Here is a 61039-nt window from a genome sequence, read left to right on the forward strand (position 1 = left end):
CTGTGAACGTATATTTCGTCACTATTCTCGCCCTGGACTAGCACCGTAATCAGAAAGTCACTAAACGCTTGTGCTTGATTGAGAGACACTGCATTCGGTGCAGAACGTAGTTTTCTTCCTGCTCTGGACAGTGACAATAAATTTGAGGGATGTATTTTCGCCCACAAAATTGTATTTAATTACAATTGCATTTGAAATACCCACGTTTTAGTATATAAATACACACGTCAAATACATTACCCAATTTGTAATTAAATACAAATGCAAAATACACAAACTATTTGAAATACATATTTCAAATACTTGTATTTGAAATACTGCCCATCCCTGATTAGAGTGAACAATTGCGATTATTTCTTGCTGCATGATTAGTGGCATGCATGCGGTGCTGAGTGTAAACAATGTTTGGTTAGAACAACAAGCATTTGGATTGCCGCTCGGTGCTTCTATAAAAAATAAACTGAAAGGAATTATCCTAAAAGTTTTGTTACATTCCGAAAATTTCACTGCTTTTAGCTCAGTTGTGTCGTCATCATATACATATATAATGTGAAGTGTATTTCGTAAACCTTATTTCATAATTAGCATAAGCACCGAGGTGCTCATTTGATAATTTTATGTGATGTATTAAATCCTTAGTTCAAGGACACAATCACGATTTCATTTTTAACACTGCGACACAAAGTTGTACCGATCACGGGTATTTTAGGCGACCTACCACACTTCGCGACAACATTTTATACCGTGTAAATAGATAAGCTTTAACTTTAGAATTTTACTTAAACACGAAGAAAGCACAATAAAATACAGTATAGTATTTTATTGTATAGTACAGTATAGTCGTATGAACACGACGTTATGTATGTTAATGTAGACTTTTTTCTACTCTTGCGTCGAAATTAAATAACTGAATTTAATATTTTTGGCACCTAAAAGCAAAAGTAAATTGCACGGACGATCGAAGAAACTATATAGTTAATCGTTTCACGGCGTAAATAGTGTATATTACCAGAGGGTGATTTCAGATAAGATCGAACAGGGGGTGGCTGGTCGACCTTTTTAATTTGCTTCATAATTTTATATGTTGTTTCCCGATGTCTAAAATGAACAAAATCAGAATTATTTTCACCCAGAAAAAAAATTGTCGAACGCAAAAAATCGTACATCACGTAGAGGTGGAAAGTCGCATTTGCTTGCATAGCCGGAGGGGGCAACTTTGGTGATTAATAACTAAAGTTATACTTCTTAGGTGAGTTTCATAATATTTTAGTATAATCTGTATGTACTTAGCAATGCGAAAAAAAATATTGTTATTGTTTAGTATGTTTAAAAAAATTAATAAAAAACATCAATTTCGGCTCCTTGACCGTTTTCCCCCCAAATTTGCAGGCCTGTATCTTAGGAAATAATTGAGTCACAAACGTCATATTTTCATTTAATACGCTACTCTTAAATGGAAGTACATTCACTAAAATTCAAATTTATTTAGGTGCGGGTTGGGGAGATTTTGGCAAGCAAACACGAGACAAGCACCAAAATAAAAAAAATTTTAAGGGCGACTAAAAAAAAAAAACCCGTTCTCGATTTTTTTTAAACTCTGACCGGTCAGTCTACTCTATCTGGGGGTTAATATCCATTAAAAACATGTTGCATTATATTGATGGTGTAATAGATACAGCACCTCTACCGAGCCCCTTCTGCGAAGCTCGGCACGGTGTACCCCTGTGGTGCGACGCAGTTATTGCGACTTCTTACTTTGAGAGAAAAGTAATTTTTTTATTCATTCGAATATAGCCAGTAATAGTTTGTCACATCTTTGTCACGTTATAATAAATTGAACATTAATTATAATAAATTGCACATAATATACAACAGATTCCTGCCTTCATAGGTTTCAAAATGAACAGATTTTGGCGCAAACATTTTCTGACGGTGTGCACTTAGAGTTTCTTCCAAAGGGATCCGACAGTCCGTGCCACTTGCAAGTCGCAGGTCGAAGCTTCTGATGTTTTGCATAGCCACACATGCCACGACTGAATACCAGGAAAGGCGCGCACTCCCACCCACTCTTCATTTTTGCGCTGACGGAATTCAACAACCTCGTCTTTGTCCAAAAGTGTGAAATTGACTCCTTTTAGTTTTTGGGAAAGACTGTTCACCATGCATTTTGCAGACTGTATGGCCTTTCCTGGGAGCTGTCTCAAGTTGTGAAGCGTTGCTTGGTGTTTGACGAGTCCTCCAACCCCGTCACACGCGTTTTTTTCCGTGCCCAGTGGCTGAGAATAGCCATTGTGCTTTGGGAAAAACATTTTTTTTGGAATTCATGAAGTTGGAAGCGATTCTTGAAGTGACTGGCGGCACCGTCACTTACATAAGTAAAATGGGAGTACACAGCAAGGTTGTCATCGACCCACTCTCTCACTTTTTGTACAGCCAGACAGGCATGAGCGGAGTCATGGTGCAAGTCGTCACTGATGACGGCAAAACTGTATGTCGACTTTCTAGTAGTCACCACACACGTAAATATTGAGACCTGTTTTTTTTTTTCCAGTGGTACGCTTGAATCTCGTCAGGAAGGATAACAGTCCAGTTTTCAGCGAAGTCGAAGTAGAAGACAATGCTACCACGCTGCGCGCACTGCTTTGCTTCATAGATGGCTTTGCCTTGCGTCTGTCTGATATGGTTGTGAATGATTCACCTTGAGACAGACACACGAAGCTCCTCCAGAAAAGTGACCGGATCTAAAGTCTTTTTTACGAGCTCGCCTGACTCCCATGTTGCCAAAAATATCTCTTCATCCTCGGAAATGTTGAGTTTTTCGAGTGTTAGAGACTGGCCTTTGGGACAATGGTCAAATTTGCCTAAAAGGCACTGGCGCGATGGCGGGTTGCAAATGAATGCAGAGTTCAATTCCGCTGCGTCAAGTTGTGAGCCAGAAGCGTTTTGTAGAGAGGCGACACAGAGGTTGTAGTTTGCGCAGTACACACAAACGCACGCTTCTTGCTGGGGATTGCCTTTAACCCATCGGGGTCGCAGGGAGTAAAACTTCGTCAATCCGATGCCGGAGTCGGGATGGTCACTTTTATATACACGAAACGCTTCTCTGGTTGACCGTGTCATAAAACGTTTCGGCTTGAGCGTTTTCTGGCCATCGAGCACAACGGAAATGACGTCTTTCTGACTGGGACTCTGCCTAGAACACTCTAACTCGTCTTTCATGTAGTACTCAACCGCTGCAGATATGTTTTCAGGGCTCACCTTACACCTTGTATAGGGATCGGGCACATACCACACGCCGTGGTCCTCCCTCAGCTTCCGGGACCTATTAATGATGTAGATCGATGCCTCTGGGATGATTTTCTGGACTTCATTTCTTGTCAAGGTTGATGGCAGGAGGGTCAGCAATTGACAGCGTTCCCGGGGAGAGGCTGTGGTCGGAAAGGCGCAGCGAATGTTGTCCGCCCACTCGGTGCATGTGGAGCACTTTTGCTCCGACGACCCCGATGCCACGTTTTCATCGTACGCAAGACGCATCCTGGAGCGCAAATTCTCAGTCACCACCTGCTCCAACTCCGTCTGTTTCCTCTTTACATAGGCAGGCCTGTCTCGACTTCTTACTTCACTTGGTGGTCTTAGTGGTGACACAAACGTTGAACGTACGCTGCGGTTGAGGTCTTCAATGGCCTCCTCAGGAGGCATAAAGCTGTCACCGCCCAACTCTGAGCTTCGCAAAGATATTTGCTTGGTGAAATGCGTAAAGCAATTGTAGCACAGGTAGTCCAGCTTGCTCACTTCCATGGAGCTGCCAGACGGGAGAATTTGCTTCAAACAGTCCACACCGAGCTCTCTCACACTGCGAAAATTTCGCTGCATCGGGATCTTCTTTTTGTGCTTTGCAAGGTAATCTGCGCAAAACACTCGCTCCGAGCTGTGTTGTCGCCATAACGAGCTCGTTATGAATAAAAAGTCAACACGAAGTAAAGGAACAAAATTGCGGGTTTAAACTGTGGCTGAGCTGGAGTAACGCAGGTTAGTGACAAGTTGAAACAGGGAGGCTCCTTCGTTCGAAGCACACAATTATACACAGAACTACACAAATTACTCCCGCAACGAAGCTCCAATCGTCGCAAAGAAAGAAAGAGAGAAAGTCTCCGGGCAAAGGAAATAGACAGCGGCGAAACTATTCAGGGTCGAATGCAGATATCTATGTTTTCTGCTGAAAGGCGTCCTTGAGTCACACCGTCACTCATATCGGTTCCCCAAAAGAAACGCCGCCTTTTCGCTATCTGCCCAAAACCCTGCTTCCCACTAATCCCTTTTACTTTGAGGGTTTGTCCAGAGCCTTTTATACTGGGAGAGTTCGGCGGTTCTTTGATCCAGCCGCCAGTCTGGCAGCACTGATCAAACAGTCTGGCAACTGTGCGCATCCGCCATGATGTGCCTTGCCGTCTAGCTTGATTGCACCTTTGCATTTAATTGCATTATAATTATAAAAGGCCTGGGCGCTGTCCTACGTCAGCAGCAAGACGACGGTCGCTACGCTGTCATTGCCTATGCTTCCCGAGTACTAACCGAGACTGAACGCCGTTACGCTCAGATCGAAAAGGAAGGCCTTGCTCTCGTCTGGGCCTGCGAGAAGTTTCACGACTACGTCTGCGGAACTAAGTTTTGCCTGGAAACGGACCATAAACCTCTTGTCTCGCTGTCTGGGTCGAAAGCGATTGACGACCTGACACCTCGACTGCAGAGGATGCGCATGCGCTTAATGCGGTACGCTTTTGAAATCATGTATATTCCAGGCAAAGACATCACCACCGCTGACGCTTTGTCAAGGTCTCCGCTGCAAGGGAAGATCGAAGACAACGAGCTGGAAAAAGAGATCGAAGGCTACATAAACCAGCTGTTTTCAACGCTGCCAGTTGCTCCCCCTTCGTTGCAAGAGCTAAAAAGGGAACAAGAAGATGAGTCCTGCCGCCAACTCCGCTCTTTCACACAAAAAGGCTGGCCAAGTCATCGTGATCTGCAGCCTTGCCTGAAGGAGTTCTGGCCGCATAAAGACCATGTCACCGAAGTCGAAGACGTCCTTATGCATGGCATCAGAATCATCATCCCGAAAAAGCTCCAGGAAGCAACTCCTCGCATTCTGCACGAAGGCCAATTTGGCATAGATAAATGCCGCGCGAGGGCAAGAAACGCAGTCTGGTGGCCAACAATCGACGCTGACATTGAGAATTTGGTGAAGTCATGTCGGACTTGCCTCCAACAGAAAGGAAACAGGAAAATGCCACTGAAGCCCACGGAGTTTCCGGAAAGACCATGGCAAAAGGTCGGCATGGACCTTTTCTTTCTTGGAGGGTCGTGGTGGCTGATTGTCACAGATTACTACTCGAAATTTCCCGAGTTAGTGAAGCTCACTAGCTTGACTGGCAACGCTGTCGTTACACACTGCAAGTCCATCTTTGCAAGACACGGCATACCGGAGGTAGTCATCTGTGACAACGGACCACAGCTTTCCAAAGGACCCGATTCATCGTTCGCATTGTTTGCGAAAGAATATGGGTTTAGACACACAACTTCAAGTCCCCACTATCCAAAGTAACGGTCTAGCAGAAGCTGCTGTAAAAATAATCAAAGGATCCCTGAAAAAGTAGGGAGACCCGTACCAGACCGTTCTTACCTACAGGGCGAGCCTCCTCAAGAACGGTTACTCACCTGCGGAGTTACTAATGGGTAGAAGAATCAGAACAACTCTTCCAACTTCTTCAAACAGCCTGCTTCCTCGTCTCCCAGACAAAGAGAAACTAAGGGCGTACGAAGAAAGCAGGAAGAAGCAGAAACTCTGGTTTGATTCCCGCCATGGGGTGCGAAATCTTCCCGACTTGAACGTCGACACGGACGTCTGGGTAGTGGACCTTGAGAAGTTCGGCATTGTCCACAGGTCAGCTGAGGAGCCGAGATCATACTGGGTGGACACTGGCGATACGTCCGTTCGCCGCAACAGGACACACTTAGTCCCGATGCCTGAAGCGACCGCCGAAACCACCCATCGTCGAAAAAGTACACCGAATGTACCTCTGTTCGTCCTGCATGTACCGACACGAGCCACACACACACGACAAGTGGAAGATGTGTTATTCGACCAAAACGTTACGCCACCTGACTTCCTTGTTAGAAAAGGGAAGATGTGAGACACAGACTCTTATATAGCGCTGTAGTCTCGTTGTATATATGTACAGCTTGTAAAGGAAAATGAATTAAAGAGCACGCGCCTCGCGCATCGCGCTGCGCTGGACATTCTATCAAACAATAAACAGAAGCAAACTAAACAGATCATCGTAGATAATACGGTAGCCACGGAATGTAAAGATATTGCAAACAGGTTTAATGTATTCTTTCAATCGGTTTTTACGAAGGAAGACGGACAAAGCAAGGACCCAATTTTTACCAGCGCGATGCCACCGCAGATGACTGAGCTAATAGTAACGCAGGGTGGAATTTTTGATAGATTATTGCACCTTGATCCCGAAAAGGACTCAACGAACAAATAACATCCCTGAAGAATTTTTCAGATGATAGGGTGAATGGTTGTCACTCTACCTAGGAACAATTTTTAGGAAGTCTCTAGAAACAAGTAGTCTTCCTTCTGGTTGGTTAAGGGCTAAAGTGTTGCCGATATTTAAAAGGGGCAAGCTGCAAAGGGAAGGAGCATATAGTTGAAAAACATAAAATTAAATTCCTGGACAGCAACATTTTCCTTTATTCAAAACAACATGGTTTAGGGCAGGTTTGTCAACAACAAACCAACTTGTAGAAACTTTTCACAATCTTGCGTTTGCAATGAATTCGAGGCAACAAATTGATGTCGTAAGCATAGATTTTTCAAAAGCATTTGATCGCGTCCCGCATAAAAACTTACTAGAAAAACTTAAGATGTTTGCATTAAACGAAATTATTATACGTTGGATTGAGGCTTGATTGAGGCTTATTTAAGGCATAGATCGCAGACCGTTGCAGTTCGATGAGCTCTTTCAGACTGATTATCGGTAACTTCAGGGTTACCACAAGGATCAGTATTGGGACCATTCTTGTTTCTTTTATATATTAATGATATCCTCAGTGCTAATTAAACCGCCAGTACAAATAAATTTGTTTGCGGATGATTGTTTGGTTTATTTGCCAATTAACACATCCGAAAACCAGACAACAATGAATGACATTGGACTATATTGAGCAAAGGTGCTTCCAATGGCAAACGGAAATTAACTTTAAAACGTCATTATATACCCACGTCCCTAATAAAAAGAAGGTATCGCTATTTCAGTATCACATTGGGAATGTAGAACTCTCAAGAACAGAAACTTTCAAGTACCTAGGGGTACAAATAAGTCCAAACTTAAAATGGCAGCCACATATTGTAATTATCTGCACAGCAGCGTAGAGGGAATTATGCATGCTTATGCATAAACTTAAAAAAAAAAAAAGCAATAAGGAAATAAGACTTACAGCATACAACACTCTAATACGACCTACTCTAGAATACGCTTCGGTCGTATGGTACCCCCGCAACCAAAACCGTCATAAACAGGCTCGAGAGAATACAGAAGAAGGCAGCACGTTTTATAACTTCAAATTAAAGATTAACGTCCTCTGTCACAGAAATGTTGAATGTTTGTGGACTTGAATCCCTAGCGGTTAGGAGCAAAATTGCACGGTTAAAGCTTTTGTTTCTGATTTATCATGGCCAAGTAAAGATCATAGATCAACCGCGACATTTATCTTAGGAACATCACCAACGAATTAGCTAGACTAAATCATTATAAAGCATTGCAGTCATATATGGCCAGAATTGATGGTTTCAAGTATTAATTTTTTTAAATAGGATTAACGATTGGAATAAGGTTCCTGGGCATATTGTAAATCACAGCGATATTTCAATGTTTGAGGATGCTGTTAGCATGGGCGTACCAACCGGGGGGGGGGGGCAAAAGGGGCACTTGCCCCCCCAGTTCTCAGAGTGGGGGGGCAAGGCATGCGTTTTGCCCCCCCCCCCCCCCCCCCCCCCTGAAACGGCCGCCACTGGGCAGAGCACACACAGGCCGGCGGCGCCCAAGGAATACCAAGGGCACTGCCCCCCGACCCGCGCGGGCATATTTTTAACGCGCAGGCGATACAAACCCTAGCAACGGTGCTCACGCACGCCGGATTGGCTGGTTCGTAAAGCCTTGCTCCACGAACAAGGCTACACGGTAACCCTACGGAATCCATCCGCGAGACATGGGCCGGACGGGCCGTCCAGACCAGGACGTAGGCCCTTACACAAAATAAAGTTTTGCTTCCTTGCTTGGAGATAGGCGCTGCCGCCGTCAACATAGGCAGCGGATGCAATGCGAGTTTCCGAAGAGGTAGCGTAACTTAGTGGTGAGATGTCTGCCTCATACGTGTCAGACCCGGGTTCTATTTATGGTGTGGGCCGGCTTACTTCTTTTTATTTTTTTTCTCGAACATTTTGTTTTGTCGAGGCATTTGGCGATATTTACATTTCTTTTTTACCATTAACACTAAAAAAACGAATGTTGTTGACGAAACATCGCTAAACTAAATCGTATCGACTCTATTTACGGAAGTGCATGGGGGGCAGCGGGGCTTGGGTTGCCGACCGGACGCCGCAAAGCGGCGTGTACGGGGGGTGGGGGGGCTAGGTGGGTTAATAGATTTGTAATTAGCAGCCGCACACCGTCACCGCGAAGCGGCGTGAACGCAGGCGCGGGGGTGGGTTAACGCGCTTCGAGTGATACACGAGCAGCCCATCCGGCGTGAGCGTCGTTGTTAGGGGTTCTATCGCCTGCACCGTAAAAGGAGCAGTGTGTAGTGAGCAGTCTGTAGTGGGCAAGAATTCCTACATTGGAGAGAAGCGGGGACAAGCCCTTTCTTCAAATGCGTCAAGTCTCCTTGAGCTTCGGAATACAAAGAAACGCCACTATTCGGAGCTAATCCCACAGTTACTCGACCTCTCTTGCGTCGTGTCTGTTCGCCCCCCCCCCCCCCCCCCCCCGCCTCGTAGCAGTGTTGTTGCAGTGGGGGGGCTCGTTAAAATTTTGGGGTTTTTTGGACTATCTAAATCACTTTCTTCCTTCCCATCCCCCCCTTTTCTACTCCGCATGCTTCCCCCTCTGCAAATATCAGCTGACCTTCCGACCTCTGTTCTCTGTTGATAGGCAAAACAACCACTAAAATTAGAAAGTAATTTGTAATTTGAGTGGAAGTCACTCGGAAAAGTAGTTAAAGTAAACTACTGATTACTAGAATAGAAATGTAATTAAAAGTTACTAAACTACCCAGAAAAGTAGTTAAACTACAGTAACTTGAGTAAAGTAGTTGAACTACGTACAAGTCTGGCCTGGCAAGCGCTCTGCGTAAGTGTTTTCACTGATCTGCCTAGCCCCGCACACCATCACATGGGCCAAGAAAGGTGTAGTTTTACTGCAGAGGAGAAATCAGCAGGGTCCAAGATGGTGACAATGGAGGATGGGGGACTGTTCCAGTGGCTGATGGCTTGAGATAGGAATGACCAATTGAAAGCGTTCGTAGAGCCAGAAGTGTGTTTGATGGTGCAGACGTTGTTGAGGCGAGAAGATGTTCGGTCGAGGGGTAATAACAAAGTGGTTTTGAGGTCGGGAATGTGGTAGTAGATTTTGTGAATAAGGCACAGCTGAGAGACTTTCCTGCGATGCTGCAAAGAGGACATGGTTAGTTCAGTTTTTAGCGCCGAGACACTGAAAGAAAAGTCATAAGTGGATAAAATGAAGCGAGCAGCTCTGTTCTGAACTGCCTCTACAGCGTATTGATGAGGTACAGTCGATGGGTATTCCAGATGGTTGAAGCATATTCTATTTTTGGTCTGACGTACGTGTTAAAGGTTAGCTTAGGGACAAAGGGTGGAGCGATTTTTTAAGTTACGTCTGCTTAGTCCAAGAGTTCCAGATGAATCGGCGGTAATGACTTCAATGTGGTTATTCCAGGGAAGGTCAGATGTTAGTCTTACACCAAGGTATTTATACACAGTAGCGGTCTCAATCAGATCGGAGTCCAAGAAGTAATTAAATGACAGTGTTTTTTTTCTTGGTGAAGTGGATTAGTTTGCGTTTATACTTGTTTGGTGACATAATCCACTCTTTGCACCAATTGTTAATTTTATCTAGATCTTCCTGAAGCTGGTTATTATTTTGCACACAAGTTACTTTGTTATGGATGACGCAGTCGTCGGCGAAAAAGCGTTTTTTTGAAGAAATCCCAATGGGAATGTCATTAATAAATATTAAAAAGAGTAAGGGCCCAAGTACGAACCCCAGGGGAACACCAGGAGATACATTTATTAAGGAAGATTCATGATCATCATGGACGTGACCTGTACACGGGAAAAAAGAAAGTCACGAATCCATGCAAACGGTTATTGGTCGAGGCAAAAAGATGATAGCTTAGAAAGTAGGCGTTGATGGAGGACACGGCCGAACGCTTTGGAAAAAAAAAAAAAAAAACTGCGTCAGTTTGGACGTGACATTCAAGGTTAGTGTGCAAGTCATGGATGAAGTCGCAGAGTTGCGTTTCGCAGGAAAGTACCTTTTGAAAACCGTGCTGCTGTTTAAAGAAAAGAAATGGGATGATAGGTGCCTCATGATATTGGAGTAGAGGATATGCTCAAGTAGTTTGCAAGAAATTGAAGTCAATGAATTAGGGCTATAATTAGATGCGGAAGAGCGGCTGCCCTGTTTAAAGACTGAGAATTACCCTTCCCACCTTTTGGTCAGATGGAAGGCAGCTTTGAGATGAGGACTGAATGAAGATGAGTTTCAAATACTCACTAGAAATAACACGGGTGTTTCTTTTAAATTTTAGGGTTGATGTTATCGGTTCTAGCGGACGAAGTAAGTTTTAGTTTATCAATGTTTTAATACCAGCGGAGTTAACGTTAATAGGATGCATGCGCTCGTAAAGCTCTTCAGGGAGAGTGGGGACGAAGTCCAAGCACTCGTTAGTAAACACTGATGAAAAGTATTCGTTAAACACAGAACTATCATGCTCGACGTTGCACATCCGACATTCCTAACTCTCCCCATCTTCCTAAACGTCCGTGTGTGTCCTAACACCAGAAACCGGAATTTTAAAGGTTAAAAACGGCACGTTGCGAATATGGAACGCGCACTTTCATGCAAAGCTGACGTCAAGTGACTCAAATCGAAAAACATGCATATTTACAGTATTGTTATCTCTTCTGGTGAAGGCTAAGCAACGGTTGCATCCGTTTTCGCGCACGAAACGGTGACTCCCAGAGAAAGTAAGAACGCAGTGATTGTCTTTATTTTAACAATGTAAACACACTTGCAGGCGTGCGCTGATGAAGCCTCAAAATCAAAACTCTCGTAGTGTGATTCGTGACTGCTCCGGCTACTACCAAACCTCGTTGTCACGCCACTTTCTGCAAGCAAACACTAAAATTGCCAGCAAACACACAAAAGCGACATCGATACAATTATCTTGTAGAATATCACCTTATTTAATCATAACTGTTTCAATAGGCACTACAAGTTGTATGTATTTTACGAAGAAGAAGCAAAATTTTTTTCGTGAGAAAAAACAAAATATCAATGTTAAGTCTGGTAACGTTGTAATTTTGCCGAATCATTGCCACATCTTTAGAAAACTTCGACAAAAGTTGCGCCGAATTTTCCGATTAAGGGGGGGGGGGGGGGGGAAGAGGGTCGGGTTTGCCCCCCCACTCAAAAACAAGTTGGTACGCCACTGGCTGTTAGACTTCTTTACTGCGTTTAAAATGCAAGCCTATCGCCTCGGTGTTATTTCCTCTCGTTTTACTGCCTTTAAAGTTAAATATGTATATATCGCGTGATTCTTTCAATGCTGTATTGCAGTTTCACGGTTCGCTAAAATATGACAAATTTCATGTACGGTTTCAGGGAACGGACCAGCTGCACCGCTCATGATTTCGAAACCGTGGGCTCAAAAACGACTCGCCAAAGCTCCATAAAGAATGCGCCACCGTACCACAAATCACGGTACGGCAGCTCAAGGGCAGGGCGGAAGGGAAGGGGTATATTAGTTCGAATGTACAGAGCGCGACACTGTTAGCGCGAACAAGCGATCGCCGGTTTTTGCTGTTTTTCTCTTTGAAACCAAGGGATGTCATCCAAGTTATTATTGCTACGGAAAGAGCTAATTTAGTTCTATATTGCAAGCGATAATATTTCGCGCTCGTTTAGACTATTTAAATGCCAAATGCGAAAATGCGCCGATGTCGCGTTCGCGCTAACAGTGTCGCGATGTGTACATGGCACGCGCTTTCGATTATTGTTGATTATTGTGGTCAGCGGCGTAGACTTTCCATTTTCCCGGGGAAGGGGGGGGGGGGGGGGGGGGGCTTTTCCTCGCAAGCGGAAAAGCACCCCCCTTCCCCTTTCCGGAAGCGCGCTGGGATTCTATTTCCCATGTATTTTGTCAATAAAGGCAACGTGTGCATTATTTTGTTTACATATGCCACAACTAGAACCCCGTTACATGGCGTGTAAACAGCGGGGGGGGGGGGGGGGGGCAGAGCTCTCTCTTAATCTCATCAGGGGGGGCACGAGCCCCGATGGCCCCCCCTCCCCATAGTCTACGCCTATTATTGTGGTGAGCATATTGTTATTGTTAAAGTGATTATCACTTTTTTTTTCTGTTTACGTGCATCTAATCCCCTTTTTCTTTTCATTTGTGCTATGGGCGCGTCTTGTATCAAATTTGGTAAATACGGTATTGTTCAAAGTTTTCATTGGAGGTATGAACTGTATAGTTTTTCTATATGTTGTTCCCCTCTGCCACGGCCCACGGGCCAGCAGCATGTATAAATAAATAAATAAATTCCGGCCGCAGGAGTCGTCACCGCAACACAGCCAGCACCGTTCGTGACTCGGGTAAAAAAAAAATATATATATATATATATATATATAGCAGTCAGTTAATCGACTGACTTCCCCGATCCAGCCGAGCAATAGGCTTAGTACAGCGAGAGGCGATTTGCCATCCTGTTAGTCTGCTTTATTTGAGAAGTTGAACCAAATCACTTCGAGGACAATGGTAAGCGATCGTGAATGCTCTAAACTCCGCATACTAGTAACCTTTTGCGATCTGCGGGCAGACTAGCTGCTGTGGCGACCGCGAGCAAACGAAATGATTTGGTTGACGGCACACAACATGAACGACCGTTCAAGTTCAAGAGGGCGGAGACACACCATATACCTTTACGGTCGTCCGGCAAATGTTACGTCGGCCGTCTTGTTTACATCAGTCGTACGCGGGAAACACGAGACGCCAAGGATTTACACGTTGCAGAATGGTTCACATGTTTCCTAGAAGATGGCGCCACCGGTCAAACACAATCATCATCATCGTTTGCACGCTTTCTCCAGTTTCACGATTCGCTAAAATATGGCAACTTTCACGTACGGTTTCACAGAACGGACCAGCTGCACCGTTCGTGATTTCGAGACCGTGGGCTCGAAAAACGACTCGCCAAAACTCCCTACAGAATTAGCCACCGTACCGTAAGTCACGGTACGGTATCTCAAGGGCAGGGCGGAAGGAAAGGGGTATAATCGGGAGGGCATATAAGGTCACTGTACCGTGAGGGAGGACTTTCCGGAACAAAGCAAAATTTTCACGGAGTGGCAGGGCCGGATGAACCCCTCGCCTATTCATTTTCGTTATTTTTTTTTTTTTTTTTTCAATGAACGTAGGCATTTTTTTTTTATTTTAAACAGGCAATTTGCATTGAAATAAGACGAAAACATTTTCTAATTTTCCAGGTGTTATATCTCGCTCTACATCATAGACTTGTATTTCAAAACGTATCCGGATAACATTGGGTGTTTGTTTGTGACGTGCAGACGCTAAAGTTGATGAAATGCTTACAGGACTCATGTCGTTTTCATCACCGCTGTCATTAAATATCAAACTATCGTCGAATTCTTAAAAAGTCAGAAAGGCCGAAGGACTTTTCGTAACATATGCCTGGGCATTAATCCCATTCAAAAAGAAAGTTTCGTATCTCTTTGTCGGCTAAAGCAGACCTCCGCGACAAATCCATGTTGTTTAAGCGTAAACGCTCACAACCGACTGCTTTGTTTTTATGTTAAATGGAGCTTTTTTTTCTCTCCCTCTTTGTCCAACAGCAAAACAAACGAGTAAATTGCCCAAGGTAAATGGAGCAACGGGGATGGTTTTTCATCTGCCAGAGACCGCGCTAAATAGGCGCGACGCTGGGCGCCGCGGGCTGCCGACCAAAAACTGTTTTCGCCTTCAGCGGCACGCCTGACGGCGCCGCCAAGCCAACAGGTCCTTGCGCGGTACACAGCTCGTCGCCGCAGAGGAGAGGAGTCAATGGGAGGTGTCGTAGATAGTGAAGTTGCGATGCCATGGCAACGCGCAAGCCGGTTCTCCGCGCGTCTTTCACGTTCCGAAGGAACGTAGCGTTGTTTCGTTTCGTCTGCTATTCCTATTTCCCCCAATGCCATTCCCAACGGAGCGGTTCTTCGAAACTGTGCGACTGCTTCCCTTTTTATATGACTAGACGTAGCCAGACTACCTGATAGGGGCGCTAAGAACAACCACTGGGAAATTACAGGAGAGGAATTCGGAATTACAAGCGAGTTTCTCCGTGGCACTTGTTGCATGCCGTCTGTGTTGTGACAGATGTCTTGTTGATTTGGTGACACCCTCGAAAGCAGCCTTCATCTCTGGCGCGCCGCCGGGGCAGCAAAGCACTAACCTTCCCTTCAGTGTTTCGGTAGAACCAACTCGGCCAGACACGAAAACCTGCGCCTCCTTCCCTTCAGAGCGCGGCGACGAAGCAAGATCAACGAGCAGGCTAAGATAATCACATTCACGCTGATCACCAGGTCATCATGGACTCCTACCATGCAGGCAGCGAGTGCGGTTTCGATGCTGATATATGCGAAAGATGAGAGCCGAAACGGAAGAATCTAACGATGAGCAGACGACGAAAGAGTGGGAATTCCGACGGGAGGCGCGCGCGCGATCGCGAGAGCCAGTGTTATCACGTGACGCCCGCAAAACGGACGCCAATGTGGACCCCTTGCGTTGGGACGCCGGACGGCGGCGCCGTTCACACTAGTGTGGTCAGGCCTCAAGGGGTGGCACGAGCGACGCTCGGTAATAGGAGGCAACGGTCAAGAGTTACGACGGCCTGGTAAATAAAATTAGAATGTAAACATTTTTTTGACAGAAATCTGTGAAAAATAAAAGTAGGGGAGGCCTTCTTTATTTTGTAACTCGCTCCAATTTTCACGATTTGTCGGAGTCGAGCGTTTTGTAGTGTCCTTTGTAGTGTTGGATACAGAAATTAAAGGGATACTTCAACGAAATTTGAAATATTCCCGTCGTGTTCAAAAATAGGTTGAATGTGATCCACAATATCCGTAAATGACTATCGCACATTTGTATCTTGAGCCTGGTGGCTGTATTTTTCGTTGTAAACGGCTCACTCTGGCAAGCGCTCGGAGAAGGCCCAGCGGAGACCACGTGACAACCAACGCAATCGTGACGCAGTTCGTCTCGGGACGAGCAAAGCTACGGCGAGGCTGACGTCGAGAGGACGGCCTAGTCGTTCCAGCCACCGAAGCGGCTACTTTTGTACGAATTTTGAGTGACGGGTTAATCTTCTGTAATCTTGTAGGGGGACAATAGCGACTTCTGGGTCATACAAAAGGGATTCTCGGGAAGAGGGGAGTTCCTTCTTCCCCTCTTCTCTCGTGGTGGCCGGAGGCGAAACAATCTCCGTCACTAGCTGTCAAGGTTCCTAGACGGGCATTACAAACGAGGCGTCAGCGACATCCACCAGGTGCTCTTTGCTAATCGTTTAATTCATTTTAAAATTCCTTTTCGTGACTTTTTTCACAAGATATCGGTGTGTTTGATGTGATACTGCTCCTTTGAACACATACAGACCAAAAAATGAGCGCCGAAATTTCGTTGTAGTATTCCTTTAAGGGGCACTGACTAGGGTGCCTTAATGTGCGCTTCGCATAGGGTGATGCCAACTGCCTGTTTCCCTTTCCCACACCCTCGTCCACCGCCATTTTGTTCCTCTCATTGTTTCCCCGTGCGCCGGAAAGTGGCCTTTGTGTCCATCGGTAATCCCATCCGAGGGGGAAAATGCTAACCCTCCCTCCGTGGGTTCCACAACGCTGCTCCGAACTTCTGAGATAAGGTGCTTGTTTCCGGGAGGGTTATAAGCCCCACGGATTATCGCCGAGGAACAAAATGGCTGCTGGTTTGTCGGCGAGTGGTATTACAAAGGATAGCATCACCCTAGCAAAGCGCACATGAAGGCTCCCTAGCACTGACACATCAAAATCATATATTTTTTCTTATTATCCGAAACGATTGAAAACGATGCCAGGGGCGGGAAATTACCCTCAAACTTCGAAACTTGGGAATTCAGTATTTCTGAAGTAAAAAAAAAAAAAATTCTAAATGCCGAATCCAAAGTTCTTGCGCGATTTGCACCGGTGCGTTGGCGTCAAATATTGCGGAGTCCTGAGAGTCCAGTTTCTTTCAGGACTCCGTGCTGTTGCCGCCGCGACCCGATGCGACGAGGAAAGGAGCGGGAGCTAAGGGCGCCGGCGGACCGAGAAAAACCGGTTTTGTTCCGCGTGCCGCCTGCCCAGGCGGCATTTTTTCCGAGGGAAGATACAAATCCAGGAGGCGATATCACGCCGGACTCCGATTGGCCGTAGCGCGTTCGCAATTGCGTTAAAAAAGATGTTTTACGATTGCCGTTATTAAATGTTATAAAGATGTCGCCTACAAAGCTTCTAAATTTCATGATTTTTGACGTCACGAATAAAAACGAGGAGGCGAGAGAGGGAGAGAAGAACGCCAAAAATAAAAAGGCGCGCGCGCACGTTAGAATTTTTTTTTTTTTTTTTGGCGATGCGGTATTTTTTTTCTTTGTTTCTATGATTACAATTTGCATCGTTTCAGACAATAAAAAAATACGACTCTTGGGGGCCAAATTTCGTATTCTTTCAGATAAATCAGGAAAACAAATGTGTTACACGCTAGGCTGGTACAACTTTAAGAAAAGTTCGCTAATGGTACATTTATTTTGTAAAATATCCTCAATCAAAAGTTGTAAATAAAACCCATTTCTTCTATGGACGTTTTCTGTTTCCTGTCATTCTCAGTCACGTATCTGGTATGCGGGACGAAAAAATAACAAAACATTTCAACCTGCAATAGGCGACAAAGTACAGGCGAGGCAAAACAAGAATGTGTGACAATCACGCATTTTTCGTAAACACCTTCCCAGGCACGTAGCCAGGATTTCGTTTCGGCGGGGGCCCGCCCGTGACAAAATGCTGTATGAGGGGGAGGGGGGAGGGAGGTGGTCCAGCAAAATGAGATTTCGGTGGGGGGGGGGGGGGACGGACCTATGGGCTCCCCCCCCCCCCTCCCCCCCTTCCTGGCTACGTGCCTGCACCTTCCAGCGGTGTGGAGATCAAAACGATGTTTTACCGCATACCAGAAGTGACGACATTCAAGATGGCTGCGCCCTTGTGAAAAAGGTGTATAGATCAATATGAAGTTAAGCGACCTTATGACCGAAAGCACGTTGCTGTGGGCCTTGCAACTTCAGTTTAAACGAACGCAGAAGAGCAAGGAAAGTCATTCTGAATCTGTTCGTTCCAAGTTTTGTCTAATCAAATGCCAGAATGATCCACACGACCGCAGAGACATCGGGAGCGTACCTTATGTTTTATTGTAAATCTATAAATGAGCGCCAGCGTTTGCTTGGCTTTATGCATATCTTGTCACAGACACAAAAAAAAAGAAACAAAAAAGAAAACACTGCAGGGTTGATTGATAACGATCCACACAATGAAACTTTGAGCAGTTTGTAAATGTCCTTATTGCTTGCAGAAATCGGGGAGCGGCATAGATCCTCGCTTGATGATGTTACCGTCAGAATGCTATAGGCCTCGTCCACTGTGAATATTTTCCACGCTGCTGGACCCTCGACAAATTCTGCTGGAGTCAAGCTCAGAAGCTTGATCTCCGACAATAAGGCTTTCATAGACCTCTCCAGCAGTTTGTCAGAGGGCGTGTCGGCTACCGCCGAGCACTTGACAACTGCCCACGCATAAATGCTCCGAAGGACCTCGTACTCGGAGACCCTCTTCTCTCTCCTCAAGACCTCTAAGATGGTTACTTCCGATGCAGATATGAAGGTCTTCGAGTCAAGAACTTCACCAGCCTTTGTTTTCAGGGTTTCGTTGATGGCGCCGTCATACTCGGACATGGGTTCGTCGCTAATCGCGAGGACGTCCAGAACGCAGCAGAGCGTGTCAGGTTTGATGCTCTTTCTGACAAACTCTGTGCACAGGCCGACAAGGTTGAGATCCAGGTATTTCTGCGCCGCTCTTTTGGTGAGAAGTGCCGTCTCGACGTCAGCGAATTTGGCCTCGTGGCTGTACAGATAGCTGCAATGGCAGAATGTTTAATGTCAGAATTAGTCACTGCTGGAGGTATATCTTCTCTTGCTCTTATTTCACCTCAAAAGAAAGCTTCCCAGAGTAGAATTGAAGATACGCATAGTAGCAGCATCAATGACTCTGGGAGAATACTGCTTTCTGGACAAGCTTCACGGTGTGGAGGAGCATCCTGAAAGCGCAATCGCACGTCCATCTACATTGGAGTTCACCAAGACCACTGAACGCGCCATGTAACAAGGACTATAAAGAAGACAAACAGCGCACTGTATCTTCTGTCGACTCTTTTTTCTCTGTCGCTTTTAGTGATGCGATGTACCCACAAACCATTTCTTCCGTCCCGGTGTAGTGTCCAGAGTATCTACATAAGCGGGTAGACAACCCAACCTTCGAAGATGACATGAATCAAAATAAACAGTTGTTGCATTTGGCATGTCATAATCTGAAAGTAACGGCATATACAACACCAGTACATTGGTGACGAGGATGGGATTTTTCGAGCAGTAAAATGGGGAAGTGGGGCAGTAAAAGCTTCTCTATTATATTACCGCTCCACTTCGTGGGATGACTACGAGTTTTCAGCGACTACTTCCAGGAGTTTGTTGATTTTAAGGTATCGACGTTTATCGAAGCAACATTTGTTTGCAACTTTTGTCGAGGGACAAATTAGTATTACCAATCGCAATGCCACAAACGCCAAATCCAGCTGAAGAAATAGTTATTAATACAAGCGCGATTTATTTTCATTTATTTTTTTATTTGGAATATGTTTACACCCGGATAATACTTATTTATTTATTTTTAGAGGGAAACACTGCGCAATTAAACTCCGAATTTCCGAACACACAGAACCCTAAATATAAATACCTAACAGTCTTATAATTTATTTTATTTTTTTTTATGCCGGGGGTTTGGGGGGGGGGGGGGGGGGGGTTAATATTTTGTCGAATGGTGCGTACATAGCAGCGTTTTTACCTGAGGAATGCTCGAAAACCGTCCGGATGCAGGTCGGGAATGATAACATCTCCTTCCTCGGGAATGCTGCCGTAGAACATGGCCTCGAAGACGTCGTTCCTCATGGCCAAGATTAGCTTGTGAGCCTTGAAGCGGGTGCCCGGAGGGTCGCCGACAAGGAACTCCACGTCTGTCTGTAGACCGTCTAGCAGGTACTTTAGGTCCTTTCTTGTAGGACCCTGGGGCTGGAAGTTTCGAGCAACATCGGTTAATGCCCACTTAAAAAGCAGCTCAGAAGAAACGAGCGAAGACTTACGACGTTAGCAGCCATGGCGATCCTGGGCAACCTTCTTTACGCCTGCATCGAGAAAATAAATATATAATCCACGCGTCAGGACCAGCGTACTTTTGGACCCTAACGAAATGCAAACGGTGGAGTACGTGCTTACGATACATGCTGTACGTTACGATTTCATACAAGTACGCAATAGTGATGAGGTTTGTGCATTTTTATGAGTTCCAATGTTGAGCGTTCGCATCGCTCAATCTCCACCCAAATGTAGCGCTAGGTCCGGATCAGAAACCAGAGTTTTGGCGCTTACTGTTATCTCGTTTTAAAATTAGAAGCGATTTTCGAGAATTTCCAGTGAAAAATGGCGGCCGACGAAGTCCATCGGAGCTAACGACTACTACATGGAGATGCGTGGCGTAAAGTGTAAATTTCCGAAAATAGCCTATAAGTTTTGAAGAAGACAACGGCAACCTCGGAAGATTTGGCATCTGATCTGTTTCGCCAGCGCTACCTTGAAGCGGAGATAACCGTTCGGCGACGCGTAACCGAATTTCGTGGCCAATATATATATATATAGAAAGGACAGTATTTTGTTTAATATTTGAAAAGAAATCTTGAACAGTTTTAATCAGTTTTAACATCATCTGAAGTTCGATAGTAAAGCCGGCGACCGTAATTGGCAAGGCTGCAAGTTAGAGACTGGGTGTCTCTGCTTCCGGCTCTCCGATAAGGATCTGGATCAATTCCAACAGATCGGAGACGACGCTGACCCCAGTGACTCTTTCGCGCTCGTAGTTTGTTGTTTGAGCTAAGACTGATAACGCTCACGGAGACGTATCACGTGACCGACCACCGAGGACGGCGGCGAGCTGGCGACACGATGGCAGCTGACGATACTTGGCGGGGAACAAGGGTCGTTTTCGAGCCTCGTCAGTGAACCAGATCTGCGAGCGGAAGATGAGCGCTCGACATCTGAGAGCGGAATTCACCATGAAGCTCCCCTTCTCACCTTGTCAGCGACTCCGAGTGAGCCAGCGAAAGAACTGGTAATGCAATTAATGCAAAGGTGCGAGGGAGCTGGACAAAAATAACGATAATGATTTCTAGAGAAGGGGAGCAAAGCGGACAACGGACAAAAGCGAATCTCCAAACACAGCTAGGTGACTGGTGCGTTCTACCCTTTGTTCCCCTTCTCTAGGCATTATTATCGTCACCCTTGTCCAGCTCGCTTGAACCTTCGCATTTAATTATATCGTCATCATAACCTTAAAATGCAGGCCGTTCGTGCTTGTTGGTGCTAGACTCGCTCTACTGACGCCTAAATTGGCTCCGCTGGGCGTCTGAGTCTCACCCTCATTGAACCAAGACGACGGGGAGGTCGCACAAATCGCTTCGTGGCACTTGACGTCAATGCAGACATCGATCGCGCCACTCGCAACAAACGCTAAAATTTAAGATTACCGATTTTCTTCGCAAACAGACCGCATACCCTCCGCAGATACACGGTTAGCGTGTTCTCTTTTTGATAAGGACTTAAACATGTCTAATTTGTGCGTGGCGCAAGAAGCTATCTTGCTCTCTGCATCGAGTACTTCAAGAGCACCGCTAGTGCGGTGTTAGAAGCGACACCGCGTACACCTGGCCCAAATGACTGCGGCAAGAACAGAAAATCGCTGACAAAGTGCAATCGGTACACGGAGCTAGCACAAGTGACTGCTGCATTATATTATGGTACCTGCCTTAGAACGTAAACTTTTACGTTTTCTGTTCTATTCTTGCAATTTCTTAACATATTCAATCCCAACTCTTCATTTCTTTATAAAGAGCGACCCGAGACCAATGGAAAGCTTGACGCAGCACGATAAGACGCTACCCTGGGAAGTGAAGGAATGGGCGAAAGAGAAAATATTCCAGTATGTTTGGTACAAACATGGAAAAGGGTTTTGTAAGAGAGAAAGAGGGGGCCAATGTACGTGTGGTACGAAGTCGAAGGATGATTTGGAAAAGTTTGAGTAGTTTTTTCCTTCGCATTTAAAGGCTGGTTATTTAGTTTTATACCATGAGTGACGACCATTATTTGTTACCTAAAGAAATTGGGCTCATCTTTACGGAGCAAACAAAGTTTTTTTTTTATTATTTCACTTAAATGTACAAAAAGTTCGGAATAACTCTGATGAACTGAACGTATTTTTGGACGGTTTCAGTTTTCGATGTGATGTGATCATGCTTACAGAAACGTGGTATAACAATACTGATGAGGTGGATAGATTGGAGGGTTACAATATATTCAATTTAAATCGTAGTGATAAGGTAGAAGGGGGTATAGCTATGTATGCGAAAAAACACCTCAAATTAAAAAACACCTCAAATTATTTTTTATTACTGATTTCACTATAATTTCATGACTACGAAATCTTAACTTTGCAACATGAAAAATCTATATATTCAGTACTTTATCGTCCGCCTTGTGGGAATATTTCTTCTTTTTTTTTAAAATCCTCGAAGTGTTCTTTCGGTTTAATGGTGAAAGCGGCTTTACTCTATACTTCGGCGGCGGCTTTACTCTATACTTTGGCGGCGACTTTAACATAGATATGCATGCTCCCTCTTATCATAAACATTACTGATGCCTTTATATCAATCGTATGGGTTGGCCAATGTTATTCTTCAACCTACTCATGTAACACCTGTACGTCAGGCGTTACTAGACTTATTTTTAACAAACCTTTCTACGTCGGAATTAATTGCCGGAGTAGTTGGAGAAGCAATTAGTGATCACCTTCCGATATATTTACTTTCTAATGTGAGCTATAACTTAAAAGAAACTTGTGGTCCTGAAGTATACTTCAGAAATATAAGCGCTAAAAACCTCGACATTTTTTAACACCATATGATTTCTGTAAACTGGAGTGCGGTACTGTCCAATTAAAACTTGTGTTTGGGCGAGTTGGTTCCTTCTGATTTAAAAGGTTAAAAAGCGCAAACTAAACAAGGACAATAAAGACACAAAGACGACAGGACGGGCACTAACTCACAACTAATTTTATTAGAAAAAACACTGCATATTTTATACACAAGATCGTATGCCACACCTACACTGCAACCAATCACCACTCTCACAAGCAGCTGCTTAGAAACATCACTTCTTTCTGGAGCAAAAAGAGAGAAGGCATGCTGACGCATAAGTCATCTTTCCTTTTGATATAAAACGCCTTTATATTCTCTCTCTCGGTTTTATCTTTTGATCTCTTTGAAAACTTTGTTTCAGTCAAAAGAGGCTTACAGTAAGCACATCGCTTGCAGTGGTCGGCCAGGTGTCCCGCCGCGTTGTTGCGCACAGAAAGATTATGTTCACGTGCCCTATCGTTAAAACAGCGGCCGGTTTGTTCAATATAAACTTTTCTGCAGCTTAATGGTATCTCATATACAACATTGGTCACACATTCAGTGTACTGTACAGAGTGCTTCTTAGAGCAGAGTGTTTTTTTCTGCCGTATAAGCATCGAACAGATTTCGGAGAGCTTACAAGGGGCCGAAAAAACAACATTTACATCGTATCTACTAGGTATCTTTTTAATCTTGTGAGACACTTTATGCCAATAAGGAATCATATGTACACGTCTTTTAACTTTATTTGTCTGGCTGCCCCCTTGCAAGTTAGTTCTTTTTATTTTTTGAAGTAGGCTCTCACAGCAGCTCGAAACAAGGTTAGGAGGGTACCTTACGTTTTCTAACCTTTTCACTTGCTCAGCAAAACTGATGTCCATCTGATGTTTGCAATTTTTAGCAAGAGCTGCCTGAAGACTTGTTAACGCGTTAACTCTCATGACCAGATTGGAATGTGCACTTTTGTAAGAAACAAGGCTTTTCTTGGAACGCGGGCTATACTTCCAACAAACATGGTCGTCGGAAAACATGACCATAAGGTCCAAAAAACGAATGCAGTTCAGCACGGGCATTTCCCATGTAAACTTAAGTCCACCTGACGCTTCTTTAAAAACATCGACGATCCCCGCAACGACCTCATCCAAACCCGAATTTGTTTCTAAAATTAAAAGATAATCGTCAACATATCTGAATACTTCAACTACATGCAGATCAGGTAGGCATTCCAAAATGCGCCTGTCCATTTACGCTAAAAATATATTACATAAAACAGGGGCAACCGACTAGCCAATACAAACACCAGATTTCTATACAAAGAAACACTCATTGTAACTAATTGTAACTGTAACTGCTCACTGTAACTAAGTGTAATTGTAAACACTCATTGTAACTAATTATATTTGTAACTGCATTCGTTTTTTGGACCTTATGGACATGTTTTCCGACGACCATGTTTGTTGGAAGTATAGCCCGCGTTCCAAGAAAACCCTTGTTTCTTACAAAATTGCACATTCCAATCTGGTCAAGAGAGGTATCGCGTTAACAAGTCTTCAGGCAGCTCTTGCTAAAAATTGCAAACATCAGATGGACATCAGTTTTGCTGAGCAAGTAAAAAGGCTAGAAAACGTAGGGTACCCTCCTAACCTAGTTTCGAGCTGCTGTGAGAGCCTACTTGAAAAAAATAAAAAGAACTAACTTGGAAGGGGGCAGCCAGACAAATAAAGTTAAAAGACGTGTACTGTACATGTGATTCCTTAATGGCATAAAGTGTCTCGCAATATTAAAAAGATAGCTAGCGGATACGATGTAAATGTTGTTTTTTCGGCCCCTTGTCAGCTCTCAAAAATCTGTTCGATGCTTACACGGCAGAAAAAAACACTCTGCTCTAAGAAGCACGCTGTACAGTACACTGAATCTGTGACCAATGTTGTATATGAGATACCATTAAGCTGCGGAAAAGTTTATATTGAACAAACCGGCCGCTGTTTTAACGATAGGGCACGTGAACATAATCTTTCTGTGCGCAACAACGCGGCGGGACACCTGGCCGACCACTGCAAGCGATGTGCTTACTGTAAGCCTCTTTTGACTGAAACAAAGTTTTCAAAGAGATCAAAAGATAAAACCGAGAGAGAGAATATAAAGGCGTTTTATATCAAAAGGAAAGATGACTTATGCGTCAGCATGCCTTCTCTCTTTTTGCTCCAGAAAGAAGTGATGTTTCTAAGCAGCTGCTTGTGAGAGTGGTGATTGGTTGCAGTGTAGGTGTGGCGAGAGCCTTTTATACTGGGAGAGTTCGGCGGTCTATTGATCCAGCCGCCAGTCTGGCAGCACTGATCGAACAGTCTGGCAACTGTGCGCATCGCATTCCGAGTCTCGTCGTGCGCCATGATGTGCCTTGTCGTCTCGAGCCGGCAGCCGTCTGACTAGGGTGGAGCGAGAGACGACGGTGAAAGTGATCGTTCTGCGCTCTGCGAGACGTTAGAAGAAAACGTATAGAGGTGCTGCAGTGCCGTTGGGTGCTCGAACAGCGCGAAAAAAGGGTTCAGGATGTACCGGTTCCCGCAAGGAAAAGAAAACCGTGCAAGGCACAAGATCTGGGAGGCCAAAACAAAGAGGGCTAAGTGGAAGCCGGCTTCGAGTTCTCGATGGTGCGAGGTAATATTATAATTAATTTATTTTTTTGAGTTAAACGCGTTTTATTTTAACTAAAACTGTGCAGCGAGTTGACGCGGCAGCGTCAGGTGAGAGTGTCCGTTGATCACGAAGCGTTTCCTGCCCCGCAAGACTTGATACTTGCGAGCGGCCTAGCTTGCCAAATTTGAACTGTGTATAGTATTCGCTGCAAGCGGGTGCACGTCGCGCTGAACGACGCGTGCACTGTACGAGCGCACGCGCTCCGTCGGCAGGTTCATAGCATTTATCTCGCTCTCGTAGCTTTCCCTACGCTCGAGTTTTTAGAAGCGGCCTCGTAGCTCCGCTTCGCCGTCTCGCAAGCGATACCTTCATTTTTTTTTTTTTTAATTCGCGTTGTAAATACTTACTTGTCATGCCTTTCTTTTTTTTAGGTGCACTTCGCACACAGTGATTTCGAAAGTGGTTGTCGATCCCAAAAAGCTCAGGCACAACGCGACGCCGACGCTGCTTCTTCACAGCAAACCAAACAATGTCAGAAAAAAAAAAAAAAAAAAAAGACCAGCAGGTGAAGAAGCACGGCGGAAAATCACGATCAGTCCGCCGTATTCCGCACAACGGTGCACAAACCGTGTGATGTGGTAAACACTCAGGGACAATCAAACTTACCCACTGAAAAATGCGCACAAGGCCGCTGAGCTGTGTCGGACGACGGGTGTTTTTGAGCGATTCCCCATTTATAAATGAGTGCCGTTCGTAAATGGGCAGTTTGTTTGCTAATTTTTACATGAATAAAGCACTGAATCACAAAATGGTTGTTTTCTGACTTTCTCCTCACGGCACGAAAAGCGCGAACGGCGAAACCTACACGCGTATACATCGCACGTCAATGGGGACCCGGCCACTTGCCGGGAGGCACATCATGGCGGGAGCGGAACCCGCTGAATCCGCTAAACCTAGCGGGCCGTAAGCTCCTCCCATCCGCCGAACTCTCCCAGTATAAAAGGCTCTGGGTGAGGCATACGATCTTGTGTATAAAAGTGAGTGTTTTTTTTTTTTTTTTTAATAAAATCAGTTGTGAGTTAGCGCCCGTCCTGTCGTCTTTGTGTCTTTATTGTCCTTGTTTTGTTTGCGCGTTTTAACCTTTTAGATTGGTACTGTCCAGCGTGTCGGCAGATGAGGCGTTTTACTGCTTTCTTGAACAGTTTACAATCGTGTACGACCGCTGTTTTCCTTACAAATTGCAAAGTGTTTCCCGAAAATCTCGTAAACCTTGGGTTACGACAGAAATATTAAGAATGATAAATAAAAAAAATGCATTTTACCACCAATTTGTGCGCACTAAAGACGCAAGTATGTTGTCTAAATTCGAAAAGGAACGAAATCAGCTGACAAAGAATTTAAGGCAAGTTAAATGTGCGTGCTTATTTTAACAATTTATTTCTAGATACTAAGCGACCAAATGTTGTGTGAAAAAGTTGAATGGCATAATTAAGCAAGGATCGTATGTGCATCGGATCACAGAAATGAAAATCGGAGGTGTTAACCTAACGGGATCCACTTTAGCGGAAACATTTAATGAGTATTTTGTTAACCTTGTTCAAAGTTTACACTATGCGGATGCTTCTAGATATGTGCAGAGTATTTCTCTTAGTCTATTATCCTTCCCAACTGACGAAGATGAAATTTACTCACTTTTCCAAAATTTAAAGAATAGTAAAAGCACTGATATATATGACCTTCAAATTAAACCTGTAAAATATGTATTATAGTGCACTGCTCCCTGTCTGACGTATATTTTTAATCTTTCACTAGAGAATGAAACTTTTCCACAAAAAAAAAACAAAAAAACAAGCAGGTGGCAAGGGTAACGGTACTGTACAAAGGTGGGGGAAAAAGCAACTTGGGAAATTTTAGGCCAGTGTCCGTTCTACCAGTATTTTGTAAATGACTAGAAAAGATTATACACAGGGATGGGCAGTACTTTCAAATACAAGTATTTGAAATACGTATTTCAAATACTTTGTGTATTTTGCATTTGTATTTGATTACAAATTGGGTAATGTATTTGACCTGTGTATTTAAATACTAAAATGTGGGTATTTCAAATACGATTGTAATTACAATTTTGTGGGCGAAAATACATCCCTCAAATTTATTGTCACGACTATTCTTGTTTTTATGCATGTGGTTGTAAGATATAGTCTTCATCCTTTATTCGGCCATGGGGCTTTTTTCTTTTCCTCCGGCTTTATTTTAAAGGCACAGTAAAGTTCTTCGTCGATCGTGGGGTGCTGCGCTGGCTGGAGGGTGGCTTCTTTCCGGTGGCTTCAGTGATGCTCACGACTCGGCGGTTGAGTAAATAAATATATATTTACAGATTATGCACAACTTTTTACAAGACAAAACAATTGTCACGCTGCTGATGCCGCGGCAACCCAACGCCAACAATAGCGCCTCGGCGCCAAGTCCCTTGCCGCGCACGGCAAGTTCTCTGCCCCGCAGGACAAAGTACGCGGAGCCCTCGGGACCGCGGGAGATCACGACTTGCTCCGCGCACGGGCTCGTTGAAACTCCACTTTTCCAAAAAGGCGCACCGACATTCCGAAGGGAGGCCAGACCTCCCTCTCTCCCCCGAAGTCGCCGACATGGCCCCGACAAGGTCGCCTCCCCAATTACCTCGGCGGCAAGGGCGACCACCCGCGAACAGAGGTTTGTTTACTTCCCACGCGGGGAAATCTGCTTCCACTTTCGGGAGCTGGCCTCCGCTTGCCGCCAAAGGGAAAGACAAGACATCGGGCGCCTCCCAAGGACGCTTCGGGTGACCGCGCCGCCAATTCCCCGAGCTCTTTCGGCTAAGCCCCTTCGGCCATCCCTACACGTCCCCCCGAAAACTGCGCTAGGACTTCTGGACTAGCCAGCAGTTACAAAAACAGGATGGCCGAAAACCCAACAAGAACACAAAAACAACCCGCTTAAACTGAAGCGAAAAATAAAAACAACAAAACACATGGCTGGAAATAACGAAGCCAGGCACCTCTAGCACCAATTGCTATATAAAACTGAGAGAAAAAAAAAAGGACAACACTTCTTAGTACACTCCGTTTCTCAGCAGGCCTCTCGAGGACCTGGACCGCTCGCAACAACGACACCGTTGGCGCCGCAAGAGCTTCCGCAACCAAAAGACAAAAACATCAATAAATCCCGGCAAACCAACAGCAAACGAAAGACTAAAAACGCTTGGTGAACACTGAACAACGCTGAATCGTTCGATTACACAAAATAAAACACAGCCACGCTCCTCTAGCACGACTTGCTAAATAAAGATCAAAACAGGGAGAACACTCATTTCTGCTTGTGGAGACAAAACCTTGATCACCCACTCCGCTAGACTCTGCGGACCTGTCTTGCTCGCACCAGCGACACCAAGAACGCTGCAAGCGTTGCCGTAAACAAAAAGACAACAAAACTCGAAAAGCGCGGCAAGCGCTACACAGCAAGTGTGAGTTCAATGGCACCTCGCAAGGGCCACGGCAGTGATCGCTTCCCCACATGCACGCCCGCTGACACCACGTGCATGAGTGCGACAAAGCGCTCCCTTGCCACCCTACAATCAACCCTTACTCGGGCACCCGTGTCGAGTGTCGCGAGAACAGTGTAGCTCGCCAGAGCTTCATTAGGCCCACGAAGGCGTGCTCGGCTCGGCCTCTCCACGGAAGCGCTTTCGGCAATCGCTTCGCAGACATCAGAGAAAGGATCAACTTTGCGCCCATGGCGCGCCATCGCCGTCCCTCTTCCAAGATTGTTGCCCCACGGCGATTCGTGCTCCTTCACCTGTACCTCCTCGCGCCGCCCGCTTGGTGGCACCCGCTGTGTCACACCCTCAACACAAGGCCCGTCGTGGTGACCCCGAAGTCCAATCTGAACAGCGGCAGTGGCCCCCCTCGCGACATCGGCATCCACCAGCCTCCCCAGTGCCGGGACCGACCCCTGGCTCTCCGGGAGCTCCTCCCTTCCAGCTGCCCGGACGTAGGAAGACCCTGGTTGGCAAGTGGCCCGATGGCCCTCAGACCCCCCGGCAGTCTCCAGTCCCAATACGGCACGATCGGCCTCGAACCCTACGACAGTGTCCGGTTCCTGGAGAGCGCGATCGGCGTCGGACCCCACGGCAGTCTGCGGTCCCAGTACGGCACGATCGGCCTCGAACCCTATGACCGTGTCTGGTTCCTGGAGAGCGCGATCGGCGTCGGGCCCCCCGGCAGTCTCCAGTCCTAGCACGGGACGGTCGGCCTCGGACCCCACGGCAGTCAGCGGTCCCGGTACGGCTCGATCGGCCTCAAACCCTACTTCTTGGAGATCGCGATCGGCGTTGAACCCCACCGCAGTGTCCGGTTCCTGAACGACACGATCGGCCCCGGACCCCACGACCGTCTTTGGCTCCCTGACAGCGCTACCGGCTTCGGACCCCCCTGCAGTGTCCTGTTCCTGGACAGTGCGGTCGGCCCCAGACCCCACCGCAGTCTCCGGTTCCTGGACAGCGCGATAAGCCTCGGAACCCCCGTCAGGGCTCGGTTCCTGGACAGCGCGGTCAGCCTCGGACCCTCCGGCAGTGTCCTGTTCCTCGACACCGCGGTCGGCCTCAGACCCCACCGCAGTCTCCGGTCCCTGTACGGTTCGATTGGCCTCGGAGCCTACCGCAGTCTCCGGCTCCTGGACAGCGCGATCACCCTCGGACTCCATGGCAGTCTCCGGCTTTTGTGCGGCACAATCGGCCTCGGACCCCATGGCAGCCTCCGGGTCGCCCAGTGCGTCCGGTTCCGTTTCGCTGACGCGGTGAGCCTCGGGCTCCGCGCCCGCCGCTGCATTAATCAGCGACCCTTCTCGGCGCTCCTCCAGGAGCCGAGCTATTGCTCTCCGCTCCTCCGCCCGGAGCTCTGCGAGTTGTATCTGCAGGTCTAGCTCCTTCGTTCTTTTCCTCACGAGGGCTATCTGAACACTCAGCGGAACCGCTTCCCCATCCGACCATTCGTCGTCTCCGTCACTGAGGCTCTCCCCAATGGGCCAGTTATACCTCGCCATGCAGCTAAGTGCGCGGGTGTCAGCCGGCGACGGAAGGGAAAACGACCACTTACCTGGCGGTGCTGTAGAGCCCACGGAGGTCGTTGACGCCGCCGAACTCGCGAGTCCCCACGGCGTCGATCGCCACAAGCAGAGTCCGTTCTGTGAGACCCGGCTGTCACCGCTGCAGGCGTCGGGTGTCGCCAAACCCGCAGGTCACTGGCGTCGATTGCAGCCGGCGACGTTCGCTTGCCTGAATCTGTTGTCGCCGTCGAAGGCCCCAGGCCCACGGCAGTTGTCGATGACGCCGAACCCGCAGGTCACCGGCGCCGATCGCCCCACGCGACGTCCGCTTCTCGGCTTTCGTCGCTGTCGGCCACAGGCGTACTCGTAGCCGTGCCTCGCTGTGCCAGGCTGCTGGTCGTCTCGACTGGTCCTGGGCTCCTGCCGATGGACACCGCCACACTCCGCGCCAGCACTGGCCTCGTCGTCTTCCTGGCACACGTTGTTGTCGAGGTGGCCGACGACGTCCACGATCCTGTCGACTGCGCCAGTAAAGTTCTTCGTCGATCGTGGGGTGCTGCGCTGGCTGGAGGGTGGCTTCTTTCCGGTGGCTTCAGTGATGCTCACGACTCGGCGGTTGAGTAAATAAATATATATTTACAGATTATGCACAACTTTTTACAAGACAAAACAATTGTCACGCTGCTGATGCCGCGGCAACCCAACGCCAACAATAGCGCCTCGGCGCCAAGTCCCTTGCCGCGCACGGCAAGTTCTCTGCCCCGCAGGACAAAGTACGCGGAGCCCTCGGGACCGCGGGAGATCACGACTTGCTCCGCGCACGGGCTCGTTGAAACTCCACTTTTCCAAAAAGGCGCACCGACATTCCGAAGGGAGGCCAGACCTCCCTCTCTCCCCCGAAGTCGCCGACATGGCCCCGACAAGGTCGCCTCCCCAATTACCTCGGCGGCAAGGGCGACCACCCGCGAACAGAGGTTTGTTTACTTCCCACGCGGGGAAATCTGCTTCCACTTTCGGGAGCTGGCCTCCGCTTGCCGCCAAAGGGAAAGACAAGACATCGGGCGCCTCCCAAGGACGCTTCGGGTGACCGCGCCGCCAATTCCCCGAGCTCTTTCGGCTAAGCCCCTTCGGCCATCCCTACAGGCACTGTCCAGAGCAGGAATAAAAGTACGTTCTGCACCGAATACAGTGTCTCTCAATCAAGCACAAGCGTTTAGTGACTTTGTGATTACGGTGCTAGTCCAGGGCAAGAATAGTGACGAAATCGACGTTCACAGGCAGACTGGCTAAATAGGTGCCTGTGACAACTTGTGATGCTTTCCAGCCTGATTTCCACCCATAGTTTTTCCTGGAACATTCTAAATTCGCGGGTCGTCCAGACTTTCGTAAGTGGTGCGAGTTGCAACAATAAGAAATTCCCTAGCTAGTCGCTGTGCATCTTGGTGGTCTCGATTCTTTGTTGGTCTATACCAAAATTTAATCGACAAAGAAAGCTGCTTGAAGCTCTGTACTTTTTTCACCTATTACGTACAAGCTGAATACATATTTTTATTATTATTTTTTTGTGTTACTAGAGCCTCGCACACCAACTCCCAAGTGTGCAATGCAAAATTAAAATGAGGTACCCAGAAACCCGTTGCAAGTGCCCTGAAGTCGCTGACGCAAATTTTGAGGAATGTGTTTGGAAAAGTATTTGGAGGAGATCAAATACATTTGGCTGTATTTGTATCTTGTATTTAAATGTTTTCTTGGAAATGTAATTCGATTTGTAATTAAATACATTTTTGTTGAAGTATTTTGTATTTGTATTTTGATACATATTTGCATGTATTTTGCCCATCCCTGATTATACATAACAGGTTGTATAGTTTTTTTTTTTAGAAATATTCTATTCTTACCGATTCTCATTATGGATTTAGAAAAGGTAGATCTACACAACTTGCATTATTAAAGCAAAAGGAGTTAGCTTAAGCAATATAGAAAATAAGCTGTTAACACTTGCAGTATTTATAGACTACGAAAATTAAAAAGCGCAAAAGACAAGGACAAGAGGGAGACAACACAGGGCAAGCGCTTGTCCTGTGTTGTCTCCCTCTTGTCCTTGTCTTTTGCGCTTTTTTTAATTTTCGTAATGTTTAACCAACTAGGCCAACAAATCATTTTGCTACAGTATTCATAGACTTTTCAAAGGCGTTTGACCGCCTCAACCATAATACTGCTCCAAAAGCTTTATATGTACAGTGTGCGTGGTAGATCCCTAAGTATAATCAAAAGTTATCTTCAGTATCGCTACCAGTGCGTTGAAATAGATAAAAAGTGATCTCAATTGCAGCCATTAGGCTGCAATTGAGATCGCTTGCGACAAGGTAGTATATTGGGACCACTCCTCTTTAACTTGTATGTCAATGACATAGTAAATATTGATGGCAATGTACATTTTTTATTTACGCGGATGATACCAGTGTATTTTTTTCAGGTACGGATACTGAGTAGATCATAAGTGCCGCGAATAAATTTTTAGATAAATTAAATACTTGGACAGTGTCTAATTCCTTGCAAATGAACTGTAGTAAAACTAAAGCCGTTCTTTTTAGAGCAAGACATACAAATTGCTTTTATACCTCTGCTCTCTCCCTCGGCACCCATTAGATATAGTCGAAAGTGTTAGAGTTTTGGGTGTAATATTTATTCAATACATGCTATGCGATGAAATGGTACATTCTAGATGTCAAAAACTCTCAAAGGCCGTAGGTGTATTGTACAAACATCGTCATATACTCCCAATGCCAGCAATGCTTCTTATATATCATTCTTTATTTTATATGCAATATAATTACTGCTTTTTGGTTTGGGGGAATAGAGCGTCCACAAATCTTAAGCAGATACAAATTCTGCAAAAAAGAAGTTGTGCGTATTGTATGCCATGCTGCATACGATGCCCGTACAACACCAATGTTTAAAACACTGAATATTGTACAGATTTCAAATTTCTATAATCATAAACTTCGTATTACTTATAAAAAGTCTTTTCATCAAAAAGAAAACGTATATCTGTCTATCTCATAGGTTACAATTAGAGACCCGATTTATGCTACACGCAGCGCGGATACGTGGCTAGTGCCGCACTCCAGAACAAATTATGGAAATCAGATGTTGCGAAATACTCTTCCTCGTCTTTTAGATCGTTTCAGGGAATTAAACATAGAAGTTTTGAGTTTGGTACACAAATATTTGCTTTCATTTTTTGTTGAGCCTTCAGTGTTAGTGTAGGTGCATGACGTGTGGTGATTTCTTTTTGCTTTTGTTTTATATCAAACGAATAATTACATAAACCATTTCTTTCTTGTGTTAACTGTTTTGTGTGCTGTCTCGCCTGCTGCTGAGGGGAGATGGAGACCTGTCAAGCAACTGTTATGTTGCTTTTTTCTCTGTTTTCCCTCTCCAAATGGAGAAAAATAAAGCATTTTGATTCATTGATTGATTGATTGATTTGTGTTACATGCAAACACTAGAAGATAGTCTGGTTTACAACTTAAAAGCAGGGAGTCGAACGGTCAATATTCTAGTTCGGTTCGGGTTCTGGTTCAGTAGCTTTGCATTTTGTTCCGGTTCAGTTCTGCGGCTTCAGTAATGTTTTTCAAATAACGGTTCGGTTACCGCTCCACCAAATGCGAATCAATTGAACCAGCGTCATTTGCATTTACAGAAAAAAATGGGTCGTCAGAAGCCGTGCTGCGGAAGCCCGTGCAGCAGGACAAATACTGGGTGTCACAAAAGAAAACTTACACCGTCTTTTTTACCGCGAAGATAAACTAGGCATCGCCGAACGCTCATTCTCCGCCCAAAGGTAGCGCAGGAGCTCACAACCATATGCCAAAGTTTCAGCCCGATCCGATAACTTAGTCAAAAGTTATAAGTGATTTTCTAAAAATTTCGGTGGGAAAATGGCGACCGACGGAGTTTTCAAACAAATGGGGCTCTATGGCACCAGAAACCGAAAACGAGCAAAAATGGGCTCCATTTTCCCATTGAAATTTTCAGAAAATCACTCGTAAATTTTGATTAAGTTATCGGATCGGGCTGAAACTTCGGCATCTGGTTGTGACCTCTGACTCTACCTTTGGGCGGAGAATGAGCGTTCGGCGATGCCTAGTTTATTTTTGCGGTAAAAAATACCGTGTAACTTTTCTTTTGTGACACACTGTATATACTTCATTTCGTTTCGTGACCTTGACTTTTTGTCGTTACGTGGTTACGCAGGTGCTTGGAAACTACGAAGGTACTGTACCCAGATGCGAAGTAAATCAGCCAGCACGCAGATTGACAGCTGTTACCCAGGGTAGATGAGAAATTTAGCCAGTAGGACTGCTAGCCTGGGGTCTTTAACGTGCATCACGCAGTAGCGATACAGGACCGCGCGCCCGAACGACTTGCTCGAACGACTCAGTTGAAGAGGAGAAAGACAGCGAAGGCCAATCGAAAGACCATTAAAACAAAAGGAGAAAAAATACAGCGGGCGACTTGCTGTTTCTAGAAAACACACACACGCGCGTACGGACACGCGCGCGCGCGCACACACACACACACACACGCGCGCGCGCGCACACACACACACACACACACACACACACGCGCACACACACACACACACACACACACACACACACACACGCACGCACGCACGCACGCACGCACGCGCGCACACACACACACACACACATGCACGCACGCGCGCGCACACACACGCACGCACGCACACACACACACACACACGCGCGCGCACACACACGCACGCGCGCGCGCGCACACACACGCACGCACACACACACGCACACACACACACACACACACACACGCACACACACGCACGCACGCGCGCGCACACACACGCACGCACGCACACACACACACACGCACGCACGCGCGCGCGCACACACACACATACACGCACGCGCGCGCACACACACACACACACGCACGCGCGCACACACACACACACACACACACACGGCAGTGTCGCGCTCGTCAAGGCTTCGCCTCTTGGCGCGTTATCTCGCCACAGCGGAACAAAAGCGCCGATAGCCGCCAACTTTTTGTTTTCCATTTGACGTTCGCTTTCTCCTTCCTTGACGAATATTGCTTAGCAGCAAGAAAAGAAAATACACGCACACAAAGAATAGCTCTTTAGTCTTTCGGCAAAGGCAGACATATCCCGTTTCACTGCGATGGATGGTGTAACTCCGATCTCCGCGTCGCTCCGCTCAACCGGAAGGACACGTGACACTCTCCGAGCTATTAATTGGTTCCGGTGGCTCGTAGCGTCCTTTGCGGTCAGTGATAAGTTGAAAACAAAGTACACAAATGTAGTACGCCTTCTCACCGACGCCAATGATCGTGCTGCACATAGACGTGAAATATACCTCTTGTGTCTCATTATGTTTGAGCTGTCGCCATGCCGTCGCTTGTTTAATCCAAACCGAGCCACTCACGCCACCGTCGCGAATATTTCATTGGCTTAGCGCGGCCACCCGCAAGAAGAGGCGGCTCACATTTTATTGCGCCAAATCGTTTCCAATCAATTGATAACGCTCTGCCACATGAAATTACGGCTCCCTTCCGGTTCGGGTTCAAAACCAGATGTTTGATTTGGGTTACAGTTTTCGTCCGGTTCAGTTAAAAATAACGGTTTTTTTCCGGTTTTCGGTTCGGGTTCGGTTCGACAGCTTGGTTAAAAGCTACATGTTAATCGTAACAGGCGCGTTGTCGCGCCTCGCGGCGCCAGGAACGACACCCTGTCTACAATTATTTAGTTTTATACTTTTGACTGGTTCACCGAGGGCGCGCCATCAGCCGTATGTCGCCTCCAGCGCCAATGACGCCGTTTCAAGAGCCACTTACCATACGCTAGAGAATTGCGCCATCTGCCCGTAGACACTAAAGATAATCGACACAGGTTGCATAAGATCCGAGCCCCGTACCATTTCCATTCCCATTCCCCATTTCCATTCCATTCCATTCCGCGACCGCGAAAATGCAGAATGATTCCGGGATCATTTCAGTTCCGGAGCGGCGGTTCAGAGGCGTGAGAGAAACTCGAGTTGTAGTACTACTCACAATCTCTGACGTCATCGCACTGACGCAGATGGCGCGCTTCAAATTCGGCTTTAAGAAATTGTTTTTTTACTTCACAAATACGGAGTTCCCAAGTTTCGAATTTCCAGGGTAATGTCCAGGCATTGTTTTCAATCATTTCAGATAGTAAATAAAGATATATGATTTTCACCTGTCATTGCCGGTTCCGTGCCGCGTCTAGCAAACCAGCTAAGGCGACAGCCGCAGCGCTGCACACACCATTCCTGTCGTCAAAAACATTTACAGTTGTGCGTTTAGTTTCACGTGAATACTTTGTTTGACGACTAATTATAAGGTCAAGTTATGTGCGTTGCCTGATCGAATCCGATTCTCGTTCTTGTTGCCGGGCGCGTTCGCCTCTCCCTTTCACACACCACGACTGCGGATGGGAACTGCTGCAAAAGTAAACTAGGTATGTATCGCCAACGCTCTCCGCCCAAAGAAGCACGCCAAGGGACGCCACGACGCCACTGAGCAGAGCTTGAATGCCACGTGATACCCGGGACGTGAGAATGCCGGGTTTGTATACATCGCGCGATACGGAGTCGTCGATCGCTAGCTTTCGGACCCGGCGCGGTGGTAGTGTAAGGTTGCGTAAATATCCATCTATTATTTAAAAAAAGGCAAAATAGTGTGGGCGAGCGCGATGGCGTGCTCGAGTTAGTAATCAGATGCGTCTTACAGTTACTTTCACGACGAATCGTGTCTAGAGTGACCAGACGTCCCGTTTTTGAGGTCCACTTCTGCCGTCCCGTCTTTTTATAGCGATATAGAATCACGTCCCGTTTTCGCAGTAGTAGTACATAGTTTCGGAAACTGGCACCACGCGAGTAGAGAAGCAAACCGAAACTATGCCCATTCGTTACAAGTATATTTTACAAAAATAACCGCAGGTATTTAAAGAACTGTTCTTGCCCACAAACACCTTTTTTCTCGCGAAGACGCGTATGTATACTTTTTTTTTTTTTAGTTACTGTATATAGCACGGATGTAGAAGATATATCACGCATGTAGAATTTCATTAAACTTTTTCTCATAATCTCAAACTTTAGTTTTCCCCCTTTTCCGCTGAGATGTCCCGTATTCTACATTGAGGAATATGGTCACCCTAAGATTCCTGTCGTATTTTGTAGTATGTTGTTTATTTCTTTCTTTTCCTCGCACGGGATTTTATGGCGGGACTCGGTGCGAACTATAATCCGACTTCCCTTTTCCCACGTACCTGAATTTCTTTTTTCCTGTCGTCCGTGCCAACTGTCGCGCTCCTGCGTCTCTTCAAAGAATCAGATCCCGTCTCCCATTCGAGCACCGAGATAACTCGGAACACCACCCACGCGCACGCCTTGCTACTCCCGAGTATACACACGTTGCCTTTGAAAACTTCACTCCCTGCCGCCAACCTAAACTACTCGTGCAAAAAAAAAAAAAAAAAAAAATTAATGCGGTCGTGTCGCGCCATCTATGGAGAGATCACGTAGACACATGTAACTTGTAGGTTAAATTTTAGACAACAGATGGAGCGCACGTTTCTACATCCGCGCTTCGTCGTCGTCTTCGCAGGGCACCGCAGGCGTGGCGAGTGCCACGGAAGTCCGCGCTTTGACGGACGAGGAAATTCAGAAACTGTCGATGAATTCAGACTCAGATGAAAGGCACGGTACTTCATCATTACACTTCCAAACGTTTTGGTACCCTTGCCAGGAATATTGTTGAGCCACTTTCGATCGAAGCAAACGATAGCAAACAGTTTCCTAATAAAACGTACTTTAACAGAAGAAGCGTCCGTAATTTCTGAAGGCTTAATTAGTAATTTCGGTTCTGTGTTCACCACTGATAACCATTATGTACCATTTGTTGAAAAGTAGATGATATACTAGCAGTCGATGAATGGCACATATTTCAAGAAGGTATTTTGTCCTTATTGCTTAACCTTGACGATAAATTTAAAAAAAAATCCCGGTCCAGATTTAATTTCTACTGCATTTTTGAAGTGATATGCTGAATGGATTTCTAAATACCTGCAAGTAATCTTCCAAAAATCCTTGTCTACCGCTTCCCTTCCTGATAATAATAAAGTTTCAAAAATAGTTCCCATCCTAAAATCCGGAAAGGAAAGAAATGTCACAAACTATCGACCTTAATATCAAAGACTTCCCAATGCTGTAAGATGCTAAAACACGTCATATGCTTGCACATCACTAACCATCAAGAGGTTCACACTATACTAACTAAAGAACAGCATGGTTTTAGGAGAGGACTTTCAACTGTAACTCAACTTCTGAAAACTAATCACGAATTTAGCGAATGTTTAAATAACCGTTCTCAGGCACATGTCATTTTTCTAGACTTAGAAAAAGCTCTCAATAAGGTTTCCCACGACACACTTATAGCTAAATTACACACAATTCTTAAATCAGACTCCTTTTTTAAATTGTTCGAGAATTACCTTAGAGGCCAACGTACAACCTTGGTTCTGAAGGGAAGGTAATCTTCTTAGCGCCCCCCTCCCCTAAGCTGCAGCGAGGGGAGCCAGGTTGCGGAAGGTAAAAAGTGGTGAGGTCATGGGAAAGGAGGAGGCGGGCTAAGTGGAAAGCGCGAAGTGTACGTCGGCCTTTAAGGGTAGAAGGCAGTATGTTACATTGAACAATAACGTCTCTAGCGTATCACCAGTAACCTCAGGAGTGTTCCAGGGCATATTTCTGGCACCTGTGTTGTCCTTAATATTTATTAATGATATCGTGAGAACTATCGATGTTCGCATAAAAATGTTCGCAGATGATTGCGTACTGTACTCTGCAGTGCAAACACGTAATGGTCGAATAAACTTAAATAATAAGTTGGAAAACAATATATTGTCACGGGTGGTGACCAATAAACAAGAAATGAACAGGAAGAAATAAACGTTTAATGTGGCGAACTTGTGCCAAAACAAAAAGAGAATAGAAAATAATAACAAAGCGTCGCGAGCGTCGAGGTCGGCGAGACAGCAGAGTCGAGCGCTGGGGCGAAACTGACTCGACAAGGTCGCGGGCGGCCTCTTATCTAGAGTGAGTCACTGTCTCGAAGATTCGAGCGTAGCGCGCTCGGGGCGAGAATGAACAAGCACTTTCTAGAACAACAAAAACAAGGATGAACGATAGTTATGGCCGCAGCAAGAATGAACGAGAACTTTCTACAAGTCCGTGACCCTGCGCGCGGCATTATCCCCCCCCCTTTAAAAAGTGCATCGTCCCGATGCAGCACAAAACGAAGAACAACAAACAAAAACAAATCCAAAACAAAAAGGCAGCAGAATCGCGAGTCGCAGTTCACAGTTCACAGTTCACCCGTCGACGAGAGTGGGAAGTTCTATCGTTCGTAATACGGCTTCAGCCGGACGACGTGCACCACCTCGGGTCGTGGCGGGCGTCTTGCAGATGGGCGCGTTCCGTCGGGTAAAACTTCGTAGTTCAGGTCGCCGAGGCGTCGGATGATTTTGTAGGGTCCGAAGTAGCGTTTGAGAAGCTTCTCGCTGAGACCACGGCGACGAATGGGAGTCCAGACCCAAACCCTGTCTCCGGGCTGGAAGTGGACGCCCCGACGGCGAAGGTTGTAGCGGCCAGTGTCGACGCGTTGTTGGGCTTTAATCCGGAGTCTGGCGAGCTGACGGACTTCTTCTGCCCTTTGGGCAACCACCTGGGCGTCGTCGCTTACGTCGACAGCCGGTTCATGGGGCAACATAGCGTCCAGCATTGTCGTTACCCTGCGCCCATGCACCAGTTGAAAGGGTGTCACTCCGGTGGTCTCTTGTACCGCCGTGTTGTAGGCAAAGGTGACGTACGGCAGCACCTCGTCCCATGTCTTGTGCTCCACGTCGACGTACATGGAAATCATGTCGGCGATGGTCTTGTTGAGTCTTTCCGTGAGCCCGTTGGTCTGCGGGTGGTACGCCGTGGTGCGACGATGGCTGGTGTGGCTGAGACGCAGGATTTCTTGGGCCGAGAAGTTCGATGACCCTCGGTCTGTGATCAGGACTTCGGGGGCGCCATGCCGGAGGACGATGGACTCGATGAAAAACTTGGCGACTTCCACAGCAGTCCCTGAAGGGAGGGCTTTCGTTTCGCCGTACCGCGTGAGATAATCTGTGGCGACGATTATCCAGCGGTTTCCCGATGTTGACGGCGGAAAGGGGCCAAGTAGGTCCATTCCGATCTGCTGGAACGGTGCGGTCGGAGGAGCAATCGGCTGCAGGAGACCGGCCGGTTTCGTTGGCGGTTTCTTACGTCGCTGGCACTCGTGGCACGATCGGGTGAAGAGGTGGACGGCTTTGGGGAGCTTTGGCCAGTAATACTTTTCACGAATACGGGCCAGTGTTCGGCTGTAACCGAGGTGTCCCGACGTCGGGTCATCGTGACATGCTTGAAAGATCTCCTCCCGAAGGTCGGTCGGGATTACCAGCAACCACGGTGTGCTGTTGTCGCCGAAGTTCTCTTTGTAGAGTACACCTTGTCGAATGGCGAAGGTCGGCAGTACTCGTGAGAAAACACGTGGCACGGTACCCCCACCCCCCTCCAGGTGCTCGATTAATGCGCGCAGCTCAGGATCGTCCCGTTGACGTCGTGCCATGTCGTCGGCGTTTACAGCTCCTAGGAAGCTCTCGTCGTCAGTGTCGTCGCTGCAGCCGGAAGGGGTTTCGACGGGGGCTCTGGACAAGCAGTCGGCGTCGCTGTGCTTCCGGCCGGACTTGTAGACCACTGTCATGTTAAACTCTTGTAGTCGGAGGCTCCATCGAGCAAGACGTCCTGACGGGTCCTTCAGGTTAGCAAGCCAGCAGAGCGAATGGTGGTCCGTGACTACACGGAACGGGCTCCCGTACAAGTACGGGCGGAACTTCGTGATTGCCCAGACGACCGCAAGGCATTCTTTTTCAGTCGTGGAGTAATTTCGCTCCGCCTTGGACAATGTCCGACTTGCGTAGGCGATGACTCGCTCGGTGCCTTCTTGAACTTGAACCAGTACCGCGCCAAGTCCTGCGTTACTTGCGTCCGTGTGAATCTCGGTTTCCGCATCCTGGTCGAAATGTCCAAGAACAGGAGGCGTCTGCAGTCGTCGCTTCAGCTCGTCGAATGCCTGCTGCTGCTCCTCGGCCCATTCGAACTTCTCGGCGTCCTTCGTGAGGTTTGTGAGTGGTGCGGAAATCCTTGCGAAATCTCGAACGAAGCGCCGATAGTAGGCACATAGCCCAAGGAACCTTCGCACGGCCTTCTTGTCTCTTGGCACTGGAAATGCTGCGACCGCGCGAGTCTTCTCTGGGTCTGGACGAATGCCTTCGTTACTAACCACGTGACCTAAGAACTTCAGTTCGTCATAGGCGAACCGGCACTTTGACGGCTTGAGAGTGAGCCCGGCGGTCTGTATGGCATGGAGAACCGTGCGGAGTCGTCGCAAGTGCTCGTCGAAGTCAGCTGAAAATACTACGACGTCGTCCAGGTAGACGAGACAGCTCTGCCACTTCAGCCCTGCCAGTACGGTGTCCATGACACGCTGGAAAGTTGCTGGTGCCGTGCATAGTCCGAAGGGCATCACCTTGAACTCGTACAGTCCATCCGGCGTGACGAAGGCTGTCTTCTCTCGGTCCCGTTCGTCGACCTCGATTTGCCAGTAGCCGCTCTTCAGGTCCATCGATGAAAAGTATCGAGAGTGGCGCAGCCGGTCTAGAGTGTCGTCGATGCGGGGCAGTGGGTAGACTTCTTTCTTCGTAACCGTGTTGAGCTGCCGGTAGTCCACGCAGAACCGAAGAGTTCCGTCCTTCTTCTTAACCAGCACGACTGGAGAGGCCCATGGACTGCTTGAAGGTTGGATTATGTCGTCATTCAGCATCTCTTGAACTTGCTGCTGGATCACCTCCCTTTCCTTAGCGGAGACTCTGTACGGTGATCGATGCACAGGGCGCGCGTCGTCCTCGGTAACGATGCGGTGCTTGGCAACCGCGGTCTGGCGCACCTTCGACGACGTCGTAAAGCAGTCGCGGTATTCGGCGAGGAGGTTAACCAGCTGACGCCGTTTAGGGTCCGGAAGCTTAGGGTCAATGTCGAGCTACGCTGGCGACGTACTGTCTTGCTGGGACGGCGAGAATTCGTCAGTAATCGCGGTGATTTCGGCGGGGTTTCGGAGTTCCTCGACGTGGCCCACGGCTGCACCTTTCGTGAGGTGTTGCGTTTCGTTTCGGAAGTTCGTCACGAGGGCCACAGTCCGCCCATCCTGAAGTTCAGCTACTCCCCTTGCGACGCCTATGCCTCTTCCCAGGAGCAATTGGAGGTTTCCCTCGAGAAGAACTTCGCCATAGGAAGCTTCATCGATCCCGACAAGTACGAAAACACTCGACCGCGGTGGTAGGTTTACGTGGTTTGCGAGGACTCGGACCGTGGGTGACGTCGCTTGGGGTTCCTCCGATGGTGGAGCAGGTTTTCGTAGCGTCAGCCGGTTTGTTCCGAGGTCGATGACGGCGCCATACTCGCAGAGAAAGTCCATTCCGAGGATAACGTCCCTCGAACAGTCTTGCAGAATGACGAACCTGACAGGGCACGTTTCACCGTGGATCTCGACGCGAGCAGTGCATCTCCCGACTGGTGTGATGAGATGTCCTCCGGCGGTTCGTATTTGGGGTCCTTCCCACGGTGTCATGACTTTTCGAAGGCGGCGGGAGAGCCTCCCACTCAAGACTGAGTAGTCTGCTCCGGTGTCCACGAGTGCCGATGCGTCGTGGCCGTCAATGACGACGTTTAGGTTGTTGGACACCGTTGCAGGGGCGTCGTAGCGATGCGTGGCGTCGGGGGAGTGGGAGCGCTCCGTCGTTCTTGGAGGCTCTTTACGTCGGTCGTCTTCGGCAACTCCACCTCCAGGGGTTGCCGCGCCTAGTTTCCCCGGCGAGGAGCGAGGGGTGACAGGCTTTCACGTCGGGGTCGGTGCATCGGCGAAGCTGGACCTCGCGGCGATGGCGACCGGAACTCTCGGCGGGACGCAGGCTCGGGGGACTGGGGTCGTCGCAGGTACTCGTCGATCTCCCGAGGGCGTTCACCATACCGGGGGCGCGGGTCGTGTGGGTGGAACCCGCGCAGCCCGAGTTGTCGGTATGGGCATCGGCGGTACACATGGTCGGGTTCCCCGCAGTGGTAGCAGAGCGGGCGTCGGTCGGCCATTCGCCACACGTCGGTCTTCCTCGACGAGGGTTGCTCCGGGCGGACGTCCTGGACTTGCCCTTCCTGGCGTCGAGGATACTGTAGCATCGGAGGGTCTCGTCGGGGTGGCGCCGTGGCCTGGCGGTTAGCTTGCGGCGGTCGTCGGGCCATGGCGGCGTAGCTCAAAGTCGGCTCCTCTGGCGTCGACATCTTGATCGGAACCTCAGGTTGGAAGGCCCGATGAACTTCATCTCGCACGACCTCGGCGAGCGACAGGGAGGACGGGCGATCCATAGCGGGGAGCATCTTGCGGATTTCTTCCCGGACGACTTCACGGATGATGTCACGGATGCCTGGGAGGTCGGTACCAAGGTTGTATCCGGATGTCGCCAGAGTAGTCACGCCAGGGTGTCGCTCGTAGTGCCTGGCGCGTGCTAGTAGGGCACGTTCCATACTCGTCGCCTCCGTGACGAACCCGTCCACAGTTGTCGGGGGATTGCGAATGAGACCTCCGAATATCTCGCTTTTCACACCCCTCATCAGGTGTCGCAGCTTCTTCTCCTCTGTAGCCTGAGGATCGGCGCGGGCGCTCAGGCGAAGAACATCCTCGACGAAGCCGGTGACGCTCTCGTTGGGGCCCTGGGTTCTGGTTCGCAGTAGGTCCTCGGCTCTCTCTCGGCGGTGGTGGTTGCTGAACGTAGCCTTGAGATCGGTCTTGAACATGTCCCACGACGTCAAAGAGGACTCATGATTCTCGTACCAGTGCTTGGCGGTACCCTCAAGCGAAAAATAGACGTTGTTCAGGCGCTGCTCGTCGGTCCAGCAATTGTGGCGGGCAACACGTTCATACTGGTCAATCCAGTCTTCGACGTCTTCGTATTGCTCGCCGTGGAATGGAGCAGCCGTCCGCGGTACGACGGGCAGGTAAACGACGGCTGGAGCGGCCGGGGTCTCCGACTGGTTGGCCATCGTCGTCCTCCTTGTTTGCCTGGTCCTGGGTGGCAAGGGTCCTAACTCCGGGGGTAGGCCAAGGTTCCGGCGACTTAATCGGGTCTCGGTCTGGTCCTCGTTGGGCTCTTGGGGGATTGTGTTCGGACTTGCACTCCGAGAACTCGGAGGGGAGCGCTGCACGGGCATGCGGTTACCCCGCACCTCCACCAAATGTCACGGGTGGTGACCAATAAACAAGAAATGAACAGGAAGAAATAAACGTTTAATGTGGCGAACTTGTGCCAAAACAAAAAGAGAATAGAAAATAATAACAAAGCGTCGCGAGCGTCGAGGTCGGCGAGACAGCAGAGTCGAGCGCTGGGGCGAAACTGACTCGACAAGGTCGCGGGCGGCCTCTTATCTAGAGTGAGTCACTGTCTCGAAGATTCGAGCGTAGCGCGCTCGGGGCGAGAATGAACAAGCACTTTCTAGAACAACAAAAACAAGGATGAACGATAGTTATGGCCGCAGCAAGAATGAACGAGAACTTTCTACAAGTCCGTGACCCTGCGCGCGGCAATATAACGAGTGCAAGGATTGGCAAATGGCATTAAATGAAAAGAAATCTGTAAGCATGACGATTTCGCGTAAAAAATCCCCACTTGTGTTTGACTATGAGTTGTCCGGACACAAGCTTAGCAGCGTAGCTCAATATGACTTATTTTCTCTTCCGAACTTAAATGGGACAACCACATCGATTACATAGTAAGCAGAGCAAACAACAAATTGTGGCATTTTAAACGAATCTTGAAAGATGCTCCGTATACCACTAAACTGCTCGCTTATAAGGTATTAATTCGCACCATTCTTGAATAAGGGAGCGTTGTACGGAACCCGTTTACACAAAAAACATTGACCATATTCATTTACACAAAAACATAAACATATTAGAAATGGTTCCGAGAAGGGCACTTAGGTTTGTGTTTAACGAATTTGGACGTAACCAATCCCCTTCAAAGCTAATCAAAGATAATCTGTAAAACTGATTTAATACACTTGCAAACTAAAAGAAAAATAGCCTTCCAAATCATCAACCACTCCATTAAAATTCCACGGGACAAATACGTAACTTTTGCGACTAGAACAAATGCCAGATTTATGCACTCGAAAAAAATTATTGAACATTGGTCTCGAATTGATTTCTTTAAACACTCTTTTTTTCCACGAACAACATCGGAGTGGAACAAGCTACCCAGGCATGTCGTTGAGTGTGAAAATAATTCTTTGTTTTTAAACCAACTTGCACCTTGTGTATAAATAGCGTGTTTTGTACCAGGAACAGCACTGTAAAGGCCGGTTCTCACATGCAGCGAAGCGCTGATGTAGCGCTCCTCACGTGCCGTTTGCTACTTATCGTCTGCCATGAGCAACAGTTTTGGCGGTGCAATACAAAGCTGGTGAACGCTGCCGTCAGCACGCGCTTAGCGCGAGGTGAGCGCTATGCTTGTAGCGCTCCGCTGCATGTGTGAACAGGCCTTAACTATTACTACTTCATCGAGACTGACCTTTCGCACACAAGCGATTTTACCCTTGCCTTGCCTTGATGTCGATTCTAATCTGTATTTCTTATCATAGCGTTGTATTGGAACGTGACCGCGTTGTCTTATTACTGTTCATTTTGAGTTGATTTGTGCCTTTCCTATTGTATTCCTGTCAATGATTGATATCATTGTTAATTAAAATGAATAAATAAAGTGATAACGATGATGCAGCTCAGCTAAGTGACTTGTCCAGCGACGACCCTTTCGCCGAAGAATCAGAAGAAGAAGAGAAAACTGGACGAGCGGAATTTCTGCTGGAAGAGGAAAGAATGCAACTTTTAAGAGCACAGTTTGGACCCATCATCTTCAAGAATCTGCCATGGCATCACAGCGGCGTCCAGTGAGCTCGAGGTCTCTGAAAGTTCGTTTACGGCGGGCATTGTGGAAAAACAAAAACCCGGCAGTAAAAGTGTTAAAGGCTGGTTCACACATCTGCGTTGGTTGCGTTCGCATGCAACCGAAACGAGTGTGACGACAAAGTCACAGGGTGGCAAGCGATGGAAGGGGTAGCTTGATGAAGCAATCCACGAGCAGTAGCGGATCCAAGGGGGGAGAGGGGCGGTGGGGGCGATCGCCCCCCCCCCCCCCCCAAACGCCTCACCAGGCAAACCCCCCCCCCCCCCCCCCCCGGGGTTCTTCGTCAGCTCGAAGAAAAAACGTAAGCAATCGACGCGAGAAACAAAAGATTAAAACAGCGGTGGGTGGACGCGCCTGCTGGGTGCTTCCAAAGTCGGGTTTATCTCCGTCAAGGTCACGGTACGTCTTCCCGACAGGGACGGCGCCAGGAGTTTCGATGTGGAGAGACAGTGGGGAGGCGCACCAAATATCAGGGTCCTCGACTGCAGGCACACTTCCAAACAAGGCCAGCACGTCGAGCACGGCAGGAAAATACCTTCAACATATCTAGTCCCCTTTCTCTCTCTCTCTCTCTCTCTGTCTGTCTCCCTCTCTCTCTTTGGGGGTTGTCTGCGAAACATTTGTGCCCTGAAAGCTCCCAAACGCAGACGTCAAGCAGCCTTACTCAAGGGTAGCGGATTATCCTTCCTCTCTAGCGGCCGCCTTTTCATCACTTTTCGTTTGATGGTTTCTCCGTGGTTCTGGGCTTGTCTTTCGGCATCTCTTTTTTGGCTTGCTTTGAGATGCTGTCGCCCACGGGCTCACTAAAGGTATCTTACTGGTACGGTGTGCCAATTGCCAAGGAAAGTGCGGAGGGGACGTACCGGGAGGAGACGTTCTAGGGGGGGGGGGGGGGGGGGATACAGCTTGAACAACCAGGAGACCAATTGCTTTTCTTCTGAACTGAGAGAGGAAGCAAATGCTCTAGGTACAGTGTAGTCTGAGTCTGAGCTTCTCCTGAAGACGCTCCGGACTTCCCCACGACCTTGGCTTAAACATAAGCCCGCTTTCGTCCTCGCCTTTATCCCTCACTGAGGATCAGCGCCGCAGCGCGGTATACAGAAAGAAGCCGACGAGCGCCAGAAGGGGGAGATGTTTCCTCTAATGGGCTTCATACTGCCTGCGGTACGACCTCTCGTGGCGGGAAGCTAATAAAAGAAAGATAAACGGTACGAGCACTCTAAAGGCTGGAGGCTGCTTACACGGGGTCCTCAAGCCGACGCCGTAGGCATTTATTTGTATGCAATGCCGTTTCAACTTAGGGTGGCGGGACATATTTTAGGAAAGGCGCCCGCTACCCCTAGTATCCCCTTGGCGCCGTCTTTTCCAGTTAAAAGCGGCTTCTGTGGATTGACGGCAGAGCTTTCGCGCGGCTTTGCGGGAGCGAATATGTGTGTGTCGAACAGACTTGGGGAAAACGAGCCCTTTCAAAGATGCGGCTATACATAAATTAAATAGACAGTGCCTCTGCCCGTTCGAGTGAACACCGACTCCCAAACATCCATGCTGCAGTCGTGATCGGCCTTTAGCCCAGTTGAAATTCGCCGACCTTACAACCGCTCTGCTCTATCATATCTCTGCACTTCTCCTCTCGACCCTGACGAATGAGCTAACTACCCAGAAACAAGTAAGTGTTCCTTACGAAGTGCAATTGAATATAATTTGGAAGGATCCATTGCTGGTTTAAGGTCTTGTCTAAGTTCAAAAGTTATAGTTGCCGAACTGCAACATGCTTTCAAAAATATTCAACAATTATTCGCTTTCGTTCTCTCGAGTTGCATCCAGAACACGTGAAAACACGAGTTGGGGTTGGCAATGTCGCATGTGCTGCGCTCTGGACATTCCAAATATACGGCGAACACTAACTTGCATGGCAGCGTTCGTTTCGCTCGCTGCGTCAACAGTGTTTTGACGCCGCGAGCAGCGTCGAAGCCGCCGGGCCATTTTTTTTTCACTTGTTTGCAACGTACTCTATCCGCTGTTTTAAGCCGCTCTTCCCGTTGCCGCAGCAGTTGAGCACTAGCTCCGACCAGAATGTCTGCCAAGGCAATGTCTTTAAGCTGCCCTAAATCGACTGCTCACGTAGTGTCGGTCTGAAACCCAAGTTTCAGAAAGGATAGTGTCGCCACAATTTTCGAGATACTTACCTCTAGCATGGTCACCCGAAAGGTTTTAATTCAAAGAGTTCATCCCCGACAGGTAAACCGATACAAAAGCTCTCAAGATCTATATTATGTTATCAGAGTTTAGTAAAAACGATACCTCCACAAAAAATATAAACACTCTCCCCCTCCCCCCCCCCCCCCGCCATTTTATACCGAGGAACCGCCCCCCTAAAATGGAGGTCTGGATCCGCCCCTGTCCACAAGTCACTGTTGTTGCGGTGTTTTGGTCGTTAAAGGGGTAGTGGAACGATTTTAGTGTTGAAAGAATTGGCAATTTGTATTTTTTTATATTGTTTACCCAAGCTGTCGGGCTCAACTCCGCCTGTACGGACCTCCTGACACGGATGGAGCGCGTGGCTGGAGGCGGCAAGGCCACCACGTCGTGCTCAAGCCGCCTGCTCAAGAGACGCAGCTTCCGCACCGGGTTTACTACGGTTGATCGAATGCCATTTCATCGAAGCACGTTTTAGAGAATGGGCACGTTTTGTCGAAGCACGGTTTAGAGAAAGCAGGACCTCAGTTTAGAGAAACGCCATTTATCAAAAAGGAAACGCTTTTTAAAAAAAGGCTTTCTACCTTCTCGCGTGTATCACTGCCCCACCCTCGCTTAGTGTGATGCTAGAACAAGAGATGCACTCTTAGAAAAAAGGGTATGGATAGTTCTCCCTTACGGGAGGAACGGTCTTGTAACCTATGTTCCTTTAGAAAGGGAGAAACCTTCGTCCCTGAAGCAGGGGAGCAAGGTTCCTCCGTCGCTTGCATATCAATATGGCGGCCCCGAATCGAGCAAATCGAGCCCAATAAGGCTTAACGAGGACGCTACGTCTCTTGTACGGGACGAGAGCAGCAGCAAATGAAAGCGTAAAACGAGCTTTCCGCAAACTGTGTTTATTTCCGAAGCCAGATTCCCCCCACAGGTACAGAAACCTGCGTTTCGAAAGCAGTTGCTCAGTCTTCTCGTCGACAACACTGCGATGTTAAACGGAGACAACCGATACCCAATTACTTCGCGCCTTACCTTTGGAGTTCCTCGAGTCACAATTCCTTCGTCAACCGCACATCACGGAGAAGAGAATACTCACTCCGCGAAACCAAAAGCCGCTCTCGAAAGAACAAACTCGAAGCCGCTGTTTATCGCGTAGCGTGAAAGAAGCTTAAATCGCTAGCCACCAGAAGGCGGGGTCAAGCAGGGTAATTGCAAGTAGCTAGGCTAGGTGGCGCTATGTACCGCCCAATTCATGTTCTACAAAAAAACATTTGTTTCTTTTAGATCACTACTGCGCTTGGGGATCCTTACTATACACATTACACCCATTACAAGCATCAGGTGAACATTCATTAAGCACATACACTGCACAGACATATATCAATACAACGGAACACCGCACTAACCCGAACACTACACCCGTACTCTGCGTTTCCGCCTTTTATACTGGTCGTTTTGAACGTACGGAACTTTTCGGTGACTCCCTAAGCAATAAAAAATATTCCCAGCATGTTGATTTTTTCCCAGCAATGTCATACCTCTGAAAGTATTTTGAATGGCTCAGGGGTTGAATCTCTTATTAAAAAGTAAACGCTCGATCATGCCGTTATTATTTGAAAGCCAATAAATCAAGCCGCTCCAATGCGGTTCGAAGCCATGAGTTTGTTTCCCCACATGGCACGTCGTAGCCTGTATTTCTATTTGTTTTTCTATTTGTGCTGTTCGCGCAAAGCTGCAATTGCCGTCTTGAATTAATCTCTCTAGAGCGGATATTCAGTCAGCTGGAAGTGATGCTTCACGGACTGAGAAATCGCTTTTCGATCAACTTGAATGCAGTCAAAGCCGCGACTTGCGGCAAACGTTAAGTCTACGGAGCTACGCCGGTGCGAGCCCGAAAGCTTCTAGCGCTCATCCCAGCGCACCACGGAGGGCAGTTTCTCCAGGAACCGTAGTATACATTTAAACAGCAAAATAAATGGCAGTTCTTGTTTTCGATTTTACCTATTGTTTTTTAATGCCGAAATTCCATACTGTAAATATACGTACTTTACGTCACGATTTCGTTCTATTCAGTCCTCGCCCCTGAGCGCAATCGCTCTAGGGGACGAGACAATTCCGACAGTCACATTGGCCACTGTACGATAGGAGCTTCTACTGTTCAGACCAGCGTTCCAACATGACTATCCGCACGTTGATTGATTGCACGTGATCCCTCAAGTGGTATTAAACCTTTTAATGTAAAGCGGAATGTCAACCTGCGACACCCCGCCCCCTCCGATCACAACCCGACCAGCGGTATCAATGCCCAACAGTTTACGATCTATCTTCTTGTTACACCACTGATACGCGAACACATGGTCACATCGGTGATAATTCCAGTCTTCTGTTCACAACCCACAACACTGCCACCACGATGTTGCAGCTATGTTGATGACACGCACAAACACAGAACCACGTTGAACGCCGGTTGCACTCGGCATCGGAAAACAGAACCGAACTCAGGGGGGTAAGCAGCAAAACCTGCTTGTCTTGGACGCAGTTCCTGCGGTTTTTATAACGTCGAAAACGTCGACACAGCTCCGCGTGGTTTCGCTACTGTAGTGACTGTAGTGCTGTAGCTGTAGGGCTGTAGGCTGTAGTTCCGTGTCGCGTGAGTCACGCGATCCGGAGACGGCCATCTCCCAGTGTACGTTGCGCTGCTGGCACTGCTCCGGAACTTCGCTGTTTCTAGCGGCTTTGTTTGCTCGTTTGGTAAAATGAGTGACAAAAACGTCAATGCAACCGAAATGTTCTGCACTTTTAAACTAGAAGACGGAATTACAGGCGGCCTTCGCTGCTGCTGAAGCTCAATGAACTCAACAGCTATTTATTAAACAACGTGCGCGACCTGCTCGAAAAACGAAACCGAAAGACGATGAGTCGGGAGGGCGAAAGCTTTCACCCGTCTGCCTGGAGAAGGAGAAAAACGTTTCGTTCCTCCCCTTTTCTCGTGTCCGCTTGGGGGCGCGTCGGTAGAAGGGAGGAAAACGCGCCGTTGCTACTTTTTTTCTCCATTTTTTCTTATGGTGAATTCCACTCGTAGATCTGGAGCGCTTTCCAAAATCCGCGAGGGAGGCGAAATTCCGCTCCGTGGGACCCGCTCCGTATCGACGAGGGGAAGATAAACTTGCATTTTTGGAGCGACCTCCCCCACCCCTCCCCACCCCTTCTCCTTCCGCCGTTCAAAATGGCCGCTGCTCGGACTTGACCAGCCCACCAACGCCTCAGCCGGCTATCTTTCCGACGACCAGTGACGACTGTCACTGCTTAGCTGCAGAAGTAACACGCGACACAGGCCGGGTGGAATTATACGTACCACGGCGCCCATGTCACAAATAGCGAAGACGTCCGCGTTCGGCACCGTCACATACCTTTCGGCCGCCTCGGAGAGCGATTGCCAGCGGTGGAGTTCAGATTGCTAGTACGGCTTTAATAAACACAGAGGTAACAAACCATCACTTGCGCGGTCGTTGCCTAACCACTTCTTGCTTTATTTCACGGGAAAACGCCGATGGAATGCAGTGTAAAAAGGTAAACAATCACTGGCTGCAGAATGAATAGGCCTAACCTTGCGTCTGCTTCCGGCTTTTCTGTCGTTCTTTTTTTCGTTCTTCCTCGGTGATCACAGATGTCAGCGCTTACGATTTGCCACGCTCCACATTCCCGGCTTTTTATCACTGATCTACGCGAGGTAGAAGCGTTCGAGCGTGGTTCGAGCCGTCACAGTCCAGAGTAAACAACCGACGCACCCGAACAGATCCAACTCCACGACCCGACCGTGGCCCGACCGGCCCGCCGATCTCTCCAACCTCGCCGCGCATGCGCACCGCCGATTAGACGGAAATCACGTGAGCCGCTCTGTCAATTTCCGGAGAGATCTGCGAAATCCCGCAGAGCAAGTTCGGCGGAGTTTGGGGCGCTCCGTGAAGCGGGCGCTGCCAGAGATCTACGAGCGGAAGATGACCAACTTGAGCCAGATCTGCGAGCGGAATATGCGCGCTCCAAATGGAGCGCTTTTGGAGCGCTCGAGATCTGCGACCGGAATTCACCATTAGAGTGTGGCGCTCGCGTCGTCATCCAGACATGAGCAGATAAAGTCGTGTAAGATGGCGGCTCGATAGGGTGCATTTTGCCTTCTCTTTGATTTTGTCACCCCTAGTCATTCTTTAGTTTCTCCAAACTTGATGTTTCTACGAAGTGCGATCCAGTTTGTTTGCGGTGTCATGAAGACGGAGGATTTGATAACCGACGGCACCGTGCGCCCAAGAGCGTCGCTTTTTCTTTTTCATACCTTTTTGTGTTTTTGTATTTACTGCCCTTTTTAATGCTTCGAGTATCATCTTAAAGGCCTCTATAAAAAAAAACAACAAGAAAGAATACTTTATTTTCGGCATTGACGCGTCGCGTCGCGCTTTCTTTTCCACGGCGAATCAGCCTGGAAATAGATTACGTGCCCCAGCGAGGAGCGTTGCTTTGTCGAACGTCGATAGTCTACGCCGGCCCTCATACAGCGGAAGCATCCGTCCGATTGAGATAGAATGAAAACTACAACAAAAGCGTCAGGAAGTCGTCAAAAAAATCGAAACGCCCCACTGCCTTATCTTTAGTGGTGTGGTAGTAAAGAGAAAATCATTTTATAATGCATCTGGTTGTTGTTTCTTTTTTTCCTTCTTTTTTTTTTTTGTTATTGTGGTTCTGGTTTATGCCTAGTATTACGTTTTATGATTATAACGCCAGTAGCTTAAACTTTCAAAAGAACAGATTCCCCATTTTCGTTTTGATGTATAATATGAAAATAATTAACACGAAATCATTTATTTTTATTGTTTTGTCGGGAGCCTGGTTCCAGGCTTCTTAGCTATTTATTTTTACAAAACACTGAGGCTGGGGAACACCTATCGACATGGAGGTTGTATAGTACAATTTTGCGGTCCAAACCTACTCCAGAATAGCTCTCAGCATTCCCTTTTAGCGAGAAAAAGAGTAGGGTCAATGCTATGTTTTTTTTTCTGTTTCTGCAATGTTCAGTTTGGTAAATGCATTAAAGGGCTCGAGGATCTGTCGCATACTATACACATAGCAAATAAAAAGAAACAGTCACGAAATAACTCGTGACACTATTTTATTTGGCGTGATTTGGGCGGTAGGTACACGGCCGGGCTCGGGCCGTGTACCCACCTGGCTGGGTCAACCGAACCTGGGAATTCCGGCCCGTGCATTGCTCTAGTTTAGAACTTGTTGCAAGCTGCTCATTCCAGCATTTGTTTACCAGAATGGCCACCCGGGAATGCAACGGTTTCCGACCCTTGAGAGGTTTTCAACACTCAGACAAAGGTATTATTCACTGACAACCAAACGATGATCAGAATGCGTTTTAATTCCCACCAATCGCCACTATATTCCGAATAGTTATAATTTTAGATTGTTGAAATTAGGCGTGTTCAAAATGTTTAATACTATATTGGCAAAGAATGCCGATGCCCGTGTATTTTGGGGCGCACCATACCTCAAGGATGGTAAGGAGAACATTCGCACTGCGGAAAGCAGGGATCTCTGGCTCGATCTCTGCACGTGTTTCTTTCAATCTCGATAAGCATCGTACCGGCCTATGGTCTTGTAACACTACTGTGTAATGCTTGTAAAATACCACAGGCTAGGTTTCATAGTGTACCGGCTAAATATTTCACCTGCAGCGCTAATCATGCCGCAATAAATGGGGAGCTTGACCTCACGGCTTTGGTGTAGTGTCCAATTTGCTTTTGGTTTGTTTTCTAAGCTCGTCTTTCTAAAAAAGGAGACAAAAAAAACTTTATCCGTGGTTTTTATTTCTTCAATATAGCATGATTTGTTTTTATTATTTCACAGACAAACACGACGTGAGTTAGCGTGCAAGTCCAAATAATAAGAGAACATACGTTTTCTTGTTTTTAGCTTGATGTGACGATGCTTTAATTTATATTAACATATTTTCCTAATGTTTCGTTTTCATTTCACAGCTCCGTGTCAAATCGAACAACCTGTTCTGAAGCAGGGCCAACGCCATCATCAAGCTCTTCAACCTCGAGTCTACTCAATCTGCCCAGCATCATCGCCAAAAATCCAAGCTATGGAAACTCCACCTGTATCTCAAGCAATAAGCTACCATACACAGTTCAGGTTGGCAGTCTTCCACTCAAGTCGAAGGTAGAAGAATAGTTTCGGTTGGGTATTTCATTACCAAAATCCGTAAACTTGAGCGCCATGATCGCCTGAAGGATACGCGTGGCACATTTCGATTTGTACATGAGCTAAGTAGTCCTTATGTTCTTGGCTTATGTTGGTGTGAACGCACTGCAGTGAAGAACGGGTCATTTCAACTAAACACTGGAAGTAAACCAAAATCAACGAAGCAGCTGCAATAGCCACGTTATGCACCGGAAATGGGTAATTCAGCTCAATAGAAGAAGTATTCTCTCTCGTGAACATTCCTTGCATGTCGTCGACAGCATTCAGCAAATAGGAAGAGAACGTAAGGCTGAAGTGAGAAGACATTTTGCTTTCTGAAACGGTCACGGCTGGAAAAGAAGAGCACAGAATGGTATGCAAATCCGGAAACTACACTGAGGATGGATTGCTGTACATAACTGTCGTCGTCGATGCTGGATAGGCCCACCGCAGTTAGGGCCACCGATACACGTCAAGCTCAGGTGTTGCTGTCATCATTGGGTCACAAACAAATAAAATCCTATACCACTTTTTTTGTAACAAGTATTGCAGTACTTGTTATTCTGACGTGAGCAAGAACGAAACTCCACGCAATCATGCCTGCTTCAAAAGTCGGACGGGCCTTCAACTGCTATGTAGTCTGATGTCATCGTTGAAGGATTTTGAGAAAGCCGCCAGATTCATGGCCTAAATACAGAAGAGTTCTGGGGAAGAAGATTCCAATGTCGAAAAGGCCCTCAAAACCAGTGCTGAAAATTGAAGGATGATTACAAAGGAGGCTTGGCATTAACCACGTCATTAAGAACGACAGCAGGTCACACTATGGCATTAGGAGCTTAAGAGAAAGTCCCGCAAAGATTTGACAAATGTTAAAATATAACGATTGACAGCCGCGGCAAAGGGAGCTATGTCTGCAACCCATGCGCTCAAGCAGACAACTGAAGAGCTCGCGAGCAATCTGCGAAATGGATTGAGATATGTATTTGGAACGCATGACAACTGCTCCCCTTACTACTGTCAACAGCACCAGCAGCAAGCATCAACCACATTTGAAGATGTACCGTACACGCTACAAAAAGACCTGATGAGGACTGCAAATAATCTCGCCGACAAAGCTTCTTCGCTTCTGAGAACTCTACAAGTAATTTGGCGGAAAACTACATGTCTGTAGTCTCCAAATTTTCTGGCGGAAGAGTAGGTGCTGCGTTCTCGCAGTACCGACGTCAGGCGACACCAATATAGAAGTTGTCCAACGGGATGAGGAATTCTGGAATTAACACATGCTTCTACGCCCGTTGCGGCTTTCCTTTCTAATGAAAAGGCTACCGATGCAGTGCAGAACGTACGGGCGTGTGCGCCTGCCTCCCCATGACACACAGAATACCTTTGCCGAGGACAAATTACGGTACACAACAATTGGCACGTATAATACGTGATATACTACTCAAACATTCAAACATGCAAGAAATTATTCCAAACTCTGGGTCTAATTGCAGGTAGAACTAATTATTCAAAAAGTACCTTCTATTATGCGCTACGAAATACATATTTAAACACATATCTGTAATAAATTAAAACACTTTTTTGTATGCCTGTTATAATTCTATTGTTTACAAAATGCCTTCTCTTTGCCATATATTCAACTACCTCAACGATGTTTTAACTACTGTATAAAAGTGTGTACTTTTTCATACTCACTGTTTATTGTTGGCAATTTCGGTGTGTCTGTGTATGTTTTTTTTTTTTCTTTTTCGTGTTGAGCTGAGCTTGTCAACCGGCAACGGGGCCACGTTGGGCAGAGCATATCTGCCTTTTGGCCATCCTTTTATAGGAGACTGTAAAGTCTGAATAAACAAAAACACAAACATACAGCGTCACGCTTGTTGTTCTGATATCACTAGCCCGCGCAAGCCTTTAGGCGTCTGACACCCAGACCTTGGGGTTATTTTGGTTTTACATGCAGCGCTCCAAACGGTGCACGTCAACAAACACGATTAAAATCCATTCCTGATCAGCTGGCGCCATCTGTGATTGTTATCAGGAAACTGTGGCTTGTCGTAACTGAATGGGAAACGTTTGATGTCCTATAATGAAGTAAGCGTGCAACCTATCGATAGGTAATTTTCATCAAATGCAATATCAGGAAACACTTCGCACTTTAATGTCTCAAAATTTGCTTTCGTTCACACGCATCCGTTTTTATAACGCAGAAAAGTAATGCTATTTTTAACTTTATTGTTTATTTTGACACTTCAAGTGTTTATTTAGTTAAATATATATTTTTTGGGATTGTAATGTTCCATAGGCTAGACATATAACGTATCAGATGAATTGGATAACTGCAGCTCGAGAAAATAAATTTTGCAATTTGAAAGTGAGGTCCACTAAAATATAAATGGAAAAAAGGCTGCTAAAGATAACCCTATTTTCTAGACATTGAATTGTTAATAGATGGCAGCTCTTTAATTTGGTATATAAGAGATATAATTTTGCATAGCATACATAAAAAGTTTAAGGCTCTCAAAAATAAGCATATTGCCTTGATCGGCGGGGTTACACCTTAAACCATGCCCCCCGCTGCGCTCCCGCCGCTTCGCGGCGGCAGTCTGCGGCGGCTCAATACAAAAATGTTACCTCACCTGATTTACCCGTACACGCCCGCTTCGCGGCGGCCGAATTCGCTAAAAGGAGTCTCATCGCCATTTTCTCTAAACTGGTTTCTCTATAAAGGCGTTCGATAAGCCGGGGTCGGCAAAACTTCGTTCGCTAAAACGAGCTTTTCTAAACCACATGCCTCCGATCCGCACCCACACGCCGGGGAACGCTGGTGTAGTTTTCGGAAGTGCTACGGTGTGCGGCATCACGTTCCGGCCTTGGCCTATTGTACTGGATGCGGCCGACAACAGACCCCGCCGCTTCCTCGGCCTTGGACTAGGGTCCGCATGCTTAAGCCCTGGCCCGCGAACACTTCACCCGAACGACGCTGGTGGCACGTTTCAGTGACACATGATACTGCTCGCTTCATGCGGGCCGCGCGGCCTACGTAACAGACGTCTAGTACTCGCCCCTGGGAGAACGTTATATAAAGGGAGGAAATTCTTTTGTTAGAGGAGAGACCCCGAATGGGCGACTCAACATTCTGCGTGCTGCACACCCGTGAGCGATATGAAGGTGAACAGCCCTCTTCTTGTTTTTGACGCTCCTGCAAGTTTTGGAACAAGCTCTATTCCAGAAGAGGGCTAGAACGCAAAGTTTAGACCCCAAGCCACGCACCATTTGAGACGTTGAGAGTTGATATAGCTTTCGGGAGCCGTAAAACAGGCAAGAAACCAGGTAAGGTTTCTTGCCTGCACATTGCCGGCGAGTGTACATATGCAATAAACCTATCATATCAGTCCTAAAAGAGTTGCTTCAAGGTGGCGGCAGATTTGAACCGCAGCCCGTCGAGGAACAACTAACCCGCTCGACGAACGTGGGCGCCTTTACGGACAAAGGTGAAGAGGCGGTTGCAGAAGTCAAGCACAAGGGACCGAAAACGCGTCACCTTGCCCGGAAAGACTGCTATTCCGGTGCGTAATCGCAAGGAAGAGAACGGAATATTTGCCGATCTGCAGCCGCTTGTGGTGGGAAACGGAACTGATGTGTGACGTACTCTGGGGATACGCGGAAGTGAACAAAACCTGTCCCCCTCGCTGCTACACTCGTCGTCACCCCCGTGCCGAACCGTCTTTTGTGACGATCGCTCGCCGCGACCTGCGACGATGCTAACCCTTTTGAAGTCGATAACCGCGGGGAAAGCGGATGGGGTCTCTGAAGAGAGAAGCCAAGGGGAAACCACGTGAGCCCCCAAGAGTACGTCACACACTCGTCGCGCGACTGACCAAGTGACGGGGGGTAAAGGTGGGTGAGGAGGAGTGCAGAATCCCGTGCGCCGACATCCGGAGTCCCAAGTGAAAGATCGCGAAAGAGAGCGATAGAACACGAGAGAAAGAAACCAATGTTGCTAGCTGAAGGACGACAGTCGCAATGGTAATCGCGAAGACTGAAAACTCTCAGTAATATAAACAGTGGTGAATTGACGTTGTAAAGTAAATGCTGAGCTACTCTGACGCTTATAAAAAGCAGTATACTCATTACGCTGCATTAACTTCCCTTCTGTCGAAATCTCGGAAATCTGGTGGCTGCGCGGTTTCGTATTCCTGGGGCGCGCCCACACGCGCCCCACTCGCGAAGCCGGTACAGACCGGTTATAACGAAGAGAACGGGAATGGGAAATCACTTCGCTATATCATCTATTTCGTTATAACCGACATCGGTAATAACGAAATGCAAAAGGAAATGGGAAATCGTGATAGCTTCGCTGAGCCACTCTTTCGTTATAACCGACTTCGTTATAACCGGTCTCGATGGTATCTGGTTTAGTTTAGCGTTGACGCGAGGCCGTACATCTGCGCGCTATGCAAAAAGAAAGCTTCGAAAGGAACGCGGATATCTTTCCACTGGTAAGTTCGTGGATTGTTGATGTTCATGAAGCTGCTCTAATGATATAATTATGATCGTGAAATCGAAGGCAGTTGGTAACCATGCGTGGGACGCCGAAGGTCTGCCTCCATGCTACGCCGTTTGCGGCAGCCAGAATGCATGGGAAAATGGCGGACCTTTTCCTCTAGAGTAAAAGCTATCACTTGGTCAGTCGCGCGACGTGGCGAACCGCATGAAAGCGACGGGAGCAAGCGACCAAGGCGATGATTGACGTCTTCTAGAAATCCAAAAACCGAGCGACGCGACGAGCAAGTGAGAAATCTCCGTCATTCGTCGCTGACTCTCGTCGCTGGCGCCGTCGCTCGTCTCAACGCTCGCTAAATCGCTTACATGCGGTTCTGACGGCTTATGGCCAACAAAACAATGCTCTTTTTTTTTTTCTTTTTTTTTTTTGTGTGTGTGTGCTTTGAAAGTAGCAGCGTACATTTTTTTCGGGGACACCCTGCCTGCTGCACATAGCTAGTATATACACACACAACCTTTCTCCACGTCACCATTCAAAAATTTTGGTAAAGCTGCAAAGATGACATTGTCATGTGACTCTGCGACGTCACACGACTATGGCGTCGTGGGTCACGTGACGGTAATTTTCCCGCTACATTTAGCGGGGAAACGCTTCGTGACGACGCAGTTAGGTGACGTACGTCACGGTACGTGGTGTGATATATGATGTGTCACAATTTTCCCCTTTACGCTTCCGGTGACCTTACAGCGCCGGGTGACGTTGTCACGTTACGTGATATGACGTCAAATTTATCCGCTAAATTTAGCGGAGAACCAGTGTGACGTGACACTGGCGTCACGCGAAACTTTCCTTTACAAAAATTATCAATGAGTTTCAATTGAGTTTTAAATGTATTCTTATAAAATACACTTATATATATTTTTACAGAAACTCTGTTTAAACCCATTGTCCAATTGGGTTTCCCCGCTAAACTTACCGCGGAAATTTCCCGCTAAATTTAGCGGAAAAATATTGACGTATACGAGGCAATCTGGCGTCATGTGAAGCGTTTCCCCGCTAAATTTAGTAGGACGCGACCCTACACCGTTTACCAAAAACACTCCGGGAAGACGATCTCCTGCGACACCTCGCAAATCACAACTGTCGCCATGAAATACAATTTAAAAAAAGGGCTTTCTTACTTTTGCATTAACACGCACTAACAGCAGACACAACCGAAGCGCAGGCAATCAAGAAACGCATCACTTACCAAAGACACGCGTAGTATGGCGAACTGCCGCCAACCAAGAAATCGGGGCCTCGAAGGTCCCGCAGAGATGCGAACAGCACTGAAGCCACGCAAAGCTGTACTACGTGGCACACGAGGAGAACGTGAGACCCATGACGGAGCCCGAAGCAGCCAGAGCCACCAGAGCGGCCTTTTTTGTTGCCTCTGTGCATTATCTTTCTTTTCAAGCGCCCATTGGCTAAAAACATCGAGATGTTTCTTGGCGTCACGGAACGTAACTTGATGA

At 47.4% G+C, this 61039-nt stretch overlaps 1 long non-coding RNA gene and 2 pseudogenes across 2 annotated transcripts; 1 reads left to right on the forward strand and 2 right to left on the reverse strand.

The window, feature by feature from the left end:
- Positions 1–1824: 1824 nt before the first annotated feature.
- Positions 1825–2563, reverse strand: LOC115313279 (annotated as a pseudogene).
- Positions 2564–17807: 15244 nt separating this feature from the next.
- Positions 17808–37884, reverse strand: LOC121833749 (annotated as a pseudogene).
- Positions 20806–56764, forward strand: LOC120838370. 2 transcript variants are annotated; one of them, XR_005715098.3, is made up of 3 exons: positions 20806–20852; positions 54087–54148; positions 54811–56764. It is a non-coding gene; the product is annotated as an uncharacterized LOC120838370 (long non-coding RNA). The 2 variants fall into 2 exon arrangements; XR_005715097.3 differs by lacking the exon at positions 20806–20852 and adding an exon at positions 49105–49223.
- The last annotated feature ends 4275 nt before the right edge of the window (positions 56765–61039 follow it).

Source organism: Ixodes scapularis, unplaced genomic scaffold (genome assembly GCF_016920785.2).
Source record: "Ixodes scapularis isolate PalLabHiFi unplaced genomic scaffold, ASM1692078v2 PGA_scaffold10__122_contigs__length_95168666, whole genome shotgun sequence".
NCBI lineage: Eukaryota > Metazoa > Arthropoda > Arachnida > Ixodida > Ixodidae > Ixodes > Ixodes scapularis.